Genomic DNA, 72,089 nt, shown 5'->3' on the forward strand with positions numbered 1-72,089 from the left:
GGGAGATAACACCATGGAGGGTAAATAGATTTTGAAGTAGAAGTAAAAGAAGAATAGCTCATCATGCCACCCCTCTTGCGTAGTTATCAGCCACACCAATGGGACGTGTTCGATTCCCGCCTCTGCCACGAAATGTGAAAAGTGGTATGAGGGTGGACCGGTGTCCACGCAGCCACGGGATATCAGCCGCGTACAGAGTGGTTGTACTCCGAACTAAATAAACCTCCGACTGGTTTCCGTGTATCCCCAATTATTTTCAGGCAAATGCCGCATTGTATCCATATAAAGCTACGTCTGCTTTCTTTCGCCTTCCTTCCCTAACCCCTTCAAACTTACCATTCCCCAACAATGCTTAGAGCCTGAAATCTCATTAGGACTGTCAGCAGTCGTTGCCGAGTGGTTAAGGCGTCTAATTAGAAAACAGATTCCGACTGCGAGAGGCCATATTTTACCAGCATATCACAATATAACTATATTCAGTACTTTTAAAATACGGATAACAGTTCAGCAGTCCGCCTCTTTGGTGTAGTGGTTAGCGTCATTAGCTGCCACCCCCGGAACTCCGGGTTCCATTCCCGGCTCTGCCACGAAATTTGAAAAGTGTTACGTGGGCTGGAACGGGGTCCACTCCGCCTCGGGACGTCAACTGAGTAGAGGTGGGTTCGGTTCCCACCTCAGCCATTCTGGAAGTGGTTTTCCGTGGTTTCCCATTTCTCCTCCAGGGCAATGACGGGATGGTACCTAACTTAAGAACACGGCCGCTCCCTTCCTTGTCTATCCCATCAAATCATCCCATCCCCCACAAAGGCTCCCGTTCAGCATAGCAGATGAGGCCGCCTCGGCCAGGTAGTGGTCACCCTCCCCAGTTGTATCCCCCGACCCAATGTGTCACGCTCCAGGACGCTGCCCTTGAGGCGGTAGATGTGGGATCCCTCGCTGAGTCCGAGGGAAAAGCCAACCCTGGAGAAAGAAAGATCTATATAAGGCCACGTCTGCTTCCTTTCGTCTTCCTTCCCTAACCCCTTCAAACTTCCCATTTCCCCACATGGCTCCTGTACTGCATAGACTCTAAAATCTCCTTATAAAGGACTGCAGTCGTGGCCGAGTGGGTAAGGTGTCTGACTTGAAAGCAGATTCCTTCTGGGAGCGTAAGCTCGAGTCCTATCGACCGCGGATTTTAGTATTTTTACCAGCATATAATATTGTTCCTAAAGTCAGTAGGGTACATTTGAAAAAATAACTCAAGGTGAATTTCATCTTTCGCGGTCAATAATAATAAGGATAAACCTTCAGATTGTCGACCCCGATGGTATAGTTCTCAGCCACTCCATATGGGCCGGGTGCAATTCCGGCTCTGCCACGAAATATAAACAGTGGTCGTCGTTGTCGTAATCTGTTTACGCTCCAGGGGCGGTTTTTCCCTCGTACTCAGCGAGGGATCCCACCTCAACCGCCTCAAGGACAGTGTGCTGGAGCTTCAGAATCTCGATCGGTGGATACAACTGGGGAGGATGACCAGTACCTCGCCCAAGAGACCTCACCTGCTATGCTGAACAGGGGCCTGGCGGGGGGATGGGAATATTGGAGGGGATAGACAAGGAAGAGGGAAGGTAGCGGTCCGTAGCCTTAAGTTAGGTACGATCCCGGCATTTGCCTGAAGGAGAAGTGGGAAACATCCACGATGGCTGAGGTGGGAATCGAACCCACCTCTACTCAATTGACCTCCCGACGCTGAGTGGACCCCGTTCCAGCCCTCGTACCGCTTTCTCAAATTTCGTGGCAGAGCCGGGAATCGAACCCGGACCTCCGGGGTTGGCAGCTAATCACACTAACCACTACAGCACAGAGGCGGACAAAACACTGGTATGATGGTTTAAACTTTGTCAACGCAGAAAAGTGTATTTCACCTTTCATGGTCAACAATTAGGCTATATGGATAATATTTATGCATATCCCCGTCTGTCGTGTAGTTCCCAGCCACTTACGGTGGCCTGGGTTCAAGTCCAGGCTCTGCTACGAAATACGAACTGTGGTATGATGGTTTAACTTTGTCTGCGCAGCCTCGGGGTATCACCCGGGGACAGAGTGGTTGTACTCCGAACTAAAGCAATTTCGGAGTGGTTTCTGTGGATTCCCACTCATTTTCACGCAAATGCCGCATCGTATGTATATAAGGCCACGTCTGCTTCCTTTCGCCTTCCTTCCCTAACCCCATCAAACTTCAAATTTGCCCACATGGTTCCTGTACTGCACAGAGCCTAAAATTTACAATGGTTCGTCAGCAGTCATGGCCGAGTGGTTAAGGCGTCTGACTAGAAAACAGATTCCCCCTAGGAGCGTAGGTTCGAGTCGTACCGAATGCGAAAGGCCACATTTTACCAGCATTTGGGAATGTAACTATATTCAGTTCTTAGAAAATATCCCCTCAAAGTGAATTTCATCGTTCATGGTCACCCATTAGGCTGTATGGATAATGTTTCAGCATGTCCGCTTCTGCTTTGTAGTTCCTAGCCACTTCCGGTGGCCCGGATTGAATTCCGGAGTCTGCCACGAAATACAGACAGTGTTATGATAGTTTAAACATTTTCCACGCAGCCTAGCGATATCAGCCGTCTACAGAGAAGTTATACTCCAAACAAAGGATACATCAGAGTGGCTTCCGTGCATCCCCACTTATTTTCAGGCAAATGCCGCATTGTATCTGTATAAGGCTACGTCTGGTTCCTTTCGCCTTCCTTCCCTAACCCACTCAAACATCAAATTCACCCACATTGCTCCTGTACTGCATTGAGCCTAATATCTCCGTAGATCTGACAGAAGTCATGCCGAGTGGTTAAGGCGTCTGACTAGAAATCAGATTCCCTCTGGGAGCGTAGGTTTGAGTCTTACCGACTACGAGAGGCGATATTTTACCAGCATATAACAAGGAAACAATATTCAGTACTTTTAAAATAACAACACGAAGTGAATCTCACCTTTCATTCTCAACAATTAGGCTATGTGCATAATATTTCAGTTATCGTCATCTGTGGTGTTGTTCGTAAACACTTGGACCGGGTTCAATTCCGGCCTCTGCCAAGAAATATAAACTGTGGTATGATGGTTTAAATTTTTGTCCTCGCAGCCAGGGGATGTCAGCCGTGTACAGAGGGGTTGTACTTCGAACAAAAGCAACCTCTGTGGGGCTTCCGCGGATTCCCACTCAATTCCACGCAAATGCAGCCTGGTCAACCATTAGGCTGTATGGATAATATTTCAACATATTCGCGTCTGTGGTGTAGTTATTAGCCTGAGTGGTTGTGCTCGGAACTAAAGCAACCTCGACTGGGTGTCCGCGGATTCCCAATCAATTTCACGCAAATGGCGTATCGCATGTATATAAGGCTACGTCTGCTTCCTTCTGCCTTCCTTCCCTAACCCCTTCAAACCTAAATTCGCCCACATGGCTCCTGTACTGCATAGTGAGCCCAATTGGCTCATAGCATTGTCTTTAGAATATTATAATTTAATATGGCATACAAGGAAATGAAACACAGTTACATTATAGGCCGGATGTGTGGCGCCATTTCGCTTGCACAAGTTTAAAGACAAGTTCCACGTGTCAGGGTCAGTTGATAATGAAATGGGAAGTACTGGAATATTCCATGAGACGTGTGACCAAGGTCACAAATTTTAAGTTGGCAACACTTTCAGGCAGCGAATAGCAGCATAGCAAGTTTTGGAATGATGGGGGTAAATTAAAGATGGATGCTGTCTAAATGACCTTTAAAAATAATTAAATCCACCAGGGGATAAGGTGAAAACAATATTGAACTATTTAGAGAATAATAATTAAAGACGGCATATTTGTAACAACTTATTGGAATAAATAATTGCAGGCATATGTGACGGGACGTTACATCATTGTTGATGGGGTTCCCCGAGCTCCCTATCTAGGAACCGGCGTGCCTGAAGAGGACGCGTGCCGCGAAGAAGAGTCACTCTGCTATGGAAATTTGAACGGGTCGGACGCATCGTATATGTGGTTCATGAGGAACCCTAATCTGGAGCATTCTTTAGTCCGCTAATTGGTAGTCGATAGCATACTACGGGTAAAATAGACTACGTTGTTAATTCAATAACGACCAAAATCTGGTAAAACTCAAGAAAGTGATTTTTACGATATTAACCGAAAATAGGATCGGAGCGAGGTCGATGCGAGGACGCTTTTCAGTGCCACGTGAAACTCGCGGAACAGAGCAGAGATAAAGTGTTTACTACAATTGTGAATAAGTGTTTGTGTGTTAGAATAATTTAATTATATCTGTGTTTTTTTTCATATGTGTTTTAGTGTATTCAGAAGTGAAGTTGTGTAAAGTCATTTAAGTTACAAATGAAGACCATGGTGATGAAGAATGGTATTAGTTCAGGTATTGAGGCCGTTAGAATGATGGCTTAAGCACATCATGGGGCCGACCTGAAACCATGAGGCCGTGGAGCTGAGTATGGAGCGTCGCCGAGTCGATAAGTACCCTGATTCATTATATCTGGCATGTGCATGATTAGCTGTTAATGTGTAAATATATTAATGCATGATTATTCGTTTATTTCCTTTTTAGTACTGTAGCAAGGATAGTTAGATTTTAGGTAAATTTATACTGATGCCTAGGGGGGAATAAATCTTGTGATATTACAGCGTGTGTTGAAATGGTCTTCGCGAGTGAGGAAATAATGTGTGTAAATAATGATCTTCTGTTACGTGTGTGAAATAATGAGTTTCCTTAGTGCGCGATCTTTTAATAAATATTAACGTGCGTGTGTGTGTGTAAATATTTAACGTAAGTTAGGAGGCATCAGTAAGATATTAGTCAGAGGGAGTAGATAGTTTAATTGGCATGTCGCATGAAAAGTTCGTCAAGAAAATTTTCACTGACCCAAGATTCGAACCCGGGATTTATGGCACATTACAGTGGGATTTTGGAAAATATATGTCATCAGTAAGTAACGTGTACCGTTAATCAATGTGTAAAATTTGTGCTGTAGGGAATAAATGTCATCCTAAAATTTATCCGAGAGGTAGTTAGCTAGTGTTGAAGTAGGGGCCTCTAAGACACAAAATGCCAACCGCAAGAGTCGAACCAATGATTGTGTAGCGCCATATATGTGTAAATACCGGCATAATGATATACGTGTTCCTGATAATGGAGTGAAAAATGTAGAATAATACGTGAAATATGAAATGAATAAAACATATTGAGAGTGTTATATATAATTAGTAACTGTTCGCACAGACGCATGATATTGTGGAGGAACATATGGCTTCATTTAGAGTAGAGAGAGAGAGAATTTAAGTGGGTGCGGACAAGTTAAACGAAATGAGCCGGGGCGTGAGATAAGGCTACAGACCGGGTCGGCGCGTTGTGTATTAGAGGGAGCCTTGTAACGTTGGTAGGGTCTTATAAGTAACAAAATATCGCATTCATCCGTAAGAAAAATTCTGTTTGTGGACTCAGGACAGCACAATTAGATTAAATAATGATAGCTAGACTTCGTGACAGATCATTGCGGCGAGTGTAGTGATAGGTCACTGTAATGATGCCATGTTGAGGGTCGGAGTTCGTTGCCCGGCCGAGTCAGTGGATAAGGATTTCCCCTGTGACTATATGATTGAATTATGTTGTGCTTGTTATGTTATATGTTCTTCAGTGTATGAGCAATGTAAATTCTGTTTTGCAGTTGCAATATATTTTTTTTGATGTTGAATTCAGTTCATGAGGTTGTATGTATTTGTGACAGTGAGGTTCTAACCCTTGTCTGTAAATTCAGTGTAGGTTAAGGTGCATTATCATTGTAGTGTAGGTCTTGCTACAGGGTAGGATATGTTTTTGTGTTAATAAACAGCTAATTAAGCATATGCGAGATATTTTTAATTTTAGATGAATCGGTGAATTAACTTAATTTAGTTATGTCAGGGTTACTATCGATTTCGTGCGTACGTTCCATATTATCGGCATTCATATGAGTGGAGGATGGTATTGAGAAAGAATAAGTAAATAGTTTCGGACTCAAATAATAATAGGGATTGTTTTATATAAATTTTTGTGATGAATAATTTTATGATATATCAAAATTTTGATTAATTTAACAAATCTTACAAACGTAACTGGATAAAATTTTGATTTTAGAGGTAACAAATTCTACTGACGTGATGGTCACGAATTTAGTGAATAAAAATGAATTTAATGAATTTAATTAATTCAAATGGCGAGTTCATGGATTACACGGTGGATGTTGTGCTTAATGAATTTACATAACCTCATGCATTTTTAAATGGAAGGCTATAATCAAGTAGATAATTTGGTAATTCGTAATTGCAATTACAAGGTTTATAGTAGTGATGTTGTAATTTGAAGGTCGAGAGAGAGAGTAATTGAATTTGTGTACTCAGAGAATAAATGAAGAAGTCTGGTTGTATATTAATATTTCAAAGGTCACTCTGACGAATTCACGAAAATACGATGGTAAATTATTATAATGATTATTTGTTTTTATTATTGAAAATTTGAAATATGGTGATAACCAAATGTGAGCAGAATGGAATTGAGTTAAATTTTGAGGCCTTAGAGTAGAGTTGGTAAATAAGATAAAAGGAAATAGTAATCAAATTTGAATAATGTCATTTGGAAGAGGATTGAAAATTTATGAGTCATGATGTTAAAATTTATTGTCGGAGTTGACAAAAGGGTATAAACAATATTTGGTCCGAAGAGTTTATTGATTTGTACAGAAATATTTTGCTTTGCCAAAGTCTAGTTTAATAAATTTTGTGTTCGTAAAGGTTCTCATTCAGATTTTATTTAATCATTTTTTTCTTCTCTTTTTATCCTTCCTGTGTAATTAATTTAAGATTAGTTTTATAATATTCGAAGAGGTTTCTGTGGGTAGTACCCAGTCAGCGACCCTGTGATGACTCAAGCCGGTGCCACATTTCAAAGGCAGGAAGGGTAGAGGGTTGAGTTGTCGCCCGTGACGTGGGGCACGATTGTGTGTTTACCCATTAAGTGGAACCAAGTTGATCATGGTGATGATAGAAATTTTGGAAATTTTTTTGGAAAAATCCTAAATTTCGGGTTTCACGATTTTTGTTAGATATTTTATGAGTGACATGTAAATGTAGATTATTTTGCGAAACTGAATGAGAACAGATCGTGAGTACCATTGTTATGGACTTAGGCTCATGACAGTCACTTAATAGAAATGCCCAAAAGAATAGAGGGATTGTGTTAAATCCAAACGAGGTTAAAAATGTCTGGTTTATTCTTCAAATAAATTCAACCAGGGGCAATAGTTAAGAATAATTGTAGATTTTCGTGGAAGGATGAGATGACCTCGGTCTCAAGTTGTGGAAAATGGCAGTAACAAATGTTATGGTGTCAGTTTACGACGATATGGGCCATTGTTTCGGTCGTATCCGCCGTAATGCTGAGGGCATGTGTTTGTATACTGGCATGTACTGTATGTGAAGTACTTAATAATTTGACAGCCCAATGATAGTCTCGCGATATTCGGTGGTTCGATGTTAAATTTTTTTGGGGCTGTGTTAATTAGTAGTTTGCAAATTTATTCCGGGTTTTGCTTTCTTTGTATAGAACTTTGGCAAAATGTAGATGAAATAGGGACAGCTTCTAGATGGCAATGTTTGGCCAAATTTTTGATTGATATTATCTACGCAACGTAAAGTAAAGAAGCTGGAATTAAATTATATGATAATAAATATGGAAATTTGAACTTATTCTTTCTCATATCCACGGCACTTGGTTAGAGGGAAGGCCCGTCTTCTCAGAAAGATAATATGGTAGATGTGCAGGTGGTGAAGTGTCTTATGACCGAACTCATGAATGAACTGAGGGAGGACATGAATGAACGATTTAGGGAAGTTAAGGAGAGTGCGAATGAACAATTTCAAGGTGTCAATGAACAATTTAAAGACGTTAAGGATGGTGTCAATGAACAATTTAAAGAAGTTAGGGACCAGATGGTCAGTATCAAAGATCAGCTATCGACAGAGATAACTATAGTTAAAGAGGGCTGTGATAGGAATGCTCAAAGATTAGAGAAGCAGATAGAAGAGGTCCGAATGGAAGCAGTTACCGGCAGTGACAAGTTGGAAGAAAAGATAGATCAGGTCGCTTTAACAGTATCGCAAGTAGATGCCAGGTTGTCGGAGAAACTGAGTCAAGTCGAAATAAACGTCGAGGGTCAACAGAAAGCCGTAAATTCGATCAAGGATAAGATGGTTGATATCGAGGAAGCTATTGTATTGACAGACGCCAAAGTCACCAAGTTACAAATAGAAACACATGAATCGTTTGTCAAGACTGCCGAGGGATTTAATGACCGGTTGTTGCAATTAAGAGATAATGTCCATGGAGAAGTTAAGAAGGTAGAAGACCAACTGAAAGAAGAGATGGCTGAAAATAGGAAAGAACTCTTGGAGGAAATAAATGGAGTGCAAGCGGATCTTCGAGCTGAAGGTTGCGAAGTAACTAAGCAAATTAGTGAATGGGCTCATAAATGCCATAAGACGGAAGTGAAGGTGGACATACACGAAGAATTAAAGAAATGAAAGAGGAGATCGGACAAATCAAGGGACTTAAGGATGATGTCGAGATATTGAAATTACAGGAGACTAAGGGCGAACTGCTTATGCGATCAATGATAAATAAACAGAACGTCTTAGAGCAAGCAGGAAGCCATTCTAGTAGTGTAGGATTGGGAAATGGAGTAGATCAGACCCGTTTACCTGAAACTACCAACCAACCATTCGAAGAAAGAACTTCAACGCCACAGATTATGGGACCAATTCCATATTTTGAATTGATGAGATTGTCAGAGGGAAAGCCAAGGAAATTTACTGGTGGACCCGAGATAACGCCAAAACGTTTCCTTAGAGAGATGACGGAATATATTCAGGACAACAGAATTCATTCGGATAGACAGTTGAGAATCGTAGAGCGATTTCTAGATGGACAACCATTGATCTGGTTTAAAGCGTTCAAATATTGTTTTGACGATTATGAAGGATTCAAGCGTGCCTTTTTGCAAAAATACTGGGGACAGGAGGTTCAACAAGGACTCAGACTTGAACTGTCTTCACGAAAATATCAGAGCACAGTACCCACGAGATACGCAGACTTTTTCAGTGGGCAACTTTTGAAGCTTAGGGAGTTAGACTGTCCGCCTCCAGAAGAAGAGTTAATTGCATCAATCGAAAGACAGCTACCTGTGGATGTGCAAAGGACATTGATAGCTGCGAACGTGAAAACAGCTGTAGAGGCCGAAGTATTGTTAAGGCAATTAGATCAAACATCGAATTTGTATAATCCTAGGAGTCGGAACATTGAAACAGTCCATACCATTGACTTGACCAAGGAAGAAAATTCAACAGAGAGGAAGACCCAGGGAACCAACACGTACAGCAAAAAGAACGATGATAATCAGAGTAGAGAGTATCGAGGAGGATACCAGGGAAGAAATTGGAAAGCTCAATCATTTGGAAGAGGACGAGTCAACGACAGAAGTCATGAATCAAATTATAATCAGAATTATGGAGGAAACAGAAGACAAGGGTACCGATATAGATATGGAAGGTTTGGAGAGATGAGAAGACCATATCCACCATATAATAGATCAGGTGATGCAAGAGGTCGACCACGAAGAGAAGAGAATGACAGAATGGATCTTCAAGAACGCAGGAATGAGTCTAGAAGATATGTTGAGGAGTTGGCCACGAAAGGAATATCGTCGGACCAGTGGAAGAGTGCGATTCAACAAGGGAATCAGGACAGAAGTCATGGAGCTGAGAGTAGGGAATATCAGGCTCATAGACGTAGAGAGGAATCTGGTGGATTAAATATAAATGCTCCAAGGTTTTCAATGGAGGGAAATGGAGCTTTAAAAAAGCCGAAATGTAGTACTTCAAGATAGTGCAACCGCAGGACGTCGCCATCAGGATAATCATGGATGGGCAATTGCAACCATTGATTCTTGGATAGCTAGACCAGAAGATCTTGTAGAGGATAAAGACAAATTTGTAAATAATGAAGTAAAGAAGTTACCTGTGATTTATGTCAGAGTTGGGAGTCTTAGGGTCAGATGTTTGGTGGATACTGGAGCCAGCGTTAGTGTGGTATCACAAGTTTTAGTTGATGAATTGCAGAAGAAATGTCAAATACCAATTATACCAGTAGCATCAGTTAAAATTCGAGGCATAATACCAGACAAAGTCACAACATGTAAAAGTCAAGCTTATGTAGATGTAGAGGTTGGAAGTAATATCATGTCTCACCCATTCATTATAATGAATCGAATGGAATTCAACATGATTATAGGGGCTGACTTTCTCCGAGAATTTAAGGCAGTTATTGATATGGAAAAGGATGTAATAAACTTCAATCTCGGTGGTGATCAGTCAGAAATTCAGTTAAACCAACTACCAAATGTTGAGGGAGAAGAAAGAATTTGGTTGGCAGAACAATCGGTGGAAGAGATAGTTAGAAACATACATCAAAATCAGGATGCTATTTTAGAAGAATTCGAGGAAATGATCTTTGCATTGGAAAGGGAGACTGAGTTACCAGATTTCGGTGACAAAGTCAAAAATAAAGTATCAGAAGCCATGATAGGAGAAGAAGATAAGTCAAAATTAAAGGGAATTTTAGGCCACCATAAAACAGTATTCGGATCCAAACCGGGGAAGATTCCAAATTATAAATATGAGCTGAAAGTAAATAGTTGGGAACCGTTTAAACAAAGACCTTATCCAGTAGCAGAGAAGTTTTACCCTAAAGTTAAAGAAGTAATCAAGGAAATGGAGGATAACGGTTTAATATCTAAAACACCTACACCATTTTTGAATCCTTTGGTGATTGTTGAAAAACCTAATGGAAGCATCCGTGTGTGCTTGGACGCAAGGGCCATAAATCAACGACTTGTGCCTGAATACGATAAGGCCCCTCCTATCAAGGAATTGCTGAGAAAATTCCGAGGCAAACATTACTTTACGACTATCGACTTAACGTCATCGTATCACCATATTGAGTTGGATGAAGCTACTAAGGTTTTGACAGGATTCCTGTTCGACCAACAGACGTATATCTTTAACCGATTACCCTTTGGTTTGAAGACAGCTGGTTCTGCTTTGATCCGAGCCCTAGATAAAAATTTAACGCAGGAAGTCAAATATTCTACGGTCAGATATGTAGATGATATCATGATTGCAACGGAGACTTTGGAAGAGCATTTCGATGTACTACACAAACTTTTGGAAAATTTAAATCGTGCAAATTTTAAAGTAAATCTTGAAAAGTCCCACTTTTGCCAAAGGAGTATCATGTTTTTAGGTCATATTGTGGACGGCAATGGCGTCAAACCCAGTCCTGTAAAGATCAGATCCATACAAAATTTTCCCAGACCCATGAGGATCAAACATGTTCGTCAGTTTTTGGGAATGTGTAACTTTTTCTCAGACCATTGTCCTTTGTATACGGAAGTTGTTGCGCCTCTGCAGGATTTGTTAAAGAAGGATAAGAAATGGAAATGGGATGAAAATTGTGAGAATGCATTTTTGAAGACGAAGGAATTATTAGCTAATAGTGTGAAATTGGGGTACCCAGATTTCGGAAAACCATTTATAGTTCAGACAGATGCTTCAGCTGTGGGAATTGGAGCAGTCTTATATCAAGAGTCGGAAAACAAAGATCACCAAGTAAATTATTTGGCCTTTATGAGTCGGAATTGCGGTCTCACGAAGTTAAGTATACTACGACGGAGTTGGAGATGCTTGCCATTGTTACAGCATTGGGACATTGGAGGAAGTATATTTATGGCTATCCTATTATATCCGGACGGATCATAAAGCTTTAACCTTCCATTTCAAGACGACTATGTCAAGCGAGAGGGTTAGCCGATGGGGCTTATTTGTTCAGCAGTATGATGTTACTCTTGAACATTGTGCTGGCAAGTTAAATGTAATTGCAGATGCGTTGAGTAGAAATCCTGAACCTGGAAAGATAGAAGTAAATTTGATTGAAATTACACAAGAGGATAATCAGTTTTTGGAAAAGCTTAGGAACATTTCGGAAGCACAAGAGTTGTGGGATGAGACCAAGAAATTAAGGGATTACTTTCAGAAGAAATTGCAGTCTGGGACAGTTGAATATAGAGAAGCCGAGAAACAAGCTATAAGTTATAGTTTCTTTAATGGGATACTTCATAAATTCATTGATGAAGAGCATACGAAATTGAGGATTGTTGTACCACCACAGTTGAGATGTGAATTGATCTGGCTTACACATCATTCGATAGGACATGCTGGGATTGATAAGGTGACGGCGACCATTAAAGAAACCTTTATTTGGCCAAATTTGAAAGACATGGTGCGGAAAATTATAATGACGTGTGATATATGTCAGCGAATTAAACCTTGTCCATTTTTAATGAGACAAATTCCTAGGCCAGTGCTGCCCTCTAAGCCTAAAGAGTTGTTTGCAATGGATTTCTACGGCCCTTTGCCACGTGCCAGTAGAGGATTGAAATACATTTTGGTATGCGTTGATGTGTTCACAAAATTTGTGACATTGTGTCCTATCCAAAGAGCAACTACGAAAGCTGTTGTTAGTCAAATAAAGAACAAAATTATACCTCAGATGGGAAAGCCGGAATTTGTGTTAACGGATCATGGGACTCAATTCACGTCCGAAAATTTTAAAAGGGACATTCAGAATTTGGGAATAGGACATGTACTCAGTTCAATTAGAAATCCCCAGTCAAATCCTGCTGAGAGAATTATGAGAGAGATTGGGAAGTTTTGTAGAATTTATTGTCGGAATGAACATTGGAAATGGATCAGAGTATTGCCAATCATAACTGAGAGTATTAATTCAACGATACATGAATCTACAGGCCAGATACCCGCTGTCGTACACCATAATGAGTATCCGAAAAGACCATGGGAAAGTATAATCCCGTTACCAAGTGATCCGAGGCCTTCACATGAGCTTTGCGTCCAGAATACATCTCAGCATCTCAAGGAACAAGCTGAACAACGTTTACGAAGAATGCGCAATAAGAGGTTCCACCGAAGTTTACGTGTGGGAGAATTGGTCCTCGTGAAGAAACCTGCCGTCTCAAACCCTAGTTCAAAATTCTATCATAAATTTGCTGAACTTTATATTGGGCCATATGAAGTCATACAGGATTATGAGAATAATTCTTATAAAGTCAAAAACTTAGAGACAGGAGTCGAGAGCACTTATAATGCTGGAAATTTGAAATTATATTATCCCACAAGGAGAAATATTGACCAGGAAACAATGGTTGGTGGAGATGATCTTGAAGGACATCCTGAAGAAGATGAAGGAGGAGAAGAAGATGGAGGAGGAGAAGAAGATGATGAGATGGAAGATGAAGAAGAAGAAGATGTTATGTTAACCTACGATACCACATATGAGATGCCCAGAGGAGAAATGGATGAAGACAAAAGTTCCGGCGGAGAGTGTGCTTGTGAAGAATTAATTGAGCTTAGAGGAATGATGGAGAAGGTGGTTACTAAATTAACAATGAATAATGCTTGTCTTAAGGAAGAAAATTTGAGTCTAAAATCTGGATTTGTTAGAAAATAATGTAAAGACAATGATATGTTGGAAGATGTATGGTTGGAAAAATCCCTTGTCAGTAATTTTTCCAAAAAGAAAGTGGGGGAAAGATGAGCGCAATTGGCTCATAGCATTGTCTTTAGAATATTATAATTTAATATGGCATACAAGGAAATGAAACACAGTTACATTATAGGCCGGATGTGTGGCGCCATTTCGCTTGCACAAGTTTAAAGACAAGTTCCACGTGTCAGGGTCAGTTGATAATGAAATGGGAAGTACTGGAATATTCCATGAGACGTGTGACCAAGGTCACAAATTTTAAGTTGGCAACACTTTCAGGCAGCGAATAGCAGCATAGCAAGTTTTCGAATGATGGGGGTAAATTAAAGATGGATGCTGTCTAAATGACCTTTAAAAATAATTAAATCCACCAGGGGATAAGGTGAAAACAATATTGAACTATTTTGAGAATAATAATTAAAGACGGCATATTTGTAACAACTTATTGGAATAAATAATTGCAGGCATATGTGACGGGACGTTACATCATTGTTGATGGGGTTCCCCGAGCTCCCTATCTAGGATCCGGCGTGCCTGAAGAGGACGCGTGCCGCGAAGAAGAGTCACTCTGCTATGGAAATTTGAACGGGTCGGACGCATCGTATATGTGGTTCATGAGGAACCCTAATCTGGAGCATTCTTTAGTCCGCTAATTGGTAGTCGATAGCATACTACGGGTAAAATAGACTACGTTGTTAATTCAATAACGACCAAAATCTGGTAAAACTCAAGAAAGTGATTTTTACGATATTAACCGAAAATAGGATCGGAGCGAGGTCGATGCGAGGACGCTTTTCAGTGCCACGTGAAACTCGCGGAACAGAGCAGAGATAAAGTGTTTACTACAATTGTGAATAAGTGTTTGTGCGTTAGAACAATTTAATTATATCTGTGTTTTTTTCATATGTGTTTTAGTGTATTCAGAAGTGAAGTTGTGTAAAGTCATTTAAGTTACAAATGAAGACCATGATGATGAAGAATGGTATTAGTTCAGGTATTGAGGCCGTTAGAATGATGGCTTAAGCACATCATGGGGCCGACCTGAAACCATGAGGCCGTGGAGCTGAGTATGGAGCGTCGCCGAGTCGATAAATACCCTGATTCATTATATCTGGCATGTGCATGATTAGCTGTTAATGTGTAAATATATTAATGCATGATTATTCGTTTATTTCCTTTTTAGTACTGTAGCAAGGATAGTTAGATTTTAGGTAAATTTATACTGATGCCTAGGGGGGAATAAATCTTGTGATATTACAGCGTGTGTTGAAATGGCCTTCGCGAGTGAGGAAATAATGTGTGTAAATAATGATCTTCTGTTACGTGTGTGAAATAATGAGTTTCCTTAGTGCGCGATCTTCTAATAAATATTAACGTGCGTGTGTGTGTGTGTGTGAATATTTAACGTAAGTTAGGAGGCATCAGTAAGATATTAGTCAGAGGGAGTAGATAGTTTAATTGGCATGTCGCATGAAAAGTTCGTCAAGAAAATTTTCACTGACCCAAGATTCGAACCCGGGATTTATGGCACATTACAGTGGGATTTTGGAAAATATATGTCATCAGTAAGTAACGTGTACCGTTAATCAATGTGTAAAATTTGTGCTGTAGGGAATAAATGTCATCCTAAAATTTATCCGAGAGGTAGTTAGCTAGTGTTGAAGTAGGGGCCTCTAAGACACAAAATGCCAACCGCAAGAGTCGAACCAATGATTGTGTAGCGCCATATATGTGTAAATACCGGCATAATGATATACGTGTTCCTGATAATGGAGTGAAAAATGTAGAATAATACGTGAAATATGAAATGAATAAAACATATTGAGAGTGTTATATATAATTAGTAACTGTTCGCACAGACGCATGATATTGTGGAGGAACATATGGCTTCATTTAGAGTAGAGAGAGAGAGAATTTAAGTGGGTGCGGACAAGTTAAACGAAATGAGCCGGGGCGTGAGATAAGGCTACAGACCGGGTCGGCGCGTTGTGTATTAGAGGGAGCCTTGTAACGTTGGTAGGGTCTTATAAGTAACAAAATATCGCATTCATCCGTAAGAAAAATTCTGTTTGTGGACTCAGGACAGCACAATTAGATTAAATAATGATAGCTAGACTTCGTGACAGATCATTGCGGCGAGTGTAGTGATAGGTCACTGTAATGATGCCATGTTGAGGGTCGGAGTCCGTTGCCCGGCCGAGTCAGTGGATAAGGATTTCCCCTGTGACTATATGATTGAATTATGTTGTGCTTGTTATGTTATATGTTCTTCAGTGTATGAGCAATGTAAATTCTGTTTTGCAGTTGCAATATATTTTTTTTTGATGTTGAATTCAGTTCATGAGGTTGTATGTACTTGTGACAGTGAGGTTCTAACCCTTGTCTGTAAATTCAGTGTAGGTTAAGGTGCATTATCATTGTAGTGTAGGTCTTGCTACAGGGTAGGATATGTTTTTGTGTTAATAAACAGCTAATTAAGCATATGCGAGATATTTTTAATTTTAGATGAATCGGTGAATTAACTTAATTTAGTTATGTCAGGGTTACTATCGATTTCGTGCGTACGTTCCATATTATCGGCATTCATATGAGTGGAGGATGGTATTGAGAAAGAATAAGTAAATAGTTTCGGACTCAAATAATAATAGGGATTGTTTTATATAAATTTTTGTGATGAATAATTTTATGATATATCAAAATTTTGATTAATTTAACAAATCTTACAAACGTAACTGGATAAAATTTTGATTTTAGAGGTAACAAATTCTACTGACGTGATGGTCACGAATTTAGTGAATAAAAATGAATTTAATGAATTTAATTAATTCAAATGGCGAGTTCATGGATTACACGGTGGATGTTGTGCTTAATGAATTTACATAACCTCATGCATTTTTAAATGGAAGGCTATAATCAAGTAGATAATTTGGTAATTCGTAATTGCAATTACAAGGTTTATAGTAGTGATGTTGTAATTTGAAGGTCGAGAGAGAGAGTAATTGAATTTGTGTACTCAGAGAATAAATGAAGAAGTCTGGTTGTATATTAATATTTCAAAGGTCACTCTGACGAATTCACGAAAATACGATGGTAAATTATTATAATGATTATTTGTTTTTATTATTGAAAATTTGAAATATGGTGATAACCAAATGTGAGCAGAATGGAATTGAGTTAAATTTTGAGGCCTTAGAGTAGAGTTGGTAAATAAGATAAAAGGAAATAGTAATCAAATTTGAATAATGTCATTTGGAAGAGGATTGAAAATTTATGAGTCATGATGTTAAAATTTATTGTCGGAGTTGACAAAAGGGTATAAACAATATTTGGTCCGAAGAGTTTATTGATTTGTACAGAAATATTTTGCTTTGCCAAAGTCTAGTTTAATAAATTTTGTGTTCGTAAAGGTTCTCATTCAGATTTTATTTAATCATTTTTTTTCTTCTCTTTTTATCCTTCCTGTGTAATTAATTTAAGATTAGTTTTATAATATTCGAAGAGGTTTCTGTGGGTAGTACCCAGTCAGCGACCCTGTGATGACTCAAGCCGGTGCCACATTTCAAAGGCAGGAAGGGTCGAGGGTTGAATAGAGACTAAAATCTCCGCTGTTCTGACAGCAGTCGTGGCCGAGTGGTTAAGGCGTCTGACTAGAAATCAGATTCCCTCTGGGAGCGTAGGTGCGAGTCCTACCGACTGCGAGATATCATGTTTTATCGGCATAGGGCAATGTAACTATTTTCAGTACATTTAAAATTACTCAACAAAGTGAATTTCTTCTTTCACTTCCGGTGGACCGGGTTCAATTCCGGCGTCAGCCACGAAATATAGACAGTGTTATGATGGTTTAAACATTTTCCATGCAGCCTAGCGATATCAGCCGTCTAAAGTTATACTCCAAACTATGGATACCTCGGAGTGGTTTCCGTGCATCCCCACTTATTTTCAGGCAAATGCCGCATTGTATCTGTATACGGCTATGTCTGGTTCCTTTCGCCTTCCTTCGCTAAAACCCTCAAACATCAAATTCACCCACATTGCTCCTGTATGCATTGAGCATAATATCCCCGTCGTTCCGACAGCAGTCGTGGCCGAGTGGTTAAGGCGTCTGACTAGAAATCTGATTCCATGGGACCGTAGGTTCGAGTCCTACCGACTGCGAGAGGCGATATTTTACCAGCATATAAAAAGGAAACAATATTCAGTACTTTTAAAATAACAACACGAAGTGAATCTCACCTTTCATTCTCAACAATGATAATGGATAATATTTCAGCTCATACGCATGTGTGGTGTAGTTCCTAAACACTTGGACCGGGTTCATTTCCGGCCTCCGGCACGAAATATAAACTGTGGTACGATGGTTTAAATTTTTGTCCTCGCAGCCAGGGGATATTACCCGTGTACAGAGGGGTTGTACTCCGAACTAAAGCAACCTCTGAGGGGCTTCCACGGCTTCCCACTCAATTTCACGCAAATGCAGTATCGTATGTATATAAGGCCACGTCTGCTTCCTTTCGCCTTCCTTCGCAAACCCAATCCAAATTCCCATTCCCCCCAAATGGCTCCTGTACTCCATAGTGGATAAAACCTCATTGAGACTCTCAGCAGTCTTTTCCCAGTGGTCAAGCCGTCTGACAGGGTATCAGATACCATCTAGGAGCGTACGTTCGAGTCCTACTGACTGCGATAGGCCATATTTTACCAGCATATGACAATGTAACTCTCTTCAGTATTTTTAAAATACCTCCACAATGTGAATTTCATATTTCATGGTCCACAATTGGGTTATATGGATAATATTTAAGCGTTTCCACCTCTGCAGTTTAGTTCCTAGCCACATCCGGTGGCCCGGGTTCAATTCCGGCCTTGGCCATGGAATATCATCATCATCATCGGTTTACCCTCCAGGTTCGGTTTTTCCCTCGGACTTAGCGAGGGATCCCACCTCTACCGCCTCAAGGGCAGTGTCCTGGAGCTTCAGACGCTTGGTCGGGGATACAACCGGGGAGTATGACCAGTACCTCGCCCAGGCGGCCTCACCTGCTAAGCTGAACAGGGGCCTTGTGGAGGGATGGGAAGATTGGAAGGGATAGGCAAGGAAGAGGGAAGGAAGCGGCCGTGGCGTTAAGTTAGGTACCATCCCGGCATTCGCCTGGAGGAGAAGTGGGAAACCACGGAAAACCACTTCGAGGATGGGTGAGGTGGGAATCGAACCCACCTCTACTCAGTTGACCTCCCGAGGCTGAGTGGACCCCGTTCCAGCCCTCGTACCACTTTTCAAATTTCGTGGCAGAGCCGGGAATCGAACCCGGACCTCCGGGGGTGGCAGCTAACCACGCTAACCACTACACCACAGAGGCGGCGCCATGGAATATAAACAGTGATATTATGGTTTAAACTTTATACACGCAGCCTCGAGATACCAGTCGTGGACAGAGTAGTTGTACTCCGAACTGAAGCAACCTCGGAGTGGTTTCCGTGGATGCCCACTCATTTTCACGCAAATGCCGCAACATATCTATATAAGGCCACGTCTGCTTCTTTTCGCCTTCCTTCCCTAACCCCTTCAAACGTCCCATTCTCCTATATGGCTCCTGTAGTGGACAGAGCCTTAAAGCTCGTTCTATTCGTCAACAGTCGTGGCGGAGTGGTTAAGTCGTCTGACTAGAAATCAGATTCCATCAGGGAGCGTAGGTTCGAGATCTACCGTCTGCGAGAGGCCTTGTATTAACCAGCGTATAACAATTTAACTCCATTCAGTACTTTTAAAATAAATCCACAAAGTGAATGTCATTTTTCATGGTCCACAATTGGGCTATACGGATATTATTTCAGCATGTCCGCCTCTACGGTGTTGTTCCTAACCACTTCCGTTGGCCCGGGTTCAATTTCGGCGTCTGCCATGAAATTTAGGCAGTGATATGTTGGTATAAAAATTCTCCACGCAGCCTAAAGATACCTCGGAGTGGCTTCCGTTCATTCGAACATATTTTCAGGCAAATGCCGCATTGTATCTATGTAAGGCTACGTCTGCTTCCTTCTGCCTTCATTCCCTCACCCCTTCAAAGCTGAATTCCCCCACATGGCTCCTGTACTGCATAGAGCCTAAAATCTCCGTTCCTGTGGCAGCAGTCGTGGCCGAGTGTTTAAGGCGTCTGACTAGAAACCAGGTTCCCTGTGTTAGCCTAGCTTCAAGTCCAATCCGGCTGCAAGAGGCGATGTTTTAACGGCATATAACAAGGAAGCACTATTCAGGAGTTTTGAAATTGCACCACGAAGTGATTCCCATATTTCATGGTGAACAATTTAGCTATATGGATACTCTTTTAACATATTCACGTCTGTGTTGTCGTTCCTAGCCACTTCCGGTGGCCCGGGTTCAATTTTGGCGTCTCCCACGAAATATAGACAGTGTTATGATGGTTTAAACATTTTCCACCGAGCTCGATAGCTGCAGTCGCTTAAGTGCGGCCAGTATCCAGTAATCGGGAGATCGTGGGTTCGAGCCCAACTGTCGGCAGCCCTGAATATGGTTTTCCGTGGTTTCCCATTTTCACACCAGGCAAATGGCGGGGCTGTACCTTAATTAAGGCCACGGTCGCTTCCTTCCACTTTCTAGGCCTTTCACATCCCATCGTTGCAATAAGACATATCTGTGTCGGTGCGACGTAAAGCAAATACAAATAAATAATAAATAAACATTTTCCACGCAGCCTTGCGATATCAGCTGTCTAAAGAGAAGTTATACTCCAAACTAAGGATACCTCGGAGTGGTTTCCGTGCATCCCCACTTATTTTCAGGCAAATGACGCATTGTATCTGTATAAGGCTACGTCTGGTTCCTTTCGCCTTCCTTCGTTAACCCCCTCAAACAACAAATTCCCCCACATTGCTCCCGTACTGCTTTGAGTTAATATCCCCATAGTTCTGACAGCAATCGTGGCCGAGTGGTTAAGGCGCCTGACTAGAAATCAGATTCTCTCCGTTAGCCGAGCGTCAAGTCCAATCCGACTGCAAGAGGTGATATTTTAACAGCTTATAACAAGGAAGCATTATCAGTAGTTTTAAAATTACACCACGAAGTGATTCCCATATTTCATGGTGAACAATTAGGCTATATGGATAATATTTTAACATATTCGCGTCTGTGGTGTCGTTCCTAGCCACTTCCGGTGGGCCGGGTTCAATTCCGGCCTCTGCCACTAAATATAAACTGTGCTATGATGGTTGAAATTTTTGTCCACGCAGCCTCGGTATATCACCCGTGTACTGAGTGGTTGTGCTCGGAACTAAAGCAACCACGACTGGGTTTCCGCGGATTCCCAATCAATTTCACGCAAATGGCGTATCGCATGTATATAAGGCTACGTCTGCTTCCTTCTGCCTTCCTCCCCCAACCACTTCAAACCTAAATTCGCCCACATGTCTCCTGTACTGCATAGAGACTAAAATCTCCGCTGTTCTGCCAGCAGTCGTGGCCGAGTGGTTAAGGCGTCTGACTAGAAATCAGATTCCCTCTGGGAGCGTAGGTTCGAGTCCTACCGACTGCGAGAGATCAAATTTTATCGGCATAGGGCAATTCTTCAGGTGTACCAAAGGATGACAACAGTGGTGATCCAGTTGTTACTCGAAGTGGTCGAGTGGTGAGAGTTCCTGACAGACTTGATTTATAAGCAGCAGGTATGTATTGGTTGGTATTGTTGAGTAGCCTTCTGCTACTCAAGGTGGGAGTATGTTGCATCAGGCTTTGCTGTCAATACTGTAAGCCATTTGCTGGCAGTGCCACATGCTGGACAAAAGAAAAAAAACAGTGGAAGCGAGTAATGGCCGCTATGTTTTTGTACAGTGATGTGAACTGTGTCCGCCTCTGTGGTGTAGTGGTTAGCGTGATTAGCTGCCATCCCCGGAGGTCCGGGTTCGATTCCCGGCTCTGCCACGAAATTTGAAAAGTGGTACGACGGCTGGAACGGTGTCCACTCAGCCTCGGGAGGTCAATTGAGTAGAGGTGGGTTCGATTCCCACCTCAGCCATCCTCGAAGTGGTTTTCCGTGGTTTTCCAGGCGAATGCCGGGATGGTACCTCACTTCCTTCCCTCATCCTTGCCTATCCCTTCCATAGCAGTTGAGGCCGCCTGGGCGAGGTACTGGTCATACTCCCCAGTTGTATTCCCCGACCAAGAGTCTGAAGCTCCAGGACACTGCCCTTGTGGCGGTAGAGGTGGGGTCCTTCGCTGAGTCCGAGGGAAAAGCCGAACCTGGAGGGTAAACAGATGATGATGATGATGATGTGAGCTGTATCAAGAAGTGTTTCTAACATTAAATTCAGTGCAAACCAATTGTAAGACTTCCTTAAATATGTTCCTGCGTGTAATGGCATTACACAACACGTGTACTGAGTGGCTGTGCTCGGAACTAAAGCAACCTCGACTGGGTTTCCGCGGATTCCCAATCAATTTCACGCTTATACATATATCGCATGTATATAAGGCCACGTCTGCTTCCTTCTGCCTTCCTCCGCGGCACTGACAGCAGTCGTGGCCGAGTGTTTAAGGCGTCTGACTAGAAATCAGGTTACATCTGGGAGCGTAGGTTCGACTCCTACCGACTGCGAGAGATCATATTTTATCGGCATAGGGCAATGTAACTATTTTCAGTACATTTAAAATTACTCAAAAAGTGCATTTCCTTCTTTCATGGTCAACCATTAGGCTCTTTGGATAATGTTTCAACATTTCCGCCTCTGCTTTGTACTTCCTAGCCACTTCCGGTGGACCGCGTTCAATTCCGGCGTCTGCCACGAAATATAGACATTTTCCATGCAGCCTAGCAATATCAGCCGTCTAAAGAGTAGTTATACTCCAAACTAAGGATACCTCGGAGTGGTTTCCGTGCATCCCCACTTATTTTCAGGCAAATCATCATCATCTGTTTACCCTCCAGGTTCGGTTTTTCCCTCGGACTTAGCGAGGGATCCCACCTCTACCGCCTCAAGGGCAGTGTCCTGGAGCTTCAGACCCTTGGTCGGGGGATACAACTGGGGAGTATGACCAGTACCTCGCCCAGGCGGCCTCACCTGCTATGCTGAACAAGGGCCTGGTGGAGGGATGGGAATATTGGATGGGACAGGCAAGGAAGAGGGAAGGAAGCGGCCGTGGCCTTAAGTTAGGTACCATCCCGGCATTCGCCTGGAGGAGAAGTGGGAAACCACGGAAAACCACTTCCAGGATGGCTGAGGTTGGAATCGACCCCACCTCTACTCAGTTGACCTCCCGAGGCTGAGTGGACCCCGTTCCAGCCCTCGCACCACTTTTCAAATTTCGTGGCAGAGCCGGGAATCGAACCCGGGCCTCCGGAGGTGGCAGCTAATCACGCTAACCACTACACCACAGAGGCGGACTTCAGGCAAATGCCGCATTGTATCTGTTTAAGGCGACGTCTGGTTCCTTTCGCCTTCCTTCTCTGACACCCTCAAACATCAAATTCACCCACAATGCTCCTGTATGCATTGAGCCTAATATCCCTGTCGTTCCGACAGCAGTCGTGGCCGAGTAGTGAAGGCGTGTGATTAGAAATCTGATTTCTTCGGGGAACGTAGTTTCGAGTCCTACCGAGTGCGAGAGGCGATATTATACCAGCATATAACAAGGAAACAACATTCAGTTCTTTTAAAATAACAACTCGAAGTGAATCTCACCTTTCATTCTCAACAATTAGTATATATGGATAATATTTCACCTTATCCGGATCTGTGGTGTAGTTCCTAAACTTTTGGACCGGGTTCAATTCCGGCCTCCGGCACGAAATATAACCTGTGGTATGATGGTTTAAATTTTTGTCCTCGCAGCCAGGGGATATTACCCGTGTACAGAGGGGTTGTACTCCGAACTAAAGCAACCTCTGAGGGGCTTCCAGGGATTCCCACTCAATTTCACGCAAATGCAGTATCGTATGTATATAAGGCCACGTCTGCTTCCTTTCGCCTTCCTTCGCTAACCCAATCCAAATTCCCATTCCCCCCAAATGGCTCCTGTATTGCATACAGGATAAAACTTCATTGAGACCCTCAGCAGTCGTTTCCCAGTGGTCCAGCCGTCTGACAATGTATCAGATTCCATCTAAGAACGTAGGTTCGAGTCCTACTGACTGTGATAGGCCATATTTTCCATCATGTGACAATGTAACTCTATTCAGTATTTTTAAAATACCTCCAAGATGTGAATTACATATTTCATGTTCCACTATTAGGCTATATGGATAATATTTTAACATATTCGCGTCTGTGGTGTCGTTCCTAGCCACTTCCGGTGGGCCGGATTCAATTCCGGCCTCTGCCACGAAATATAAACTCTGCTATGATGGTTGAAATTTTTGTTCCCGCAGCCTCGGGATATCAGCCGTGTACTGAGTGGTTGTGCTCGGAACTAAAGCAACGTCGACTGGGTTTCCGCGGGCGGCGTAGCGCATGTATATAATGCTACGTCTGCTTCCTTCTGCCTTCCTTCACTAACCACTTCAAACCTAAATTCGCCCACATGTCTCCTGTACTGCATAGAGACTAAAATCTCCGCTGTTCTGCCAGCAGTCGTGGCCGAGTGGTTAAGGCGTCTGACTAGAAATCAGATTCCCTCTGGGAGCGTAGGTTCGAGTCCTACCGACTGCGAGAGATCATATTTTATCGACAAAGGGCAATGTAACTATTTTCAATGCATTTATAATTACTCATCAAAGTGAATTTCTTCTTCCATGCTCAACCATTAGGCTGTTTGGAAAATATTTCAACATTTCCGCCTCTGCTTTGTACTTTCTAGCCACTTCCGGTGGACCGGGTTCAATTCCGGCGTCTGCCACGAAATATAGACAGTGTCATGATAGTTTAAACATTTTCCATGCAGCCTAGCGATATCAGCCGTCTAAAGAGTACTTATACTCCAAACTAAGGATACCTCGGAGTGGTTTCCGTGCATCCCCACTTATTTTCAGGCAAATGCCGCATTGTACCTGTATAAGGCGACGTCTCGTTCCTTTCGCCTTCCTTCGCTGACACCCTCGAACATCAAATTCACCCACAAGGCTCCTGTATGCATTGAGCGTAATATACGCGTCGTTCCGTCACCAGTCTTGGCCGAGTGGTTAAGGCGTGTGATTGGAGAAATGATTTCTTCTGGGAGCGCAGGTTCGAGTCCTACCGACTGCCAGAGGCGGTATTTTACCAGCATATAACAAGGAAACATCATTCAGTTCTTTTATAGTAACAACACGAAGTGAATCTCATCTTTCATTCCCAACAATTAGTATATATGGATAATATTTCAGCTTATCTGGATCTGTGGTGTAGTTCCTAAACACTTGGAGCGGGTTCAATTCCGGCCTCCGGCACGAAATATAAGCTGTGATATTATGGTTTAGTCCACCTCTGTGGTGTAGTGGTTAGCGTGATTAGCTGCCACCCCCGGAGGTCCGGGTTCGATTCCCGGCTCTGCCACGAAATTTTGAAAAGTGGTACGAGGGCTGGAACGGGGTCCACTCAGCCTCGGGAGGTCAACTGAGTAGAGGCGGGTTCGATTCCCACCTCAGCCTGGAGGGTAAACAGATGATGATGATTATGGTTTAAATTTTTGTCCTCGCAGCCAGGGGATATTAGCCGTGTACAGAGGGGTTGTACTCCGAACTAAAGCAACCTCTGAGGGGCTTCCAGGGATTCCCACTCAATTTCACGCAAATGCAGTATCGTATGTATATAAGGCCACGTCTGCTTCCTTTCACCTTCCTTCGCTAACCCAATCCAAATTCCCATTCCCCCCACGTGGCTCCTGTACTGCATAGAGCCTAAAATCTCCGTTCTTCTGGCAGCAGTCGTGGCCGAGTGGTTAAGGCGTCTGACTAGAAATCACTTTCCCTCTGGGAGCGTAGGTTCGAGGTCTACCGACTGCGAGAGATCATATTTTAGCGGCATAGAGCAATGTAATTATTTTCAGTACATTTCAAATTACTCCAAACGCGAATTGCTTTTTTCATGGTCAACCATTAGGCTGTATGGATAATGTTTCAACTTTTCCGCCTCTGCTTTGAAGTTCCTAGCCACTTCCGGTGGCCCGGATTCAATTCCGGCCTCTTCCATGAAATATAGACAGTGTTATGATGGTTTAAACATTTTCCACGCAGCCTTGGGATATCAGCCGTCTAAAGAGAAGATATACTCCAAACTAAGGATACCTCGGAGTAGTTTCCGTGCATCCCCACTTATTTTCAGGCAAATGCCGCATTGTATCTGTGTAAGGCTACGTATGGTTCCTTTCGCCTTCCTTCGTTAACCCAATCAAACAGCAAATTCCCCAACATTGCGCCTGTACTGCATTGAGCCAAATATCTCCATAGTTCTGACAGCAGCCACGGCTGAGTGGTTAAGGCGTCTGACTAGAAATCAGATTCTCTCTGGGAGCGTAAGTTCCAGTCCTACCGACTGCGAGAGATCATATTTTATCGGCATAGAGCAATGTAACTATTTTCAGTACATTTAAAATTACTCATCAAAGTGAATTTCTTCTTTCATGGTCAACCATTAGGCTGTTTGGATAGTGTCTCAACATTTCCGCCTCTGCTTTGTACTTTCTAGCCACTTCCGGTGGACCGGGTTCAATTCCGGCGTCTGCCACGAAATATAGACAGTGTTATGATGGTTTAAACATTTTCAATGCAGCCTAGCGATATCAGCCGTCTAAAGAGTAGTTATACTCCAAACTAAGGATACCTCGGAGTGGTTTCCGTGCATCCCCACTTATTTTCAGGCAAATGCCGCATTGTATCTGTTTAAGGCGACGTCTGGTTCCTTTCGCCTTCCTTCGCTGACACCCTCAAACATCAAATTCACCCACAATGCTCCTGCATGCATTGAGCCTAATATCCCTGTCGTTCCGACAACAGTCGAGGCCACGTGGTTAAGGCGTGTGATTAGAAATCTGATTTCTTCTCGGAGCGTAGGTTCGGGTCCTACCGACTGCGAGAAGCGATATTTTACCAGCATATAACAAGTAGTCCCCCTCTGTGGTGTAGTGGTTAGCGTGATTAGCTGCCGCCCCCGGAGGTCCGGGTTCGATTCCCGGCTCTGCCACGAAATTTGAAAAGTGGTACGAGGGCTGGCACGGGGTCCACTCAGCCTCGGGAGGTCAACTGAGTAGAGGTGGGTTCGATTCCCACCTCAGCCATCCTCGAAGTGGTTTTCCGTGGTTTCCCACTTCTCCTCCAGGCAAATGCCGGGATGGTACCTAACTTAAGGCCACGGCCGCTTCCTTTCCTCTTCCTTGTCTATCCCTTCGAGACTTCCCATCCCTCCACCAGGCCCCTGTTCAGCATAGCAGGTGAGGCCGCCTGGGCGAGGTACTGGTCATACTCCCCAGTTGTATCCCCGACCAAGAGTCTGAAGCTCCAGGACACTGCACTTGAGGCGGTAGAGGCGGTATCCCTCGCTGAGTCCGAGGGAAAAACCGAACCTGGAGGGTAAACAGATGATGATGATGACATAACAAGTAGACAATATTCAGTTCTTTTAACATAACGACACGAAATGAATCTCACCTTTCATTCTCAACAGTTAGTATATATGGATAATATTTCAGCTTATTCGGATCTGTGGTGTAGTTCCTAAACACTTGGACCGGGTTCAATTACGGCCTCCGGCACGAAATATAAACTGTGGTAGTCATTGGATATTAGCCGTGTACAGAGGGGTTGGACTCCGAACTACAGCAAACTCTGAGGGGCTTCCACGGATTCCCACTCAATTTTACGCAAATGCAGTATCGTATGTATATAAGGCCACGTCTGCTTCCTTTCGCCTTCCTTCGCTAACCCAATCCAAATTCCCATTCCCCCCAAATGGCTCCTGTACTGCATAAAGGATAAAACCTCATTGAGACTATCAGCAGTCGTTTTCCAGTGGTCCAGCCGTCTGACAATGTATCAGATTCCATCTAGGAACGTAGGTTCGAGCCCTACTGACTGTGATAGTCCATATTTTCCATCATATGACAATGTAACTCTATTCAGTATTTTTAAAATACCTCCACGATGTGAATTATATATTTCATGGTCCACTATTGGGTTATATGGATAATATTTCAGTGTTTCCACCTCTGCGGTTTCGTTCTTAGCCACATCCGGTGGCCCGGGTACAATTCCAGCCTTGGCCATGGAATATAAACAGTGATATTATGGTTTAAACTTTATACACGCAGCCTCGAGATACCAGTCGTGGACAGAGTAGTTGTACTCCGAACTAAAGCAACCTCGGAGTGGTTTCCTGGATGCCCACTCATTTTCACGCAAATGCCGCAACATATCTATATAAGGCCACGTCTGCTTCCTTTCGCCTTCCTTCCTAACCCCTTCAAACGTCTCATTCCCCCATATGGCTCCTGTACTGGACAGAGCCTTAAAGCTCCTTCTATTTGCCAACAGTCGTGGCGGAGTGGTTAAGTCGTCTGAGTAGAAATCAAAATCCCTCAGGGAGCGTAAGTTGCAGATCTACCGTGTGCAACAGGCCTTATTTTAACCAGCGTATAACAATATAACTCCATTGAGTACTTTTCAAATAAATCCACAAAGTGAATATCATTTTTTATGGTCCACAATTGGGCTATACGGATATTATTTCAGCTTGTCCGCCTCTACGGTGTTGCTCCTAACCACTTCCGTTGGCCCGGGTTGGATTCCGGCGTCTGCCATGAAATTTAGGCAGTGATATCATCATCATCATCATCATCATCATCTGTTTACCCTCCAGGTTCGGCTTTTCCCTCGGACTCAGCGAGGGATCCCACCTCTACCGCCTCAACGGCAGTGTCCTGGAGCTTCAGACTCTTGGTCGGGGGATACAATTGGGGAGTATGACCAGTACCTCGCCCAGGCGGCCTCACCTGCTATGGTGAACAGGGGCCTTGTAGGGGGATGGGAAGATTGGAAGGGATAGGCAAGGACGAGGGAAGGAAGCGGCCGTGGCCTTAAGTTAGGTACCATCCCGGCATTCGCCTGGAGGTGAAGTGGGAAACCACGGAAAACCACTTCCAGGATGGCTGAGGTGGGAATCGAACCCACCTCTACTCAGTTGACATCCGATGCTGAGTGGACCCCGTTCCAGCCCTCGTACCACTTTTCAAATTTCGTGGCAGAGCCTGGAATCGAACCCGGACCTCCGGGGGTGGCAGCTAATCACGCTAACCACTACACCACAGAGGCGGACGGCAGTGATATGATGGTATAAAAATTCTCCACGCAGCCTTAAGATACCTCGGAGTGGCTTCCGTTCATTCGCACTTGTTTTCAGGCAAATGCCGCATTGTATCTATGTAAGGCTACGTCTGCTTCCTTCCGCCTTCATTCCCCAACCCCTTCAAAGCTAAATTCCCCCACATGGCTCCTGTACTGCATAGAGCCTAAAATCTCCGTTCCTGTGGCAGCAGTCGTGGCCGAGTGGTTAAGGCGTCTGACTAGAAATCAGATTCCCTCTGGGAGCGTAGGTTCGAGTCCTACCGACCGCGAGAGATCCGCCGTCTCCCACGAAATACGAACAGTTTTATGATGGTTTAAACATTTTCCACGCAGCCTTGTGATATCAGCCGTCTAAAGAGAATTTATACTCCAAACTAAGGATACCTCGGAGTGGTTTCCGTGCATCCCCACTTATTTTCAGGCAAATGCCGCATTGTATCTGTATAAGGCTACGTCTGGTTCCTTTCGCCTTCCTTCGTTAACACCCTCAAACATCAAATTCCCCCATATTGCTCCTGTACTGCATTGAGCCTAATATCTCGATAGTTCTGACAGCAATCGTGACCGAGTGGTTAAGGCGTCTGACTAGAAATCAAATTCTCTGTGTTAGCCGAGCTTCAAGTCCAATCCGACCGCAGGAGGCGATATTTTAACAGCATATAACAAGGAAGCATTATTCAGTAGTTTTAAAATTACACCACGAAGTGATTCCCATATTTCATGGTCAACCATTAGGCTGTATGGATAATGTTTTAACTGGTCCGCCTCTGCTTCGAAGTTCCTAGCCACTTCCGGTGGCCCGGGTTCAATTCCGGCCTCTGCCACGAAATACAAACTGTGCTTTGATGGTTGAAATTTTTGTCACGCAGCCTCGGGATATCAGCCGTGTACTGAGTGGTTGTGCTCGGAACTAAAGCAACCTCGACTGGGTTTCCGCGGATTCCCAATCAATTTCACGCAAATGGCGTATCGCATGTATATAAGGCTACGTCTGCTTCCTTCTGCCTTCCTTCCCTAACCACTTCAAACCAAAATACGCCCACATGGCTCCTGTACTGCATAGAAGCTAAAATCTCCGCAGTTCTGACAGCAGTCGTGGCCGAGTGGTTAAGGCGTCTGACTAGAAATCAGATTCCCTCTGGGAGCGTAGGTTCGAGTCCTGCCGACTGCGAGAGATCATATTTTAGCGGCATAGGGCAATGTAACTATTTTCAGTACATTTCAAATTACTCCAAAAGCGAATATCCTTTTTCATGGTCAACCATTAGGCTGTATGGATAATGTTTCAATTTGTCCGCCTCTGCTTTGAAGTTCCTAGCCACTTCCGGTGGCCCCGGTTCAATTCCGGCGTCTGCCACGAAATATAGACAGTGTTATGATGGTTTAAACATTTTCCACGCAGCCGTCTAAAGAGTAGTTATACTCCAAACTAAGGATACCTCGGAGTGGTTTCCGTGCATCCCCACTTATTTTCAGGCAAATGCCGCATTGTATCTGTTTAAGGCGACGTCAGGTTCCTTTCGCCTTCATTCGCTGACACCCTCAAACATCAAATTCACCCACATTGCTCCTGTATGCACTGAGCCTAATATCCCCGTCGTTCCTATAACAGTCGTGGCCGAGTGTTTAAAGCGTGTGATTAGAAATCTGATTTCTTCTGGGAGCGTAGGTTCGAGTCCTACCGACTGCGAGAGATCATATTTTCAGTACATTTAAAATTCATCATCATCATCATCTGTTTACCCTCCAGGTTCGGTTTTTCCCTCGGACTTAGCGAGGGATCCCACCTCTACCGCCTCAAGGGCAGTGTCCTGGAGCTTCAGACTGTTGGTCGGGGGATACAACTGGGGAGTATGACCAGTACCTCGCCCAGGCGGCCTCACCTGCTATGGTGAACAGGGGCCTTGTGGAGGGATGGGAAGATTGGAAGGGATAGGCAAGGAAGAGGGAAGGAAGCGGCCGTGGCCTTAAGTTAGGTACCATCCCGGCATTCGCCTGGAGGAGAAGTGAGAAACCACGGAAAACCACTTCCAGGATGGCTGAGGCGGGAATCGAACCCACCTCTACTCAGTTGACCTCCCGAGGCTGAGTGGACCCCGTTCCAGCCCTCGTACCACTTTTCAAATTTCGTGGCAGAGCCGGGAATCGAACCCGGGCCTCCGGGTGTGGCAGCTAATCACGCTAACCACTACACCACGGAGGCGGACACATTTAAAATTACTCATCAAAATGAATTTCTTCTTTCATGGTCAACTATTAGGCTGTTTGGATAATGTTTCAACATTTCCGCCTCTGCTTTGTACTTTCTAGCCACTTCCGGTGGACCGGGTTCTATTCCGGCGTCTGCCACGAAATATAGACAGTGTCATGATAGTTTAAACGTTTTCCATGCAGCCTAGCGATATCAGCCGTCTAAAGAGTACTTATACTCCAAACTAAGGATACCTCGGAGTGGTTTCCGTGCACCCCCACTTATTTTCAGGCAAATGCCGCATTGTATCTGTATAAGGCGACGTCTCGTTCCTTTCGCCTTCCTTCGCTGACACCCTCGAACATCAAATTCACCCACAAGGCTCCTGTATGCATTGAGCGTAATATACGCGTCGTCCCGACACCAGTTTTGGCCGAGTGGTTAAGGCGTGTGATTGGAGAAATGATTTCTTCTGGGAGCGCAGGTTCGAGTCCTACCGACTGCCAGAGGCGGTATTTTACCAGCATATAACAAGGAAACATCATTCAGTTCTTTTAAAATAACAACACGAAGTGAATCTCATCTTTCATTCTCAACAATTAGTATATATGGATAATATTTCAGCTTATCTGGATCTGTGGTGTAGTTCCTAAACACTTGGAGCGGGTTCAATTCCGGCCTCCGGCACGAAATATAAGCTGTGGTATTATGGTTTAAATTTTTGTCCTCGCAGCCAGGGGATATTAGCCGTGTACAGAGGGGTTGTACTCCGAACTAAAGCAACCTCTGAGGGGCTTCCAGGGATTCCCACTCAATTTCACGCAAATGCAGTATCGTATGTATATAAGGCCACGTCTGCTTCCTTTCACCTTCCTTCGCTAACCCAATCCAAATTCCCATTCCCCCCACGTGGCTCCTGTACTGCATAGAGCCTAAAATCTCCGTTCATCTGGCAGCAGTCGTGGCCGAGTGGTTAAGGCGTCTGACTAGAAATCAGTTTCCCCCTGGGAGCGTAGGTTCGAGGTCTACCGACTGCGAGAGATCATATTTTAGCGGCATAGAGCAATGTAATTATTTTCAGTACATTTCAAATTACTCCAAAAGCGAATTGCTTTTTTCATGGTCAACCATTAGGCTGTATGGATAATGTTTCAACTTTTCCGCCTCTGCTTTGAAGTTCCTAGCCACTTCCGGTGGCCCGGATTCAATTCCGGCCTCTTCCATGAAATATAGACAGTGTTATGATGGTTTAAACATTTTCCACGCAGCCTTGGGATATCAGCCGTCTAAAGAGAAGATATACTCCAAACTAAGGATACCTCGGAGTAGTTTCCGTGCATCCCCACTTATTTTCAGGCAAATGCCGCATTGTATCTGTGTAAGGCTACGTCTGGTTCCTTTCGCCTTCCTTCGTTAACCCAATCAAACAGCAAATTCCCCAACATTGCGCCTGTACTGCATTGAGCCAAATATCTCCGTAGTTCTGACAGCAACCATGGCCGAGTGGTTAAGGCGTCTGACTAGAAATCAGATTCTCTCTGGGAGCATAAGTTCGAGTCCTACCGACTGCGAGAGATCATATTTTATCGGTATAGAGCAATGTAACTATTATCAGTACATTTAAAATTACACATCAAAGTGAATTTCTTCTTTCATGGTCAACCATTAGGCTGTTTGGATAGTGTCTCAACATTTCCGCCTCTGCTTTGTACTTTCTAGCCACTTCCGGTGGACCGGGTTCAATTCCGGCGTCTGCCACGAAATATAGACAGTGTTATGATGGTTTAAACATTTTCCATGCAGCCTAGCGATATCAGCCGTCTAAAGAGTAGTTATACTCCAAACTAAGGATACCTCGGAGTGGTTTCCGTGCATCCCCACTTATTTTCAGGCAAATGCCGCATTGTATCTGTTTAAGGCGACGTCTGGTTCCTTTCGCCTTCCTTCGCTGACACCCTCAAACATCAAATTCACCCACAATGCTCCTGCATGCATTGAGCCTAATATCCCCGTCGTTCCGTCAACAGTCGAGGCCGCGTGGTTAAGGCGTGTGATTAGAAATCTGATTTCTTCTCGGAGCGTAGGTTCGGGTCCTACCGACTGCGAGAAGCGATATTTTACCAGCATATAACAAGTAGACAATATTCAGTTCTTTTAACATAACGACACGAAGTGAATCTCACCTTTCATTCTCAACAGTTAGTATATATGGATAATATTTCAGCTTATCCGGATCTGTGCTGTAGTTCCTAAACACTTGGACAGGGTTCAATTACGGCCTCCGGGACGAAATATAAACTGTGGTAGTCATTGGATATTAGCCGTGTACAGAGGGGTTGGACTCCGAACTAAAGCAAACTCTGAGGGGCTTCCACGGATTCCCACTCAATTTTACGCAAATGCAGTATCGTATGTATATAAGGCCACGTCTGCTTCCTTTCGCCTTCCTTCGCTAACCCAATCCAAATTCCCATTCCCCCCAAATGGCTCCTGTACTGCATACAGGATAAAACCTCATTGAGACTATCAGCAGTAGTTTTCCAGTGTCCAGCCGTCTGACAATGTATCAGATTCCATCTAGGAACGTAGGTTCGAGCCCTACTGACTGTGATAGTCCATATTTTCCATCATATGACAATGTAACTCTATTCAGTATTTTTAAAATACCTCCACGATGTGAATTACATATTTCATGGTCCACAATTGGGTTATATGGATAATATTTAAGCGTTTCCACCTCTGCGGTTTCGTTCTTAGCCACATCCGGTGGCCCGGGTTCAATTCCAGCCTTGGCCATGGAATATAAACAGTGATATTATGGTTTAAACTTTATACACGCAGCCTCGAGATACCAGTCGTGGACAGAGTAGTTGTAGTCCGAACTAAAGCAACCTCGGAGTGGTTTCCGTGGATGCCCACTCATTTTCACGCAAATGCCGCACCATATCTATATAAGGCCACGTCTGCTTCCTTTCGCCTTCCTTCCCTGACCCCTTCAAACGTCCCATTCTCCTATATGGCTCCTGTAGTGGACAGAGCCTTAAAGCTCCTTTAATTTGTCAACAGTCGTGGCGGAGTGGTTAAGTCGTCTGACTAGAAATCAGATTCTCTCAGAGAGTGTAGGTTCGAGATCTACCGACTGCGAGAGGCTTTATTTTAACCAGCATGTATGTATGTTTAGTCCTCAGCCCGAAGGCTGGTTGGATCCTCACCAGCTCCGCCATCAGCTGTCATAGATGGCCTAGGCATCACTGAAGAGGCGTACTAGGGAAATGAGGGGCGAGGTAGTTTCCCGTTGCTTTCCTCACCGAGCCAGAAGTTGCTATTACATATCAGTCTGCCAAGCCCACTGAAATGCATGCACCAACTGACCCTATGAGCAATATTTTCACACCATTCATAGCAGGGACTGGCTGCAGAAGGAATGGCATTACTAGCATCACTCATACCTCAGTCACTTTCATTTTGTCAAAGCTAAGGTTAAAGCTGAGACAGATCAATGAAAGTAACAAGATTGCTCTAGCCCATACCAGAAGACATAGTGCACTGTAAACACTAGGTCCCGCCAGCAAAGGCATTTAACCAGCATATAACAATATAACTACATTCAGTACTTTTAAAATAAATCCGCAAAGTGAATGTCATTTTTCATGGTCCACAATTGGGCTATACGGATATTATTTCAGCATGTCCGCCATAGCAGGTGAGGCCGCCTGGGCGAAGTACTGGTCATACTCCCCAGTTGTATCCCCCGACCAAGAGTCTGAAGCTCCAGGACACTGCCCTTGAGGCGGTAGAGGTGGGATCCCTCGCTGAGTCCGAGGGAAAAGCCGAACCTGGAGGGTAAACAGATGATGATGATGATGATGATGATGTCCGCCCCTACGGTGTTTTTCCTAAACACTTCAGTTGGCCCGGGTTCAATTCCGGCGTCTGCCATGAAATTTAGGCAGTGATATGATGGTATAATATTTCTCTACGCGCAGCCTAAAGATACCTCGGAATGGCTTCCGTTCATTCGCACTTATTTTCAGGCAAATGCCGCATTGTAATTATGTAAGTCTACGTCTGCTTCCTTCCGCCTTCATTCCCTCACCCCTTCAAAGCTAAATTCTCCCACATGGCTCCTGTAGTGCATAGAGCCTAAATTCTCGGTGCTTGTGGCAGCAGTCGTGGCCGAGTGGTTAAGGCGTCTGACTAGAAATCAGATTCCCTCTGGGAGCGTAGGTTCGAGTCCTACCGACTGCGAGAGATCATATTTTAGCGGCATAGGGCAATGTAACTATTTTCAGTACATTTGAAATTACTTCAAAAGCGAATATATTTTTCATGGTCAACCATTAGGCTGTATGGACAATGTTTCAACTTGTCCGCCTCTGCTTTGAAGTTCCTAGCCACTTCCGGTGGCCCCGGTTCAATTCCGGCATCTGCCACGAAATATAGACAGTTTTACGATGGTTTAAACATTTTGCACGCAGCCTTGCGATATCAGCCGTCTAAAGAGAAGTTTTACTCCAAACTTAGGATACCTGGGAGTGGTTTGTGTGCATTCCCACTTATTTTCAGGCAAATGCCGCATTGTATCTGTATAAGGCTACGTCTGGTTCCTTTCGCCTTCCTTCGTTAACCCCCTCAAACATCAAATTCCCCAACATTGCGCCTGTACTGCATTGAGCCAAATATCTCCGTAGTTCTGACAGCAGTCGTGGCCGACTGGTTAAGGCGTCTGACTAGAGATCAGATTCCCTCTGTTAACTACTCTTACTCCCATAAATATTCGGTCACTCTGATTTTTGATATACTTTTATTGGATAATACACTATAATGATGATGTATTATACAACGAAACATGTAGGATAATATAATACAACGTTATAGACACATTGTGATGTAAGTCAAACTCTTCTGGCAGTCATTAGTTCACCATCTGTCGTACATTTGAATGTAAGCAATAATTCCAGTGGCGCCTCAAAAATATTCGGCCACTGTACAAAAAATCAACATAAACTCGCAATATTCACAACCCTGTTACACATTCAGTACTTTGTAGGTCCACCTTCATGTTCTATGACCTCTTCCAGTCGATTCGGCATACTGACGATAACTTTCTTGATATAAGCATGGGTTAATGCCGACCATTCTTGTAGCAGTCTCCTCTTAAAGTCTGTGAGGGAACTTGTCGGCCGGAATTGCAGAGCTGCCTTCATTTGACTGCACACATTCTGGAAGGGGTTCAGGTCGGGTGATTGTGGTGGAGTCTCCGAAACCTTCGGACAGTTGTACAGCAGCCACTCCCTGACAAGTTACGACCTGTGCTTGCGGTCGTTATCTTGGTAGAATTTAAAAGTATGCTGTATACCAAGTTGTTCTGCAGATTATCGCAAATTGTTTTTGAGGATAGCCAAATAGCCCTCTTTTGTCAAAATATGTTCAGTGAAACACAGTGCACCAACCCTGTTCGATGCAACACATCCCCCACACCATTGCACTTCCTTCACCATGCTTTACCGTTGCTTGTAAATTGCTTGTTTTCAGTTCCTCGTGACGTTTCCCCTACACCAATTGCTTTCCATGGGACTCAAACACGTTGAACTTTGACTCATCAACAAATAACACATCCTCCCACCAAGCACTGGGTTTGGTTACGTAGGTTTTGCGAACTCTAACCACTTCTTTTCATGTACTGCGCTAATTAATGGTTTCCTCCTAGCTCTTTTCCACCGGGCGAGTTTGCCGTGCGCGTAGAGGCGCGCGGCTGTGAGCTTGCATCCGGGAGATAGTAGGTTCGAATCCCACTATCGGCAGCCCTGAAAAAGGTTTTCCGTAGTTTCCCATTTTCACACCAGGCAAATGCTGGGACTGTACCTTAATTAAGGCCACGGCCGCTTCCTTCCAACTCCTAGGCCTTTCCTATCCCATCGTCGCCATAAGACCTATCTGTGTCGGTGCGACGTAAAGCCCCTAGCAAAAAAAAAAAGCTCTTCTCCCAAGTAACTCATTCCTTCGCAGTGCTCTTCGCACGGTTGCAGTACTCACTTTCTTTCTACATTCCTCTAAGACAGTTGCTACCACTTTCTGAGCACTAATTTTTGGATTTCGTTTCCCATTCCGAAGCACAAACCGCTCCGGTCGTTCTGTCAGCCTCCTTGGTCTGCCAGTGTGAGGAACCGAATCAATTCTGTCTTCATTTTTGAATCGTCTGATTATATCTCCAACTATTATTCTGCTATGTTAAGCATTTGCGATATCTTTCTATGCGATTTACCTCGAGCATGATGGAATATCACGAGCTGGCGTTCTTCAAACGTGGTATTGTGTTTTGCACCCTATTTGATACCTGTCCGCAACACTACAGCGAATGACTTCGGAACGATGGGTCTTGCGGCACCGAATTTCTGAACTGAAAGGTTTGCAACACTATCTGCCCTGTCTCTGTCAAGGAACACAACAGCAATCCTGGCCTTTCCGGGTGACCGAATATTTTTGAGGCGTGTCATTTCACCCATGTGAGCAATATCCTTTCTTGTACAGCATAATGTAAATCAATGCTCCCTGTTTCCTCTTCGGCATAAGCAACCACATGTAGTTCCATTACTTAGACACACTTGGTTTCACTTCCTGCTCATGGTTGCGTATTGTCATCACTTTTTCGCGGATTTTATCAGTGGCCGAATATTTATGGGAGTGACTGTAGCTTCAAGTCCAATCCGACTGCAAGATGTGATATTTTAGCAGCATATAACAAGGAAGCATTATCAGTAGTTTTAAAATTACACCACGAAGTGATTCCCATATTTCATGGTCAACCATTAGGCTATATGGATAATATTTTAACATATTCGCATCTGTGGTGTCGTTCCTAACCAAATCCGGGAGGCCGGGTTCAATTCCGGTCTCTGCCACTAAATATAAACTGTGCTATGATGGTTGAAATTTTTGTCCACGCAGCCTCGGGATATCAGCCGTGTACTGAGTGGTTGTGCTCGGAACTAAAGCAACCTCGACTGGGTTTCCGCCGATTCCCAATCAATTTCACGCAAATGGCGTATCGCATGTATATAAGGCTACGTCTGCTTCCTTCCGCCTTCCTTCCCTAACCACTTCAAACCTAAATTCGCCTACATGTCTCCTGTACTGCATAGAGACTAAAATCTCCGTTCTTGTGGCCGCAGTCGTGGCCGAGTGGTTAAGGCGTCTGACTAGAAATCAGATTCCCTCTGGGAGCGTAGGTTCGAGTCCTGCCGACTGCGTGAGGTCATATTTTAGCAGCATATGGCAATGTAACTATATTCAGTACATTTAAAATTATTCTACAAAGTGAATTTCATCCCTTACCGTCAACCATTAGTCGGTATGGATAATGTTTCAGCATGTCCGCCTCTGCTTTGTAGTTGCTAGCCACTTCGGGTGGCGCGGGTTCAATTCCTTTGTCTGCCACGAAATATAGAGTGTGTCATTGTGGTTTAAATATATTCCACGCAGCCTCGGGATATCAGCCGCTTACAGAGAAGATACTCCAAACTAAAGATACCTCGGAGTGGTGTCCGTGCATCCCCACTCATTTTCACGCAAATGCCGCATCGTATGTATATAAGGCAACGTCTGCTTATTTCGCCTTCCTCGCCGAACCCCTTCAAGCTTCCCATTCCCCCAATGGCTCGTGTACTGCATAGAGCCTAAAAGCTCATCAGACCTGCCAGCATTCGTGGGCGAGTGGTTAAGGCGTCTTACTAGAAATCTGATTTCCTCTGGGAGCGTAGGTTCGAGTCCTACCGACTGCCAGATGTCTTATTTTAGCGACATATGGCAATGGAACTACATTCAGTACTTTAAAAATTACTCCACAATTCCAATTTCATCTTTCATGGTCAACCATTAGGCTGTGTGAATAATATTTCAGTCCGCCTCTGTGGTGTAGTGGTTAGCGTGATTAGCTGCCACCCCCGGAGGCCCGGGTTCGATTCCCGGCTCTGCCACGAAATTTGAAAAGTGGTACGAGGGCTGGAACGGGGTCCACTCAGCCTCGGGAGGTCAACTGAGTAGAGGTGGGTTCGATTCCCACCTCAGCCATCCTGGAAGTGGTTTTCCGTGGTTTCCCACTTCACCTCCAGGCGAATGCCACGGTCGCTTCCTTCCCTCTTCCTTGCCTATCCCTTCCAATCTTCCCATCCCTCCACAAGGCCCCTGTTCAGCATAGCAGGTGAGGCCGCCTGGGCGAGGTACTGGTCATACTCCCCAGTTGTATCCCCCGATCAAGAGTCTGAAGCTCCAGGTAGAGGCGGTAGAGGTGGGATCCCTCGCTAAGTCCGAGGGAAAAACCGAACCTGGAGGGTAAACAGATGATGATGATGATGATGATGATGATATCCGTACCTGTGGTCTAGTAGGCCTACCTGAACATTTCCGGTTCAATTCCGGCCTCTGCCACGAAATACATACTGTGCTATGATGGTTTAAATTTTTGTCCACGCAGGCTGGGGATATCACCCGTGTACAGAGTTGTTGTTTTTGTACTCCGAACTAAAGCAACCTCGGAGGGGCTTCCTCGGATTCCCACTCAATTTCACGCATATGCCGCATCGTAAGTATATAAGGCCACGTCTTCTCTCTTTGGTCTTCCTTTCCTAACCTTTTCATGCTTCCCATTCCCCCAAATGGCTCCTCTACTGCATAGAGCCTAAAAGTTCCTTAGATTCGTCAGTATTCGTGGCCGAGTGGTTAAGGCGTCTGACTAGAAATCAGATGCATCTAGGAGCGTAGGTTCGAGCACTGCCGACTGCGAGAGGTATTATTTACCCAGGATATAAGAATATAACTATATTCAGTACTTTTAAAATAAATCTGGAAAGTGAATGTTATCCTCTGCGGTGTAGTTCCTAGCCAGTTTCCGTTGCCCGGGATGAATTCCGTCGTCTGCGACGAAATATAGACACTGCTTTGATGGTTTAAAAAATAATACTGTAGTCCACACAGACTCTTTATATCAGCCGTGTTCAGAGAAGTTATACTCCGAACTACAGATAACTCGGAGTGGTTTCCGTGCATCCCAACTTGTTTTGAGGCAAATGCCGCATTGTATCTATATAAGGCTACGTCTGCTTCCTTTCGCCTTCATTTTTTAACCCCTTCATACTTCAAATTCGCCCACGTGGCTCATGTACTGCATATAGCCTAAAATCTCGTTAGCTCTGTCAGCAGTCGTGGCCGAGTGGTTAAGGCGTCTGTCTAGAAATCAGAGTCCCTCTGGAAGCGTAGGTTCGAGTCCTACCGATTGCGAGAGGTCTCATTTTAGCGGCATATGGCAATGTAACTATATTCACTACTTTTAAAATTACTCCACAAAGCGAATTTCATCTTTCGTGGTTATCCATTAGGCTGTATGGACAATATTTCTGCATGTCCGCCTCTGCGGCGTAGTTCCTAGCCACTTCCGGTGGCCAAGGTTCAATTCCGACGTCAACCACGAAATAAGGACTGTGATATTGTAACCGTTTATCACCATGCCATAGGCACGTTAGGAGGTTTAGTTAATTATATATGCCGTTTTCCGCAACATTCTGTGACATATAATGTAGTAATTAGCAGTCTAAATGCTGATTGAAGAGAATAACTATTTATCATTAGACTAAAGTTCCGATGTTCGGAAGAAACCAAGTTTGAACCTGTACAGGTCATACATTGCTGTGAGTTTGAAATTATAAGATTAACATCTTCTATGACATACAGATTAAAGAAAATAACTATTTATCAATAGACTAAAGTTACAATGTTCGGAAGAAACCAAGTTTCAACCTATAGAGGTCAGACATGGCTGTAAGTTTGAAATTATAAGATTAACCTCTTCTACAGCATGCAGATTGAAGAGAATAACTATTTATCAATAGACTACAGTTACGATGTTCGGAAGAAACCAAGTTTCAACCTATAGAGGTCGGACATGGCTGTGAGTTTGAAATTATAAGATTAACCTCTTCTATAGCATGAGGCTTGAAGAGAACAACTATTTATCAATAGAGATTAGCTTAAAGTTACAATGTTCGGAAGAAACCAAGTTTCAACCTATAGAGGTCAGACATACCTTAAAATCTTCGCGCTGCAAACTGTTACTCGGATGAATAAAATGCGTGCGTTCAAGCCTGAAACTCGAATGATAATATTCTGGTCGTACCTAAAAAAGAAGAAACATATGAATGTAGTGTAGGGTACGTCAGCTAGCCTAGCTAGCCTAGATATCTTTACAACTCAAAGTTCGAAACATACCTTAAAAATGCACGTGTTGCAGACTGTTACTCGGAAGAATAAAATGCGTGCGTTCAACCTGAAACTCGAATGATAATATTCTGGACGTACCTAAAAAAAAAGAAGAAACATACACTGACTGACAGAGCAAATGCAACACCAAGAAGGAGTGGTCAGAACTTTATGCCAATTGCAGGGTAGACTGACGTCACTGAGGTATGCTCATGATGTGAAATGCGCCGCTGTGCTGCGCACGTAGCGAACGATAAATGGGACACGGCGTTGGCGAATGGCCCACTTCGTACCGTGATTTCTCAGCCGACAGTCATTGTAGAACGTGTTGTCGTGTGCCACAGGACACGTGTATAGCTAAGAATGCCAGGCCGCCGTCAACGGAGGCATTTCCAGCAGACAGACGACTTTACGAGGGGTATGGTGATCGGGCTGAGAAGGGCAGGTTGGTCGCTTCGTCAAATCGCAGCCGATACCCATAGGGATGTGTCCACGGTGCAGCGCCTGTGGCGAAGATGGTTGGCGCAGGGACATGTGGCACGTGCGAGGGGTCCAGGCGCAGCCCGAGTGACGTCAGCACGCGAGGATCGGCGCATCCGCCGCCAAGCGGTGGCAGCCCCGCACGCCACGTCAACCGCCATTCTTCAGCATGTGCAAGACACCCTGACTGTTCCAATATCGACCAGAACAATTTCCCGTCGATTGGTTGAAGGAGGCCTGCACTCCCGGCGTCCGCTCAGAAGACTACCATTGACTCCACAGCATAGACGTGCACGCCTGGCATGGTGCCGGGCTAGAGCGACTTGGATGAGGGAATGGCGGAACGTCGTGTTCTCCGATGAGTCACGCTTCTGTTCTGTCAGTGATAGTCATCGCAGACGAGTGTGGCGTCGGCGTGGAGAAAGGTGAAATCCGGCAGTAACTGTGGAGCGCCCTACCGCTAGACAACGCGGCATCATGGTTTGGGGCGCTATTGCGTATGATTCCACGTCACCTCTAGTGCGTATTCAAGGCACGTTAAATGCCCACCGCTACGTGCAGCATGTGCTGCGGCCGGTGGCACTCCCGTACCTTCAGGGGCTGCCCAATGCTCTGTTTCAGCAGGATAATGCCCGCCCACACACTGCTCGCATCTCCCAACAGGCTCTACGAGGTGTACAGATGCTTCCGTGGCCAGCGTACTCTCCGGATCTCTCACCAATCGAACACGTGTGGGATCTCATTGGACGCCGTTTGCAAACTCTGCCCCAGCCTCGTACGGACGACCAACTGTGGCAAATGGTTGACAGAGAATGGAGAACCATCCCTCAGGACACCATCCGCACTCTTATTGACTCTGTACCTCGACGTGTTTCTGCGTGCATCGCCGCTCGCGGTGGTCCTACATCCTACTGAGTCGATGCCGTGCGCATTGTGTAACCTGCATATCGGTTTGAAATAAACATCAATTATTCGTCCGTGCCGTCTCTGTTTTTTCCCCAACTTTCATCCCTTTCGAACCACTCCTTCTTGGTGTTGCATTTGCTCTGTCAGTCAGTGTATTTCCTAAACCTAAATTCAAAACAAGGTAGACCTAGCTAGCCTACTTAACCTAGAAAACGTAAATTACTGAACACCAACTGAATTACTTGTTAAGAAATTTAAATATCACTACCCCCTATTTCTACCAAGCACTGAACTCCAAAATATAAATATCACTATATGAATCACACACACACAAAGTTAACCTATTTCATTTAGTTTTAACTACTTATGTACTGAAGAAAATGATTAAGAAATTCGAGGAAACAGGTGAATTAGATGTCTCACCAGGGAGGAGACGGTGGCACATCCCCATAGATGTTGTTGATGAAGTTGCTGTCGCTATAGCAGACTGTTCTCCCAAGTCTGTAACCAGTGCTCGAGTGTTTTTAATTAGTCAGTTCACTTTCACCAAATGTCTTTTGTCACATAATGCCAAGACGCAAAAGGCATAGTTCTCTAGCATTTATTATGATCCCTTATATGGGACGAGAGAAAAAAATCTACCGATATTTACATTATTAATAAATAATTACTAACCTAACCCTGTGGCACTAGAGCCATGACGGGCCCTACCAAGCGACCGCTCCTCAACCTGAAGGCCTGCAGATTAATACATAATTACTTGTTCAAGTACTTGGCAAGTTTTGCTTGCAACACAAATGTTTTAAGCTTTTCATTTTCTTCTTTCATGTGTTCAGTTTCTCTCTGCATTTCAAGAAGCCGAATTTCTGAAACATGTTTTTCTTTTGCACACTAGGTTACATAGTTTTCGTCAGACAGTTCGGAAAGTTTTTCATGGGTTTTGGCTGCTCCGGTCGTTTTTACTTCATTTAAATTGGGCCTATTCCTTGCACTCCACGGATTCCTTGAATTAGTTAACGCTGGTTTCGGATGCGATATCAGTACTTGAACCGTAGAAACAGGAGTCGGATAGCTGATGTCACTGATTCTTCATGATGTGCGATCTCCAACATAGCAGAGAGGTAATGTGTCATATTTGTCTTATCTCCACCGCATCGTTCTTAACCGGTTTGTCTATTTAATCCCTGCAGAAATCGTCGCAGTCAAACTCATTAGTGCAGGGTTGAGTGGCTCAGACGGTTAAAGCGCTGGCCTTCTAACCCCAACTTGGTAGGTTCGATCCTGACTCAGTCCGGTGGTATTTGAAGGTGCTCAAATACGACAGCCTCGTGTCGGTAGATTTACTGGCACGTAGAAGAACTCCTGCGGGACTAAATTCCGGCACCTCGGCGTCTCCGAACACCGTAAAAGTAGTTAGTGGGACGTAAAGAAAATAACATTATTATTATTCAAACTCATTAGTAATTGGCTCCTCTTGATTACAGATAATAATCCTTGGACAGAGCGATGGCGCAACCCTTTTGGTGGCAAAACTTAAGACGAGGAATTGTACCATTCTATAAACTCTGTGATCATCCTCGTTCTGTCCACACTTCGTTCAGTGTTATCGTATTTCACGTTAGGCTACTGCCACTAGCTTTTGTAGAAGAGTATCAGTTGTCTTTTTTTTTTTTTTTTTTTTTTGCTTTACGTCGCACCGACACAGATATGTCTTATGGCGACGATGGGACAGGAAATGCCAAGGAACGGGAAGGAAGCGGCCGTGGCCTTAATTAAGGTACAGTCCTAGCATGTGCCTGGTGTGAAAATGGGGAACCACGGAAAACCGTCTTCAGGACTGCCGACAGTGGGATTCGAACCCCCTGTCTCCCGGATGCGAGGACACCGCTGAGCGCTCCTAACCGCATGGCCAACTCGCTCAGTGAGTATCAGTTTAACACGTCGTGTTAAACGTTTCAATACAGGGTTATAACTTCGCATAAATTCATGAAGGAATCATGAAATCTATTACCAATTCACGTGTGAAGAACGGGTGCATATCATAGTAAATAAATAAATAAATAAATAAATAAATGAATAAATAAATAAATAAATAAATAAATAAATAAATAAATCCAAAAGTGAGCCCGTAACTTCGTTACACTAAGGTTCGAATGTATGAAACCTGGTTTCATAGACTCCTCGAAAACAAGATGTTTTGTTTTACAGCTCTAGAACCAATGCCATATCGGTTACAAGGGATGTGATCTCAAGCGCAGTGATGTGGAGCCCAGTCAGTCAGAACGTTATTATGGCAACACTGAAGGTGGGCACGTCAAGGTGAGCCGGTATGCACCACAGGAAGGTTATTCACTTTCAGTATGTTGCTGTCTTCTTTTTGTACCAACACCAGCATGTGTCGTTAACTTTTTCAACACGATGGCTAAAGTCACTGCAAAAAGCCAAATATGCTACTCATTCCTGTTGGTAGCTTCGCGATCATTAGTTCCTTACTATTCTGTGCGTAGAAGCTGTCTCGTGTGTTAAGCAGGAGAGTGAGTCTTTTAAAGTTCCAGCAGACAAAGCACACAAAGATCTCAAAAACACTCTGCGAAGTTAGTAGTTACAGCAGCTACCTCCAAGGACCCGTGGTAGAATATTGGTTTCTGGATCCCAATATTACGGATGCAAACCCCGTAGAGGTAGTAGGATTTTTGAAGAGTAGAAGAAAATTCCATTCAGCACTCCATAACGTTCAATGTCAGCACATAATATATCTCTGATGACGAGGTTGATCACCCAAAATATCACTGAAAGTGATCAATAAAATGCCCTTAAATTAATGGGAAAATCCTATAAAATAAGTTTTAAAAAATCCACAGTTGTAGCCCTTCAGGCAAGCAACACGAAATTTAAAAAAAAAAAAACTAGAGATATGAGCTACGAATTTTAGGTAGGCTAAATAAAATATAATAAAGGATGAGAATATATTCTTTATTTATTCCTGAAAAATACAATCCTTTTCTTAATCATCATTATCCAGTCATTGAGATTAGCAGTTTGCCTTTTTCTACCACTACGAGCGCTAATGTGAGTCAATGCATTGTTTCACTTAAACACCACTAGGAGCGCTAATGTAAGTCAATGCAGAGTTTCACTTAAGCACTTATAACTACATTCAGTGTGGACATATTTCAAACTCCTGAGGTTATTGAACCAAGGAACATATTACAGAAAGAATTATGTAAATAAGGTAATTTGTCTACGATTTGAATAAAAAAAGAAAAGGAGTGAAGAAACAAGCGATTTTAGGCTGTATTTCCGGAAGTGATTTTCAAAATTTGTTTTTTTAGTTTGATAGAGCTATGCAAGGTTCACAATTTGAAACCTTTCCGGCCAGCCCCTTCAATTTTTGGCACTATTTAGGAAATTGCTTAAGTTTACGTTTTTCGTAGAATGGGGACTCCTACTTTGTCTGCATTCTACACTGATGTCAGTAAGTACCAAATCACATGGGATAAATTCGCCGAAACACAACATATCCACGCAGCCAATGAGAAGCAATTTCCGAATCACGTGACCAGCAGCCACAGAACACTTGTTTTTAATTTACATTGTTGTGTTCGATCATTTCATTTGATATATTACCTGGTCTCCACTGAAAATAATTTTTACTACGCTACTTGCTACTTGCTTTACGTCGCACCGACACAGATAGATCTTATGGCGACGATGGGAGAGGAAAGTGCTAGGACAGGGAAGGAAGCGGCTGTGGCCTTAATTAAGGTACAGCCCCAGCATTTGCCTGGTGTGAAAATGGGAAACCATGGAAAATCATCTTCAGGGCTGCCGACAGTGGGGCTCGAACCCACTATCTCACGGATGCAAGTTTCACAGCTGCGCACCCCTAACCGCACGGCCAACTCGCCCGGTAACTTAATTTGTATAATTGTGTATTTAAATACAGTCAGTTTTCTGATTACTGGACTGAAATTTATGGCTTTCAGATGGAACTATTTGGAGTTTCAGTGCCAAAAAGTAATTTTCTGTTACAAGTTGCTTTACGTCGCACCGACAGAGATAGGTCTTATGACGACGATAGGATAGGAAAGGACTAGGAGTGGGAAGGGAGCGGCCGAAGCCTTAATTATTTAGCATTTGCCTGATTCGAAGATGGGAAACCACGAGAAATCATCTTCAGGGCTGCCGACGGTGAGGTTCGAATCCACGCCGAAAAGTACCAAATCCAGCCACTTGTCTAGAATATTTCTTAAAATTTTTAACTGTTAGTTTCCTCAGTCCGCCGAAAGTAATTTTGAATGACTAATTAATTAGGCTAATTAATACAGTTGTTTCATTTTCTTTTTTTTTTTTTTTTGCTAGGAGCTTTACGTCGCACCGACACAGATAGGTCTTATGGCGACGATGGGATAGGAAAGGCCTAGGAGTTGGAAGGAAGCGGCCGTGGCCTTAATTAAGGTACAGCCCCAGCATTTGCCTGGTGTGAAAATGGGAAACCACGGAAAACCATTTTCAGGGCTGCCGATAGTGGGATTCGAACCTACTATCTCCCGGATGCAAGCTCACAGCCGCGCGCCTCTACACGCACGGCCAACTCGCCCGGTGTGTTTCATTTTCAGTTATAATACTGTTGCCATATGTTTTCCTATTCCGGATAGTTTATAAATGTATTACTCAATAGTAGTGTCGGTAGACTGAAGAACCTAACAGTTGAAAATTAACTGAGTCGAAACTGTAAAGAGATGGTTACATATATTTTAAAAATATATCTTAAAATTTGAAAGTTTGAACAGAAATACTTTGTTTAATAATGCATTTGTTCAATCTGATCATAATGAAAGTGCTAAAATGAATGTTCAGTTGAAATTTTCCACTCTGAGCATTTTTCCTCTCTCATGTAAAATTTTATTTTTGGATTGGTACCTTTTGAAAAAGAGCTTCTCAAGTAGGCCCTATAGGTACCTACAATAGGATTCTTCGAAAATATGAACATTACTGCACGAATATTAACGAATGTATAGTCGCTAAAAAAATAAAATAATGAGCGCTTGGTATTGTGTGCCCCTCGCAGACTGAATTTTAATTATAATCAAAATATAAACCCACGTTGTTGTTTGAATTACCAGACCATAGACTGGTTTGATGCAGATCGCCATGCCACCCTAGTATGTGCTAACGTTTTCATTTCTACGTAACTACTACGTCCTACATCTGCTTGTCATATTCATACCTTGGTCTACCTCTACCGTTCTTACCGCCTACACTTCCCTCAAAAACGAACTGAACAAGTCCTGGGTGTCTTAAGATGTGTCCTATCATTCTATCTCTTCTTCTCGTCAAATTTAGACAAATCGTTTCCTTTAATCAATTCGATTCAGTATCTCTTCATTCGTGATTCGATCTACCCATCTCACCTTCAGCATACTTCTGTAACACCACGTTTCAAAAGTTTCCATTCTCTTTTTTTTCTCAGCTAGTTATCGTGTATATTTCACTTCCATACAATGCCACGATCCAGACGAAAGTCTTAAGAAACACCTTTCTAATTCCTATATCAATGTTCGAAATGAGCCAATTTCTTTTCTTAAGAAAGCTCTTCCTTGCTTGTGCTCGTCTGTATTTTATGTCCTCCTTACTTCTGCCATCATTAGTTATCCCTCCACCCAAGTAACAATATTCGTCTACTTCCTTTAAGACTTCATTTCTTAATCTAATATTTTCTGCATCATCTGACTTAATTTGACTTCACTCCATTACTTTTGTTTTGGATTTATTTATTTATTTATTTATTTATTTATTTATTTATTTATTTATTTATTTATTTATTTATTTATTTATTTATTTATTTTCATCTTGTACTCCTTCTCCAAGAGCCTCCGTGGCTCAGACGGCAGCGCGTCGGCCTCTCACAGCTGGATACCGTGGTTCCAATCCCGGTCACTCCATGTGAGATTTGTGCTGGACAAAGCGGAGGTGGGACAGGTTTTTCTCCGGGTACTCCGGTTTTCCCTGTCATCTTTCATTCCAGCAACACTCTCCATTCTCATTTCATAGCATCTATCACTCATTAATCAATCACTTTGGGAGTGGCGACCCCATCGTAATACCAGCCTATATCAGATTCATTCATGATATCCCTGACCCGGTCAGAGACTGGAAAACAGGTTGTAGGTTTTCATTTTCATTTTCACTCCTTCTCCAAGACTGTGCCCATACCATTCATCAGTTTCTCCAAATCTTTTGCTAATTCAGACAGAATAATATCATGAGTAAATTTGCCACTTGCTTCAACAAACATTATACGAGTATCTACAGGTTAAATGTGTTCTGAGAAAAATGTACTTGCGAAGAGCTTATAATAAAACCATGCTCATTCTTTCCCCGAGGGACTGTACTTTTTTAGGGCATGCAAAATTACGTTTGAGGGACATTTGTAATCGCTGACTAATAAACATTAGAATTTTTACTAAACTTAAAATAGGGAACAATGAACCAGCGAACCAGCCTCAGCGACGTTTAGATGTCTTTAAAAGTAGGAAAGATCACAATATGAAGATAAACCTAGAATTCAAGAGGACAAATTGGGGCAAATATTCGTTTGCAAGAAGGGGAGTTAGGGATTGGAATAACTTTCCAAGAGAGATGTTCAATAAATTTCCCATTTCTTTGCAATCATTAAAGAAAGTGCTGGGAAAACAACAGATAGGGAATCTGTCACCTGGGCGACTGCCCTAAATACAGATCAGTATTGATTGATTGAGACATCACCTCATCTCAGATGAAACCTAGACGCTATTGATATTACAAAAGAACCTTTTGTCCTGAAAACGTTAGCCCATATTATGTTAGGACACTGGTGGTGACACCAGTTGACGTGGGAGTTGTGGTATATGAGCTTATTATTATTGGGGTCACTAGCGGCGCCACCAGCAACTGGTGTCCGGCTGGAGGAGGAGCCCGGCAAACGCTCGGGATACCAACGGTGTCTCGAGACACACGCTGGGCATTGCTTCAAAATAATGTAGCCTATCATACTAGCACAACATTGGTTATATGCCAATCTTCTTCTTCTTCTTCTTCTTCTTCTTGTTCTTCTTCTTTTCTTTCTTTCTTTCTTTCTTTCTTTCTTTCTTTCTTTCTTTTTCATAAGCAGAACTAGCAAACGTATTACTCAAACAGTTTTTAGTGATAATGGGCACCCCAGTGCTGAATCGGTCGACCTCGGCATCTTCGAGATTCGAACTGGCAACCTTTGAAACACAAACTATGAATCGCTTATGCATCGCTGTGCGACATCTGGCGTACACTTTACGTACTAGTACTTTTGTTGTTTACACAGCGCAGCCAAACTATAGAATCCATGATAGGAACAAGATTCGAATCGAGAATTGTTATATAATTTTATATAATGTGTGTGTGACACAGTTGTTAGCTTAAGATAATAAAGGTTTAGAAAATTCATATCGATCGATCATATTATCGATTCAATTCAGATTTCATTTCCATTCAGTTGGCAGTATTACCGGAACCGGTAGATCTCCCTCCTTACTCTTCAACCCCGTACACAAATCTATCACTAAAAAGTGTGCGAGTAATAGATCCTCATTTCTTGACGACACCTTTCTAAATTAATCTATTCATGATTGTTGGTGGTGATACTAGTGTCTACTAAACTTCTGCGTTGGCGACAGTTTTGGCGCCACCAGTGTCCTAGTATAATAGAGGCCTTAGTAGCATACATACCCTCTTAGTGGTACGAAGTTATTAGATATGCTTCACTCCGCCACGTGCGATGTTTTTGCCATTGGTGAGCTGCCCGCTCGCTCGCCGCGCGCCGGAAGTGAATGGCGCGGTATACCATCACATGTTTTGCTCACCGACCCCGGCCTTTGTTTTGCTTGCACGCGCAACCCTGCTAGCTGACCTTGTCATGTGCGACGTCGACTGTTCCGTGTGAATGTTTTGTTCTTTCTCTAATTCTGCAATAGTCATAAAGGGACACAACGTGCCTTTATATGTCTTAGGTACGATTCATATGAACTTCGAAATTTATTGAACATTTCCCTTGATAAATTACTCCAGTCCTTAATTCCCCTTCCACCCGGCGAGTTGGCCGTGCGCGTAGAGGCGCGCGGCTGTGAGCTTGCATCCGGGAGATAGTAGGTTCGAATCCCACTATCGGCAGCCCTGAAGATGGTTTTCCGTGGTTTCCCATTTTCACACCAGGCAAATGCTGGGGCTGTACCTTAATTAAGGCCACGGCCGCTTCCTTCCAACTCCTAGGCCTTTCCTATCCCATCGTCGCCATAAGACCTATCTGTGTCGGTGCGACGTAAAGCCCCTAGCAAAAAAAAAAATAATAATTCCCCTTCCAATAAATGATTTTTCCTACCTTAAAAATCTCCACTCAAAGGTATTTGTCTACTAATGTCATAAACGCCATGTCTCCACTGACAGCTTAATTATTAATTTTGTGTGACTGTTTCTAGCCGAGTGCAGCCCTTGTAAGGCAGACCTTCCGATGAGGGTGGGCGGCATCTGTCATGTGTAGATAACTGCGTGTTATTGTGCTGGAGGATAGTTGTATGTGTAATGTGTGAGTTGCAGGGATGTTGGGGACAGCATTAACACCCAGTCCCCGGGCCAAGCGAATTAACCATTTAAGGTTAAATGTATCCGATCCGGCCGGGAATTGAGCCCGGGACCCTCTGGACCAAACGCCAGCACGCTAAACATTTAGCCATGCAGCCGGACACTGACAGCTTCGAACATACCACTTAGTCATGCATCTCGTCTCATTATGCCCAAGTCTTCCCACCCCCAAGTGTGCAACATTTTTTTTTTTTTTTTGCTAGGGGCTTTACGTCGCACCGACACAGATAGGTCTTATGGCGACGATGGGATAGGAAAGGCCTAGGAGGTGGAAGGAAGCGGCCGTGGCCTTAATTAAGGTACAGCCCCAGCATTTGCCTGGTGTGAAAATGGGAAACCACGGAAAACCATCTTCAGGGCTGCCGATAGTGGGATTCGAACCTACTATCTCCCGGATGCAAGCTCACAGCCGAGCGCCTCTACGCGCACGGCCAACTCGCCCGGTTGCAACATTTTCGTAACGCTACTCTTTTGTCGAGAATCTCTCAGAACGAGCTGTTTCCCTTAGTGACTTTTCCAGATCTCGTATCAAGTAATCCTGGTGCGGGTCCCATACACTGAAACCATTTTCTAACCGGGTTCTTATCAGAGACTTATTATGCTCTCTCCTCTACATCTTTACCACAATCGTTCAATACTCTCATAACCATATGAAGAGATATGTCCTCACGGCTGCCCCAACCGTCGGCTGTCCTGAGAATGGTTTTCCGTGGTTTTCCATTCTCCTGCACTAAGGCGAATGCCGGGACAGTTCTTAGTATAGGCCACTGCCGCCAACCCCTTCAGCTTCTCCGAACATCTCCTTCACCGTAACAAATCTGCCGGCTTGAGAGACGGCGTCACCGTCTAAGAGGCCCGCCTCCCCCTTCAGGGGAGGAATGAAAACATTTTAGCAGTAAAGGGTGAGCAACATAAAGCGGAACCAGTCCAGCAGCCCGGCAGCGCAGCCTGCACGCGGGCGGTGCGTGCGTGATGGGAAGTCCGCAGTAATTACATTGCCGCGTAAGCTATTTCTAACAAATAGTGCACCACACTCCTATTTTTGCATCATGCAGGGGTACTTGATAAAGCTAATTAGGCTTTTCAGTACTCGAATGACGATTGTTTTGCGTATCCATACTGTATATCGACTTAGGTGAAACCACGATTCGTCCGAAAGGAACATTAGATTAGGGTCAATTTCTCCGCCATATATCGCATTCAAAACCCATTTATAAAATCGCAGGGACACCCGGTGTAAGTTCTTGCACTGCAGTAATTTTGTACGGCTTTAACTTCAGTAAATTTGTATTCGTTCGAACAGAACCATAAGAAATTTCCGTACTCGCATCCGGGAGATAGTGGGTTCGAATCCCACTGTCGGCAGCCTTGAAGATGGTTTTTCCGTGGTTTCCGATTTTCACACCAGGCAAATGCTGGGGCTGTACCTTAATTAAGGCTATGGCCGTTTCCTTCCCATTCCTAGGCCTTCCCTGTCCCATTGTCGCCAAAAGACCTATCTGTGTCGGTGGGACGTAAAGCAAATAGAAAAAAAAAAGAAATTTCCATTTCCTGAGCAAGTCGTCGAAGTGAGTTTGTAGGATGCCTTTCCAGAGCAATACTAATGTTGCCTACAGTTTCTTGTGTGAGTTTCTTATCAAGAATACTTCCCGACTTACGTAATTTGTTTACTAATCTATGAATCGAAGTCCGACCTGAAACTTGAAAATCAGGAAACTTCTCTTGAAATAATCTCCTTGCGGCCCTCGTACTTTCTGTTCGGACATATGAATTGTAAATCTTTAAAGAACAGAATTCCGATACCCGATTTTTTTTTTTTGCTAGGGGCTTTACGTCGCACCGACACAGATAGGTCTTATGGCGACGATGGGATAGGAAAGGCCTAGGAGTTGGAAGGAAGCGGCCGTGGCCTTAATTAAGGTACAGCCCCAGCATTTGCCTGGTGCGAAAATGGGAAACCACGGAAAACCATTTTCAGGGCTGCCGATAGTGGGATTCGAACCTACTATCTCCCGGATGCAAGCTCACAGCCGCGCGCCTCTACGCGCACGGCCAACTCGCCCGGTGATACCCGACTTGAGCCACCTGAGCCATTTCACTGAATTCACACACTGTATTAATGTCACCAATAAAACACGCGCCACGTTTGCGGTAGCGCGGCTTTGAGCACTGTATTTCATCACCGGCCGACTCACTCACTCAGGATTTCCCGCGCGCAGAATGAAGCGGTTCCGCTTTATTTTGCTCACCCGGTAGTAGAGATATGTCACTTTTATTTACGACCTCATTAATGTGATTACCCCAATGGAGATCTTTCATTATACGGCATTAACACCTAGGTACTTAGAGAGATTCCCATGAGGTACTATCACCCTATCAACACAGCCATCACAAAACTTAATACCATCGACTCTGGTAACACACACATATTATGCAACGTCCTAATACATTAATCCACATAATACCTTATACAGCATTAATGAATAAACATGATTAAAATATATAACCACCGTGCTCGATAGCTGCAGTCGCTTAAGTGGGGGCAGTATCCAGTATTCGGGAGATAGTGGGTTCGAACCCCACTGTCGACAGCCCTGAAGATGGTTTTCCGTGGTTTCCCATTTTCACACGAGGCAAATGCTGGGGCTGTACCTTAATTAAGGCCACGGCCGCTTCCTTCCCAGTCCTAGCTCTTTCCTCTCCCATCGTCGCCGTAAGACTTATCTGTGTCGGTGCGACGTAAAGCCAATAGCAAATATATATAACCTGTAATAAACTCATAACTGACCGACAGAGGAGCGCCAATGGGTGCACCGGAATCGGTACCTCACATACCACCTAGGTGGCTCATACGGATAACCAGTAAGTAAAACTGGCTAGAAATTCATTTTTCAAATATACAAGGGTTCGAATTCACGGGAAATTAATTTAAAATTAGGAATGTGCTTTGCGCGATGCTATGTGACATGGAAATCTGGACGCTATAAGCTTCATTTAAACTGTTTGACTAAGAACTGATGACGTTTTGGAAAAATGGTGAAACAGGGAGAAGTAATCAAGACAATTAAATTGAGGGAAACGTCTTAATGAGAAATCCCAAATACGAAATGCTTCAGCCAATTCTTCAGTTCAAAGTAATTGGTGAATGGAGTGCAGAAAGAGGGGAAATAACTTAGTTCAAGATTGGACATCAATGAGACAGCTGATGATCTCCTCTGACCACATGTGATCGTCGAGTAACCTGAACTGTTTCAATACCACTTGATAGCTTTTCATCAGTGGATGGATGCAGCTGTAAAGAATAGCTTCAACTCATCCGTTACTGGGAGGCTACTTGTGACCTGTAACAGTAACCAACTTACAACAGCACTGTGGTGCCTCATTCTTCAGACTTGTGTGTTATTAAGTCGAGTCGTGCGATACGGTTCGTTCTTCGGCCACACCACTCCATCTTAAGATTGAGCTCTGTAACAACAAATTTTACGGCGTATATCCCAGTAATATATTTCCCTAGATCCTAAGGGTCGGTTTCATTAACGTAGGTTTAACGTTTACCCCGAGTCATGCAGTTTTAACTCTGAATTTGATTATTCATTCTGTTTAATCAAGGACGGTTAATTTAAACTCAAGATTAAGGCCAGAGTTAACCCCTCCTTTCACTTGGGTTAAATTGTTAACTCGAGGTTAAAAGCATAATGGCCGTCATAAATCATGCGTTTTTTTTTTGTTTTTTGTTTTTGCACAGTTGCTTTATTTAGATTTGTTAAACGGTGTTTCTAACAGAAATATGCCTATCATAAGAAGGAACGACTTTAAAAATCTATCTTAGGAACAATTTATGAAAAGGTAGAGACTGTTAAAAACCGTCGTCAGTAAAGTCGTCGATGAAATTCGCGAGAGGTTAGAATACACAACTGACCGAAACAGGCCCCTCTCTCCTATACTAAAGGTATCGACTGCATTAAGGTTTTATACCACAGGGTCGTTTCATCATATGGCTGGAGACAACGATGCTTATTTTCCTGTCAATTGTCAAGTAATCAGTGATTCTAACCTCAAAATTACCGAGCTCGATAGATGAAGTCGCTTAAGTGCGGCCAGTATCCAGTATTCGAGAGATAGTGAATTCGAACCCCACTGTCGGCAGCCCTGAAGTTGGGTTCCCGTGGTTTCCCATTTTCACACCAAGCAAATTCCGGGGCTGTACGGTACCTTAATTAACGCCACGGTCGCTTCCTTCCCACTCCTAGCCCTACCATGTCCCATCGTCGCCGTAAGACCTATCTGTGTCGGTGCGACGTAAAACAACTTGTAACATAACATCTAACCTCCAAATTCATTATATAGTTGCAAGATGGCCTGAATTTTTAAATTCCCCTAGTTTTTTCTCCCATGTGTCCTCCTTTTAATTTTATTTTACGCCATCAGTCTTCTTGCATTCTATAATGCTTTGGTACTTGGTGGCTAATTCAATAAGTAATATTTTTTCTACCCCTATTTCTCTTCTGAACGTCTTCCATTTTTCGATCACTGCAATCAGTTCTGTCACGATCACGAAATAATAATATCTACCACAGAACTGAGGAAGAAAACGAAATATCGCGGAAGAAATAAGCAAAAGAACCCTGCAAGAAGTGTTTTCATAATCTCTGATTTGTCACTGCCTCCTTAATTATTACGGCAGCTGTTTCCGGCGAGGGTTAATACGGTGTTAGTTGACCCTCTGTCGAAATAGCTTGATGAAATGCATGACTCGTTATACTGAGTTAAAATATTAACCATAAATTAACAAACCCAGGGTTAGAATATATTTAACCCACGTTGATGGAACTGGGACCGCCTCTGTGGTGTAGTGGTTAGCGTGATTAGCTGCCACCCCCGGAGGTCCGGGTTCGATCCCCGGCTCTGCCAAGAAATTTGAAAAGTGGTACGAGGGCTGGAACGGGGTCCACTCAGCCTCGGGAGGTCAACTGAGTAGAGGTGGGTTCGATTCCCACCTCAGCCATCCTCGAAGTGGTTTTCCGTGGTTTCCCCCTTCTCCTCCAGGCAAATGCCGGGATGGTACCTAAATTACGGCCACGGCCGCTTTCTTCCCTCATCCTTGCCTATCCCTTCCAATCTTCCCATCCCCCTACAAGGCTCCTGTACACCATAGCAGGTGAGGCCGCCTGGGCGAGGTACTGGTCATACTCCCCAGTTGTATCCCCCGACCAAGAGTCTGAAGCTCCAGGACACTGCCCTTGAGGCGGTAGAGGTGGGATCCCTCGCTGAGTCCGAGGGAAAAGCCGAACCTGGAGGGTAAACAGATGATGATGATGATGATGATGATGATGATGAAACTGGCTGGGCCTTAAGTCAGATACTGAAGTTCTCGTTTACCAAGCGAGTGGCTGCACGATTCGGTGCCACGTAGCTGTCAGATAGCGGGAGATAGTGGGCTGCAACCTCACTGTCGGCAGCCCTGAAGATGGGTTTCTGCGCTTTCCCATACTCACACCAGGCAAAGCAGGTAAAGCAAATTGTAAAAGAAAAAATACAGTTCAATAATTTCAGACAAAGTGCACCTAAATGTGAAAAGAGAAAAGTTACAGTTAGTTTTAAAAACTGGATTAATATGACATGCCGAATCCAATGAATACTAGTTCATTCATTTGTTGAAAAAATTTCAAGATGCTTTCGGCGACGATGTGAAAGGTCTAGGAGTGGGAAGGAAGTGCCCTTGGTCTTAATTAAGGTACACGCCCAGCGTTTGCCTGGTGGGGAAATGGGAGAGTACGGAAAACAATCTTCAGTGCTGCCACCAGTGGGGTTTGTTCAAAAAATCCAAAAAATGCCAAAAAATAAAAGAGGTGTCAAAACCTCAAAACTCGTATGCCATATAAGCTGAAACGGAAGCATTGCTCCCTGGGCATTCAGCGATCGCCGGCTAACGGTTTCTGGTGCCTTAATTCCGGTACTGGAGCTGCCTGTGGGTTCTATGGCATCTGCGGTAACCTGGTTCGATCGTTACAGTAGATACCTGGGAGTGCATTGAGGGGAGGTACGTGAAGAACAGTGACAGATTTGCTCCAGCACGGGACAAGTTCTAACACAAAAATAAGGTCGTTTTGTTTTCTCAGATTTTAAATTTGTATGTTAATTGTCTAAATGGCTAAATGTCTAAAGAATCGTATGTCAAAAATATATTGTTTTCTGTCGGAGGTACAGACGGAAGAGAAGTGTACTTTCTTTAATATTAATAATCATAACATATGCCTTTGCTGGCGAGATGTAGTGTTTACAGTGCACTACGTCTTCTGGTGTGGGCTATATCAAATTTGTTACTTTCATAGACCTGCCTCAGTCTCATCCTTGGCTTTGACAATATGAAAGTGACTGGGGTATGAGTGATGCTAGTAATAAAATTCGTTTTGCAGCCAGTCCCTGTTATGAATGGTGTGAAACTATCGCTCATAGGGTCGGTTGGTGCATGCATTTCAGTGGGCTTGGCAGACTGATATGTAATAGCAACTGCTGGCTCACTCAGGAAAGCAACGGGAAACTACCTCACTCCTCATTTCCCTAGTACGCCTCTTCGGTGACGCCTAGGCTATTTATGACAGCTGTTGGAGGAGCTGCAGAGGATCAAACCAGCCTTCGGGCTGAATATCCAACATACAACATACAGTACAATCTTGACAAGTAGTATAATAGGACAGTTCGGCCGCCACCACCACCGGCTCCCAGAGGCCTCCTCCGCCACCACCACAGCCAGAGGCCTCCCAGAGGCCTCCTCCACCACCACCACAGCCAGAGGCCTTCCTAGAGGCCCGCTCCACCACCCGCGGGAAATTTGAATTGGTAAACAAAGCCACGTGCTTTTTGACGGCTATCATCGACAACAACGCATCGCTAACCTCAGTACTGCCATCTTGACGGGCCTAAACCTCAGTAGTACCAACTTAACCTCACAAGCGCGAGATTTGAATCGGTAAACAAATCCACGTGTTTTTTGACAGCCACGTGCTTTTTGACAGACAACAACGTATCCCAAACCTCAGTACTGCCATCTTGACGGGCCTAAACATTAGTGCTACCAACTTAACCTGACTAACGCGAGATTTGAATCGGTAAACAAAGCCACGTGCAGCTGTCATCAGCCATCTTTAATCCAGAGAGCACCGTGCTGTCCTCTTTATCGTACTAGATGCAAATTCGTCACCTGCCATCCGCAGTGCTGCCACCTTAACGGGCCTAAACCTTAGTGCTACCAACTTAACCTCACTAGCGCGAGGTTTGAATCGGTAAACAAATCCACGTGCTTTTTTGACAGCTGTCATCCACCATCTTTAATCTATAGAACACAGTGCTGCCCTCTTTAGCTACTTACCTTTGAAATGTGGTGGCGGATAATTTGAAAAATGCTTTTTGACAGCAGCCATCTTTGAGCACCGTGCTGCCCTCTTCAGCTAGATGCCTGTGGTGGCAAGCAATTCCACGTGACAGCAGCCATCCTTAATCAAGAGAGCACCGTGCTGCCCTCTTTGTGGCGGTGGCAAATTCCACGTGCTTTACAAACTCTCGTGCTTTTTTCTGACAGCTGTCATCCGCCATCTTGCATCACAAACCTCAGTGCTGCACTCCTTGGCTAGATACCTTTGAAATGTGGTGGCGGCAATTTGAAAAATTCTATGTGCTCTTGTTTGGAAACAAAGCCGCATGCTTTTCTGACAGCTGTCATCCACCATCTTTAATCAATAGAGCACCGTGCTGCTATCATGCGGGCAATTTCGTCAGCTGTCATCCGCCATCTTTAATCTACAGAGCACCGTGCTGCCCTCTGTAGTAGCGGGCAATTTGAAAAGTTCTGCTAGCTGTCATCCGCCATCTTTAATCAAGAGAGCACCGTGCTGCTCTCTTTAGCTAGATACCTTTGAAATGTGGTGGCGGCAAATTGAAAAATTCCACGTGCTCTTGTTTAGTAAACAAACTCACGCGCTTTTTGTCAGCTGTCATCCGCCATCTTACATCGCAAACCTCAGTGCTGCGCTCTTTAGGTACATACCTTTGAAATATGGTGGCGGATAATTTAAAAACAAAAATTCTACAGCAGCCATCTCTCGACGCTAATTGCACAAGATGGTTGCTATACATGACTCCTTAAAGTTGCTTATGCAAGATGGCCGCTATACATAGATTCTTATGAGACACCCTTGGGATGCTTGCGCAAGATGGCGGTTATAAAAGGCTCCTTATGAGAAGCCCTAGGGATGCTTGCGCAAGATGGCGGTTGCTCTTATGAGGCGGCTTAAGGGTCTTGCACAAGATGGCTAGAGACGCCCTAAGGATGCTTGCACAAGATGGCGGACAAAAGATGGTTGCTATACACGACTCCTTACGAGACGCCTTAAGGGTGCTTGCGCAAGATGGCTGCTGCTCTTATGAAGAAAGCTAGCTTAGAGGCTAACGTGTCGTGCTAGTTCGATTCATTAAATTTGGGGCTTAAATGCAAAATGATAAATATCTCGAAAACGGTGCATCGTAGAGCAAAACGGACAAAATTTTCCGCCTAGTACGTAGGTTCGCCGTATGAGGAACATGATAGCATAAGAAAAACATAGTCTAGGCCCTTTGGCCCTTTGGCATTTGCACTGTTTTAGCTTGTATTGAAGCAAGTCTTCGTGACATGATCAGGTCTAGCTATGGTAGAGAGTATAACGTACCGTGCTGGTTCGATTCATTAAATTTGGGGCTTAAATGCAAAATGTTAAATATCCCGAAAACGGTGCATCGTGGAACAAATCGGACACAATTTTTCTGCCCAATACTTAGGTTCGCAGTATGAGGAACAAGAGAAACATAGTCTAATGATGGGATCAACCGTTCGGTTCCTACTTAGGTCCTTTGGGATTTGCTCTGTTTTAGCTTGTATTGAAGCGACTCTTCGTAACATGATCAGGTCTAGCTATGGTAGAGAGTATAACGTACCGTGCTGGTTCGATTCATTAAATTTGGGGCTTAAATGCAAAATGTTAAATATCTCGAAAACGGTGCATCGTAGAGCAAAACGGACAAAATTTTTCCGCCCAATACTTAGTTTCGCAGTATCAGGAACAAGAGAAACATAGTCTAATGATGAGATCAACGGTTCGATTCCTACTTAAGCCCTTTGGCATTGGCAGCTATCTAATTCTACAAGATGGTGGCTGCTCTTATGAAACACAAGATGGCTTGAGACGTCCTATTGATGCTTACGCAAGATGGCGGACACAAAATAATGACTATACATAGCTCCTTATGAGACAGCCTAGGGGTGCTTGCACAAGATGGCGGCTAGTCTTATGAAGAAAGCTAGCTTAGAGGCTACTGCGCAAGATAACGGCTGCTGTTATGCATGCGGTGGAGGGCAATTTGAAATTCTATGTGCAAAATCAACAGAGCACCCTGCTGCCCTCTTTAGCTGAAATGTGGTGGCGGATAATGTGAAAAATTCTTTTAACAGCTGTCATCTTTAAACAATGGTGACTATACATAGGCTGTTAAAGCCTTATCATTCTCCTCCTCTCCTCCTCCTCCTCCTCCTCCTCCTTCTCTACCTCCTCCTCCTCCTCCTCCGCCCCTTATGTCAAGGCATAGTTTTATATCGAACAAGTTTAAAATTGCATCGCGAAGGCAAGTGTGTGCAGCGATAACATTATTGTGCATGTTTAGACTTGCCAAACATTCAAGAATAGAATCAAACGCTGTACTCGATACAACATGTAATCAGAATATTGATTGATGTGTTCAGAACACAAAATATGTGATCAAGACTGGAATCGAACACTGTACTCAATACATCATGTTTGGAACATGTCAGGGGATACCCTTGTTCTAAGAAGATCAGATTGAAACGTAACAAGACTAGAATCGAACACTGTAATCGATGTTGTTAACTTCAACATATGATCAGAACATTGTGTGATGTGTTCAGAGCAAAAGTACAATTTTAATGATTTGCTTAGTGTAAAATCAAAAACTATGGAAACACACTGTGCACATATCGCGTAGCTAACTCGCTCAGTAAACGATATTGCAAAACTACAACTTCAATGATTTGCCTAGTATAAAAATTAAAAAAACACTGTACACATACTGCGCAGCTAACTCGCTCGGTAAACGATGTAGCAAATTTACAACTTCAAATGATTTACCTTCCATCATTCGTCTTGTGTGAAAATCAGTCGAACAAATTATAGCATAAACATGTAACATGAAATATCAGTCAATCTGTTGGCATGGGTTACAAGCATGTAGCTTATGCGGGAAGTAAAATTAAACAGAACGCTAGTGCTATAAGAAATACTCTGCTTACATTTAAGTCCCTTAGCTGTTGAACAAGTTATTACATAAATATGTAACATGAAATATTGGTTCGGAAACATATTGTTTCAATCTGTTGACGTGGGTTATAAGCATGTAGCTTGTGCAGGCGAGGGCTACTATGCAAAATGCTGAGCCGAAAAAAAGTAATCGTGATAGGGTATGGAACCCAGGAGTTACGTCTTATCAGAAGGGCAAAAAGGATGAAAGGACTTCCGCCTCTTTTCTGCACATTCCTTATCTAAAGGGCTAATGGTCAAAAGGGCTAATGGGCTAAAGGGCTAATGGGCTAAAGGGCAAAAGGGTAAAAGGGCTAAAGGGCTAAAGGGCTAAAGGAGCAACAACCTCATCGATCGCTATCAGCAAGAACGCTTGTACTTTGTTAAGTGTAGAAAATTAATCTTTATTTGTAAATGGTTTCATGTTCAGAACAAGGAATGGAACCTAGGGGTTACGTCTTACCTAATAAAATCCCCGAGGTGCGATGAGTTACGTTTTTTCGAACTAGTGTTTGGAACACTGAACTTTTCAAGATGATAGCAGAGAATTTAGCAATGTTCTGTTGTTGGATTATAAATTCCGCGCTACAACATGCATAAGGTGGCAGCCTTGAGGTTTACCGCCGTAAAGATGACAAGAGTGAGGTTAGCAATGTTCCGTTGTTGGATTTTAAATTCCGCGCTATAACATTCATAAGGTGGCAGCCTTGAGGTTTACCGCCGTAAAGATGGCAGCAGTGAGGTTAGCGACGCTCTATTGTCCTTCAAAGTGAGGTTAGGGTTCGTCAAGAAGACAGCTGTCAAAAAAGCACGTGGCTATGTTTACCAAACAAGAGCACGTGGTCGTGACGTCACGGTCACGTAGTATGCTGCTTCAGCATGCAAAGTTCAATGTCTACACCTACGTAGTAAACACTCTGCTATGTTCACAAAATTTTTACACATAACAATTCTTTATGCTTTAAGTTCGTGCACATAGGTTATGTTGAGATAGCAGCACACTTACAAGCGATGGTCGCACGCTCGCGTAGAAGTTGTTTAGTACGATAGTTGATGTATGCATTATCAAAAGGTGATATGTACACGCTTTTAAACCTTGCTATTCTTACTGCTACTATGTTCGCAAGATTTTCAAGCATCGCTATTCTTTGTGCTTTAAGTTCTTTCGCATAGGTCATGCTAAAGTAGCAGCATAAACACATGTGAACGTTGTACATTCTAGGGGATGTGTTTAGTACGATAACTGATGCATGCAAAATCGATAGGTGATGTGTACACGCTTTGGAACTTAACTATTCTTCGTGCTTTAAATTCGTGCACATGGGTTATGGTAAGATAGCAGTAGACTCTAGCGGGAGAAGTTTAGTACTCTAGTTGATGCGTGTATAATCGATAGGCAATGCGTACACGCTTTTAAAACATTGCTATTCTTACTGTGCTGCTATGTTCACAAGATTTTTATACATCGCTATTCTTTATGCTTTAAGTTCATGCGTATATGTTATACTAAGTTAGCAGCATACTTATAAGATTGTTGCACGCTCTAGTGGAAAACGTTTAGTACGAAAGACGATGCAGGCAAAATCGATAGGGGATGTGTACTCGCTTTGAACTTGGCTATTCTTTTTGCTTTAAGTTCGTGCACATAGGTTATGTTAAGTTTGCAGCACACACAAGCAATGATCGCACGCTCTAGTGGAAGTAGTTTAGTACAAGAGTTAATGCGTGCAAAATTGACAGGTGATGTGTACACGCTATTCTTTGTGCTTTAAGTTCACGCACATAGGTAGTAGCACACAATTGCGAACGTTGTACACTCTAGCGACAGAAGTTTAGTACGATAGTCGATGCATGCAAAATCGATAGGTGATGTGTACGCGCTTTGGAACATAGCTATTCTTTGTGCTTTTACTTTATACACATACGGTAGCAATACACATATGCGATCGTTGTACACTCTGGCGGTAAAAAATAGTCGATGCATGCAAAATCAATAGGTGATGTGTACACGCTGTTAAACATCGTTATTTTTTGTGCTTTAAGTTCGTGCGTATAGGCTATGCTAAGATAGGAGTATAATCTAGCGGAAGAAGCTCAGGGTGATGTGTACACGCTTTGAAACATGGTTATTCTTTGTACTTTAAGTTCATGCACATAGGTTATGCTAAGATAGCAGCACAATCTATCGGAAGAAGTTTAGTATAAGGGTCGATGCATACAAAATCGATAGGTGATGTGTACACGCTTTGAAACACGACTATTCTTTGTAGTTTAAGTTCATGCGTATAAGTTATGCTAAGATAGCAGCACAATCTAGCGGAAAAATTTAGTATGACAGTCGATGCATGAAAAATCGATAGGTGATGTGTACACGCTTTTAAACATGGCTATTCCTTGTACTTTAAGTTCATGCGTATAGGTTATGCTAAGATAGCAGTACAATATAGCGGAAGAAGTTTAGTACGAAAGTTGATGCATGCAAAATCGATAGGTGATGTGTACACGCTGTGAAACATGGCTAGATTAGATTAGATTAGATTAGATAAAGCCTTTATTCTCTGTGGCGAAGTTAGGGCTCTTGGCCCTTTCTTACACTTAACCACACACATATTGTTATTATTCCATAATCATATTAAACCTATATTTAATTTATTGTGCAATAATATATCATTTTCACACACAACCACTCGTTCCACTCATACAGGTACTGTACCTTGCTGGAAGCACTTAACGAGGAACTGCTGGTAGGAGGTTTTACATACACTTTTTGATGCAGCATCCTTGATGTCTTTGGGAAGAGCATTCCACCATCCCGAAGCGGTGATAGTAAATGATCGATGGTATGTGGTTGTTCGTACTTTAAGTTCATGCGTATAGGTTATGCTAAGATAGCAGCACAATCTAACGGAAGAAGTTTAGTATGATAGTCGATTCATGTAAAATCAATAGGTAATGTGTGCACGCTTTGAAACATGGCTATTTTTTGTACTTTAATTTCATGCGTATAGGTTATGCTAAGATAGCGAAAGAAGTTTAGTGCGATAATTGATGCATGCAAAATCGATAGATAATGTGTACACGCTTTGAAACATGGCTATTCTCTGTACCTAAAGTTCATACGTATAGGTTATGCTAAGATAGCAGTAAAATCTAGTGAAAAAGTTTAGTATGATAGTCGATTCATGTAAAATTAATATGTAATGTGTGCACGCTTTGAAACATGGCTATTCTCTGTACCTTAAGTTCATACGTATAGGTTATGCTAAGATAGCAGTACAATCTAGTGAAAACGTTTAGTATAATAGTCGATTTATACAAAATCAATAGGTTATGTGTACACGCTTTGAAACATGGCTATTATTTGTACTTTAATTTCATGCGTATATGTTATGCTAAGATAGCGGAAGAAGATTAGTGCGATATTTGATGCATGCAAAATCGATAGGTGATGTGTACACGCTTTAAAACATGGCTATTCATACTGCTGCTCTGTTCCCAAGATTTTTAAACATAGCTAATCCTAGTGCAGCTCTTAACGATGTAGAGCTAAGGATTGATTACGTGACCGTGAAGTCACGACCACGTGCTCTTGTTTGGTAAACATAGCCAAGTGCTTTTTTGACAGCTGTCTTCTTGACGAACCCTAACCTCACTTTGAAGTACAACAGAGCGTCGCTCACCTCACTGCTGCCATCTTTACGGCGGTAAACCTCAAGGCTGCCACCTTATGAATGTTATAGCGCGGAATTTAAAATCCAACAACGGAACATTGCTAACCTCACTCTTGTCATCTTTACGGCGGTAAACCTCAAGGCTGCCACCTTATGCATGTTGTAGCGCGGAATTTATAATCCAACAACAGAACATTGCTAAATTCTCTGCTATCATCTTGAAAAGTTCAGTGTTCCAAACACTAGTTCGAAAAAACGTAACTCATCGCACCTCGGGGATTTTATTAGGTAAGACGTAACCCCTAGGTTCCATTCCTTGTTCTGAACATGAAACCATTTACAAATAAAGATTAATTTTCTACACTTAACAAAGTACAAGCGTTCTTGCTGATAGCGATCGATGAGGTTGTTGCTCCTTTAGCCCTTTTGCCCTTTAGCCCATTAGCCCTTTTGACCATTAGCCCTTTAGCCAAGGAATGTGCGGTAAGGAGGCGGAAGAATCCTTTCATCCTTTTTTGCCCTTCTGATAAGACGTAACTCCTGGGTTCCATACCCTATCACGATTACTTTTTTTCGGCTCAGCATTTTGCATAGTAGCCCTCGCCTGCACAAGCTACATGCTTATAACCCACGCCAACAGATTGAAACAATATGTTTCCGAACCGATATTTCATGTTACATATTTATGTAATAACTTGTTCAACAGCTAAGGGACTTAAATGTAAGCAGAGTATTTCTTATAGCACTAGCGTTCTGTTTAATTTTACTTCCCGCATAAGCTACATGCTTGTAACCCATGCCAACAGATTGACTGATATTTCATGTTACATGTTTATGCTATAATTTGTTCGACTGATTTTCACACAAGACGAATGATGGAAGGTAAATCATTTGAAGTTGTAAATTTGCTACATCGTTTACCGAGCGAGTTAGCTGCGCAGTATGTGTACAGTGTTTTTTTAATTTTTATACTAGGCAAATCATTGAAGTTGTAGTTTTGCAATATCGTTTACTGAGCGAGTTAGCTACGCGATATGTGCACAGTGTGTTTCCATAGTTTTTGATTTTACACTAAGCAAATCATTAAAATTGTACTTTTGCTATGAACACATCAAACAATGTTCTGATCATACGTTGAAGTTAACAACATCGATTACAGTGTTCGATTCTAGTCTTGTGTTTCAATCTGATCTTCTTAGAACAAGGGTATCCCCTGACATGTTCTAAACATGATGTATTGAATACAGTGTTCGATTCCAGTCTTGATCACATATTTTGTGTTCTGAACACATCAATCAATATTCTGATTACATGTTGTATCGAGTACAGCGTTTGATTCTATTCTTTTAATGTTTGGCAAGTCTAAACATGCACAATAATGTTATCGCTGCACACACTTGCCTTCGCGATGCAATTTTAAACTTGTTCGATATAAAACTATGCCTTGACATAAGGGGCGGAGGAGGAGGAGGAGGAGGAGGTAGAGAAGGAGGAGGAGGAGGAGGAGGAGGAGGAGGAGGAGAATGATAAGGCTTTAACAGCCTATGTATAGTCACCATTGTTTAAAGATGACAGCTGTTAAAAGAATTTTTCACATTACCCGCCACCACATTTCAGCTAAAGAGGGCAGCAGGGTGCTCTGTTGATTTTGCACATAGAATTTCAAATTGCCCTCCACCGCATGCATAACAGCAGCCGTTATCTTGCGCAGTAGCCTCTAAGCTAGCTTTCTTCATAAGACTAGCCGCCATCTTGTGCGAGCACCCCTAGGCTGTCTCATAAGGAGCTATGTATAGTCACTATTTTGTGTCCACCATCTTGCGTAAGCATCCCTAGGACGTCTCAAGCCATCTTGTGTCTCATAAGAGCAGCCACCATCTTGTAGAATTAGATAGCTGCCAATGCCAAAGGGCTTAAGTAGGAATCGAACCGTTGATCTCATCATTAGACTATGTTTCTCTTGTTCCTGATACTGCGAACCTAAGTATTGGGCGGAAAAATGTTGTCCGTTTTGCTCTACGATGCACCGTTTTCGAGATATTTAACATTTTGCATTTAAGCCCCAAATTTAATGAATCGAACCAGCACGGTACGTTATACTCTCTACCATAGCTAGACCTGATCATGTTACGAAGTATTGGGCAGAAAAATTGTGTCCGATTTGCTCCACGATGCACCGTTTTCGAGATATTTAACATTTTGCATTTAAGCCCCAAATTTAATGAATCGAACCAGCACGGTACGTTATACTCTCTACCATAGCTAGACCTGATCATGTTACGAAGACTTGCTTCAATACAAGCTAAAACAGTGCAAATGCCAAAGGGCCAAAGGGCCTAGACTATGTTTTTCTTATGCTATCATGTTCCTCATACGGCGAACCTACGTACTAGGCGGAAAATTTTTTCCGTTTTGCTCTACGATGCACCGTTTTCGAGATATTTATCATTTTGCATTTAAGCCCCAAATTTAATGAATCGAACTAGCACGACACGTTAGCCTGTAAGCTAGCTTTCTTCATAAGAGCAGCAGCCATCTTGTGCAAGCACCCTTAAGGCGTCTCGTAAGGAGTCGTGTATAGCAACCATCTTTTGTCCGCCATCTTGTGCAAGCATCCTTAGGGCGTCTCTAGCCATCTTGTGCAAGACCCTTAAGCCGCCTCATAAGAGCAACCGCCATCTTGCGCAAGCATCCCTAGGGCTTCTCATAAGGAGCCTTTTATAACCGCCATCTTGCGCAAGCATCCCAAGGGTGTCTCATAAGAATCTATGTATAGCGGCCATCTTGCATAAGCAACTTTAAGGAGTCATGTATAGCAACCATCTTGTGCAATTAGCGTCGAGAGATGGCTGCTGTAGAATTTTTGTTTTTAAATTATCCGCCACCATATTTCAAAGGTATGTACCTAAAGAGCGCAGCACTGAGGTTTGCGATGTAAGATGGCGGATGACAGCTGACAAAAAGCGCGTGAGTTTGTTTACTAAACAAGAGCACGTGGAATTTTTCAATTTGCCGCCACCACATTTCAAAGGTATCTAGCTAAAGAGAGCAGCACGGTGCTCTCTTGATTAAAGATGGCGGATGACAGCTAGCAGAACTTTTCAAATTGCCCGCTACTACAGAGGGCAGCACGGTGCTCTGTAGATTAAAGATGGCGGATGACAGCTGACGAAATTGCCCGCATGATAGCAGCACGGTGCTCTATTGATTAAAGATGGTGGATGACAGCTGTCAGAAAAGCATGCGGCTTTGTTTCCAAACAAGAGCACATAGAATTTTTCAAATTGCCGCCACCACGTTTCAAAGGTATCTAGCCAAGGAGTGCAGCACTGAGGTTTGTGATGCAAGATGGCGGATGACAGCTGTCAGAAAAAAGCACGAGAGTTTGTAAAGCACGTGGAATTTGCCACCGCCACAAAGAGGGCAGCACGGTGCTCTCTTGATTAAGGATGGCTGCTGTCACGTGGAATTGCCTGCCACCACAGGCATCTAGCTGAAGAGGGCAGCACGGTGCTCAAAGATGGCTGCTGTCAAAAAGCATTTTTCAAATTATCCGCCACCACATTTCAAAGGTAAGTAGCTAAAGAGGGCAGCACTGTGTTCTACAGATTAAAGATGGCGGATGACAGCTGTCAAAAAAGCACGTGGATTTGTTTACCGATTCAAACCTCGCGCTAGTGAGGTTAAGTTGGTAGCACTAAGGTTTAGGCCCGTTAAGATGGCAGCACTGCAGATGACAGGTGACGAATTTGCATCTACTACGATAAAGAGGGCAGCACGGTGCTCTCTGGATTAAAGATGGCTGATGACAGCTGCACGTGGCTTTGTTTACCGATTCAAATCTCGCGCTAGTCAGGTTAAGTTGGTAGCACTAAGGTTTAGGCCCGTCAAGATGGCAGTACTGAGGTTTGCGATACGTTGTTGTCTGTCAAAAAGCACGTGGCTGTCAAAAAACACGTGGATTTGTTTACCGATTCAAATCTCGCGCTTGTGAGGTTAAGTTGGTACTACTGAGGTTTAGGCCCGTCAAGATGGCAGTACTGAGGTTAGCGATGCGTTGTTGTCGATGATAGCTGTCAAAAAGCACGTGGCTTTGTTTACCAATTCAAATTTCCCGCGGGTGGTGGAGCGGGCCTCTAGGAAGACCTCTGGCTGTGGTGGTGGTGGAGGAGGCTTCTGGGAGGCCTCTGTCAGCCGGTGGTGGTGGTGGCGGCCGAACTGTCCTATTATACTACTTTGACATATTATTCTGAATTGCAGTATAATCCACCAATAGTATCGTGATTTTCTGAGAACCTGATACAGTCGAATAATGGCACTTTCAATATACCTTTTGTAACAAATCTACGACGAGAGAAAAATCAATTCTTTCACCCCTCAACTTTTCCATGTGTCCTTAGAAAATAGGAGGATCAGATGAGGGGAATCTGACGGAAGACGAATCTCAGCCGGTTAAAAAGCAATGTTGAAGAAATTTTACATCTGAGATTGAGCATACATCAGTCTCTCTCTCTCTCTCCGTCCGTCTGTCTTACCGTTCCCTCAGTTCTCAGGCTCGTGGTCTCCGAGGTGGCTATTGGTCAGCTGTCGTGCTACACCAAAGCTGTTCAATCCAGGTATACTATTGATGATGTTCGACCTGTCTGTGTAGGTGCGACGTAAAACAAATATCTATAGAAAGAAAGCATTTTTAAAGCTGCCTTTCAATGTCCATTTCCCAAATGTGAAAAGGATGTTGAAAAGGCTGAAATAAAATCATTTCCACCACTCGTCTGAAAAATAGCTACTGCAATGTGTTGTCAAAACTATTGAAATCTACAGAGCACCTTTCACAGGGATGTACAGCAGTTTCTGCCAGCATGCCTGCCACCAGATCGCAACATTAAGCGACACACAAATCTTGGAACAAATAAAATTCGCTGTAAATTACATTTACAAATGTTGCAGGCATATCATATTAAATAAATAATTTCGTGTGGCTATTTCTAGCCGAGTGCAGCCCTTGTAAGGTAGACCGTCCGATGTGGGTGGGCGGCATCTGCCATGTGTAGGTAACTGCGTGTTATTGTGGTGGAGGATAGTGTTATGTGTGGTGTGTGAGTTGCAGGGATGTTGGGGACAGCACAAACACCCAGCCTCCGAACAATTGGAATTAACCAATGAAGGTTAAAATCCTCGACCCGGCCGGGAATCGAACCCGGAACCCTCTAAACCGAAGGCCAGTACGCTGACCATTCAGCCAACGAGTCGGACATATCATATTAAAATGCGGAAACTATATTTCGAGCCATATATTTATAACTGTCTCCGAAAATTCACGTTTGCTTGCGAAAGATAAAAATACATTATATTTCCGTTCTGGATCTCCATACATGGGGTAAATTCAGTCTAAAAACTTAATATTTCCTCTTGTTTAATAGTAAATGCCGCTTAATTTTGAAGTTCATATCGTCAAAACAGATAATCTTCAAACTCGGGCTCACATACCGTACCTTCTACGGCGACAGTAGGAGACATACATAGTAGAAATATATTTAAAAAGATATGATGAAAATGGTGGTACATAGACTTAAGAAATTAGTCTATAATGTAATGTTTCTTAATAGTAACTCCCAGAAATTTACGTTTCGTTTATAAATATTACTTCAGTTTAATTTCATAATTAATTATATGTAATTAGGAACTTTAAGACTCTGCAGTTTTGTACAATGTAGATATGGACGGTGCTATGCATCAAGCGGCTATGCGTCAAATCTTAGTTTTGAGCAAAACGCGTTCAAACGTTTTCATATTTAAAACCATCTTAGAAGAGAGATTTTAGTAAAAATATTTGGTACAGTAATGTGGTGCGCGTAATGCGATTATTCAGAAGAAAACTAATTCAGTGCAATATTTTCCTTAGTTTTTCTCAAATTTAACTTAGCCGTATTTGAGGCTTGAGGAGCGAAGATGCGCATCAAGCGGCTGAGCATCAAACTGTGGCGGTTAACTTGTTGGTGCTCAGGGCTACGGAACATTTTGTTCCGCAACAAGTTAAACACCACTGTGAGAGATTTTGTTGTTAATAACCAAGAACCAGCAACAGAATATTAGGTTCTCAATACCTACTATATAACAATTTCACAGAAATATACAGGCAAATAAGCGCCAAACTCTTAAACCAATTAGCAGAAAAAGAGGGAAGTGTTAATATAATTCCTAAATTCTGACTACCTGACAAGGAATCGAACAGACATCCTTCCAGGTACACTTTTACCACCTGTGTTAGCACACCTACTTCAAGGCCTTATTGGATGACTTATAATTAATTATTAACTTAAATAAAGCTTATGACCTGACTGTATTACTGAACTGCTTGGTGAAATTAAGTTACCGGTACTTAAATTCAAACGACCAACTGTACACTTACAGTGTGATACACTAAAAAACGAACATGCACTAATGATAATGCACTGTAGGCCCTATAGCAATAACTTGTACTACATATCCGTGACATATTGGAGGATGTTACAGAACGCCAAATACCACTTGGTCAATGAAAATGAAATGGCGTATGGCTTTTAGTGCCGGGATATCCCAGGACGGGTTCGGCTCGCCAGGTGCAGGTCTTTCTATTTGACTCCCGTAGGTGACCTGCG

General features: G+C 43.3%; 12 non-coding genes across 12 annotated transcripts; all 12 read left to right on the forward strand.

Moving 5' to 3' along the window:
- The first annotated feature begins 17,313 nt into the window (after positions 1–17,313).
- On the forward strand, positions 17,314–17,395 carry TRNAS-AGA (transfer RNA serine (anticodon AGA)). Its single transcript has one exon. It is a non-coding gene; the product is annotated as a tRNA-Ser (tRNA).
- A 380-nt stretch (positions 17,396–17,775) lies between these two features.
- Positions 17,776–17,855, forward strand: TRNAS-AGA (transfer RNA serine (anticodon AGA)). Its single transcript has one exon. It is a non-coding gene; the product is annotated as a tRNA-Ser (tRNA).
- Positions 17,856–21,165: 3,310 nt separating this feature from the next.
- On the forward strand, positions 21,166–21,247 carry TRNAS-AGA (transfer RNA serine (anticodon AGA)). Its single transcript has one exon. It is a non-coding gene; the product is annotated as a tRNA-Ser (tRNA).
- Positions 21,248–22,224: 977 nt separating this feature from the next.
- On the forward strand, positions 22,225–22,306 carry TRNAS-AGA (transfer RNA serine (anticodon AGA)). Its single transcript has one exon. It is a non-coding gene; the product is annotated as a tRNA-Ser (tRNA).
- Positions 22,307–24,274: 1,968 nt separating this feature from the next.
- On the forward strand, positions 24,275–24,356 carry TRNAS-AGA (transfer RNA serine (anticodon AGA)). Its single transcript has one exon. It is a non-coding gene; the product is annotated as a tRNA-Ser (tRNA).
- A 1,189-nt stretch (positions 24,357–25,545) lies between these two features.
- TRNAS-AGA (transfer RNA serine (anticodon AGA)) lies at positions 25,546–25,627 on the forward strand. Its single transcript has one exon. It is a non-coding gene; the product is annotated as a tRNA-Ser (tRNA).
- Positions 25,628–29,147: 3,520 nt separating this feature from the next.
- Positions 29,148–29,229, forward strand: TRNAS-AGA (transfer RNA serine (anticodon AGA)). The gene has a single exon. It is a non-coding gene; the product is annotated as a tRNA-Ser (tRNA).
- Positions 29,230–30,049: 820 nt separating this feature from the next.
- On the forward strand, positions 30,050–30,131 carry TRNAS-AGA (transfer RNA serine (anticodon AGA)). The gene has a single exon. It is a non-coding gene; the product is annotated as a tRNA-Ser (tRNA).
- A 1,975-nt stretch (positions 30,132–32,106) lies between these two features.
- On the forward strand, positions 32,107–32,188 carry TRNAS-AGA (transfer RNA serine (anticodon AGA)). The gene has a single exon. It is a non-coding gene; the product is annotated as a tRNA-Ser (tRNA).
- A 3,129-nt stretch (positions 32,189–35,317) lies between these two features.
- On the forward strand, positions 35,318–35,399 carry TRNAS-AGA (transfer RNA serine (anticodon AGA)). The gene has a single exon. It is a non-coding gene; the product is annotated as a tRNA-Ser (tRNA).
- Positions 35,400–38,319: 2,920 nt separating this feature from the next.
- TRNAS-AGA (transfer RNA serine (anticodon AGA)) lies at positions 38,320–38,401 on the forward strand. The gene has a single exon. It is a non-coding gene; the product is annotated as a tRNA-Ser (tRNA).
- Positions 38,402–40,345: 1,944 nt separating this feature from the next.
- Positions 40,346–40,427, forward strand: TRNAS-AGA (transfer RNA serine (anticodon AGA)). The gene has a single exon. It is a non-coding gene; the product is annotated as a tRNA-Ser (tRNA).
- The last annotated feature ends 31,662 nt before the right edge of the window (positions 40,428–72,089 follow it).

The sequence above is a fragment of the Anabrus simplex genome, chromosome 3 (genome assembly GCF_040414725.1).
Source record: "Anabrus simplex isolate iqAnaSimp1 chromosome 3, ASM4041472v1, whole genome shotgun sequence".
NCBI classification, from domain to species: domain Eukaryota; kingdom Metazoa; phylum Arthropoda; class Insecta; order Orthoptera; family Tettigoniidae; genus Anabrus; species Anabrus simplex.